Raw genomic sequence first — 72,089 nt, forward strand, 5'->3', positions numbered from 1 at the left:
TGAAGTGTTTACGCTGGACAACTTCACTGCAGTGGGAGAGATATGATGTGAACCATGTATTTGAGTATATTAGTGGCATTGTCCATATGTATATTAAAATCCCCAATAGTATTATGTTGGGGAAAGAGAACTTAAATGTGTAAGAGATGTGGCAAAGTTTGTCAACCCCTGACTTCTTTCATATTGTCTATATTGTCTAAGCACACACACTGTTGTTGGGAGAATTCACCGAGCTTGTAGGTGGGAGTCAATCTGCTTTTCTGTAGCTTCTATTCCAATCCTTTTGTATCAGAAAGGGCATGAAAAATATGACACTGTGCTACTTCTCAAATGAATAGAATCTATAATAACACCACCCGCTGCAGCAAAAACGTGTGAACGTACCCAGGCGTTCATATATATACAAGGTCGTATTTACATTTTTCCATGTCTAAGTATGTGTAGGCCCAGTGTGTCTACATATTGGCATGTGCATGTTTTCAAACATCAACAGCCGCCTCGTCTCTACCCTCTGGCCCCCATACATGTGTGCACAGAGTCTACTGGGATCCCACAGAGTCAACAGAACCAGACAGACCTCCTTGCTGCGCGTCTGTCTCTCTGTCTAATCCCCGCACTTCCTCCTTCTGAGCTAGATATCAAGCAAATGAAACGAACACACATCCCCAGTCGATGGGCTTCCATTTGAAAGCAAGAGGCTTTAATGCAAGGTTCTTCAGCACTCCTCCCACACTCCGAGGCTGAGGAGAGAGAAGGGGGAGAAACTGACAAGACCGGTCTCCCATGGGCTGCTTCTCAAGTGAGAGATTTCTAGTGAAAGTGCTTCATTCTAGGCACTAGTATAAGGATACATTTCACCACTAAAGAAATGTGTCAGAGTGATTTATTTCCAAAATATGTTCCCTGCTGTTTCTTAAGTAATAGAAGACCTCCGCGAGGCTTGAATTCTCTTTTGATAACGCAGATTAAATTAATACTTAAAAGCAATTATATGGAGGTAGCATTAGATTCCCAGTGACACATCTTACTTTTTACCTAAAGTATGCAACACCATTACATTTAGCCACTAAAGAAAGTGTTTCAGTCAGTCAGTTCAGAGTGACGTTAATGGATAAGTGCAGTGATTTTCTGTATTTTCATTATCGTCTCCAATAGCATGATCATGTTTTCCAACTCTGCTACTCGGCGATGCCAATCCACAATCTTTGCATAATAGTTGGATACTGCAGACTTTAACAAAACTAATGCAAGCACACACAACTTGTGTACTTGTTGGGGACTGTGTGTAATTTGTTGTGCTAGCTAGCATTTATGGCTACAGGATAGTGTTTGGAGGACGGACTCAATATATACTACAGTGCCCATGTTCATTGTAATGGAGGAACGTGTAAATCAGTGCAACTGTGGAAGTTTGTAAAGAAATATAGGTAAACCACTAACATGAGCTGAATTTACATGTGGAGATACTGACAGTTTTCTGCAAGCCTCCTTGAAAACCACTCAAGCAATACACCTGGAGTGTGCTCTCTCTTTGTTGCATCCTTTTCCTCCATCAGTTGGAGCGTAAAGCCGGATTGTCCCTTGATAAAAGCTTGTTACTGATGAGTAACACTGGTCTGCCTTGTTTACTCTCAAGTATAATAAAACATTTAACTGAAAATTGTCCACCGAGACACGTGCAGCATATTCATAATGAACTAAATTAATCAGTGAAGCCAGCAGTGTGATTTCAGCTTCAGAAATGAACAAAGGAGACAGAAAAACAAAATGCATGGACACAACCTTCCTGTCTGAATAAACCAAAGCAGCCGTGGGATTCGTGCTGAGGTTCACTTTGAGCTCTTTGTAATGGTGGGTTGATGCGCAGGAAGGCTGATTAAAACATGTAGTGTGGGTTAAGACATTGCACCAGTTTAATAAAAGTTGCACACTGTCTGTCTGCCCTGCTTTAAAGGCTAAACCTAGCGTACTATAGCAGAGTTCTGCTGTAACCTCTCTGAGGAAATCTCGTACTGACCCTGGTATTTTAGAGCTTTCGCAGCTCATTGACTTCCCCTCCACCCCATGCTGCAAAATGTAGCGCTCGTGTCTTGTGTGTACTTTTAGCATGTTATGTGGAACATATAGCGTCCCTGAGAGGCTTACACCAGCTGTTGGTCTTTTATGGTGAAGGAGCTTGTGGGCAAGACACTATACAAACAGCCTCTGCGTAGCCAGGAGCAGGTACGCCTGCCAAGGATGTTCGGTCCAGCGATAGTAGACATCTGTGTGGCAGCATTTTGGTCCGTGCCTTGCTCTCTAATCTGCTTGTTAAAATTTTAAAGATCTTTTTGTGAGCTCATGCTCAATTGTGGCTAAAATGAGGTACTGGCCCTTTTTCAGCACAGTTAGCTGGTGGATAAAGAAACCCTGATCCATACATTCTTGTGCACGTTTAGACAGTCCATGTTATTTAGAGTAAATCCTTGTAACTCAAGCTGCATGAATTCAGTTCCTTGTTCAGTTTGTAGGTGCAGAGCAGGGAACAAGTTATGAGGTTAGCAATGTGGGAAAAGGCAAATCTGATCTGCTAAGCAAGCAAATACTTTTATTCGCTGTGTTTAGGCCTGTGATCAAAGGACTAAGATTAAAATTCATTCAGGACATTCATTAATATTCATTACATACTCACAAATATACACCACATGGCTCGTGGCGGCGAGAGTGTGACAATCAAAGTCACTGAGCACATTGCACGTAGCCATCAAATTTATCGCGTCGCCATAAAAAAGCATGCCCTTGATTTAATTAATCATCACAAGAAATAACTGAAGACTAATGAGAGTCACATCTGCTGACTGAGGTTTGTACAGTCCTAATAAAGCTTCAAGGTTAATCATGTCACCTTTTATTTCAAGGAGATGCTGTGTGTATTTTCATGTTTTATTGCTGGTCTTTATTAGATATTTGTAGTAATGAGATTCTCAGAGCACATATTCACTATTATTGTTCAACAACGCGTCACTTTCCATTAAAGAACTTCCCGGGGCATTAATAGATGAAATTCTTAGATAGCATCAAAGCAATTATTTGAAAACAGTGTGATTTCTTTAGAATAAAATCTTGCTATTTTGCATTCAAATGAGCGCAGGATGCTTCGGGGCGACTGGCAGACACAAATTGATAACATTAAAACAAATCAGAAGTAACAGTGTGGGACAAAAAATGTAGGATTAGGCACGTGAAAACAAAGCTGCTTAAATTGGGAAATACTCAAAGCGTTTATCTCTACCACTTTTACGGGTCTGTATCTGTATTCTCACTGTTCCAAAAGGGCTTTCTGAACTCTCTTAGAAGAGTTGATGTTTGAAAGGAAATGAAAAGAAAATGAAAGAGAGCGGGAGAGAGAGACAAATCCCATTCCGTCCTCCATACCCCGATTAATTAGTTCCAAGTTACCCATGAAAGTAATACACTGATAAGGCCAGGACAAACACAAGCCAATTGCTAGTGTTTCCCTGTGAGCTCACTGCTCCCAAACACCAGCAGCACTGATGGAAAACATTTAAGGCTCGCTCCTGTGGGCTGATTGGACAGGTGTTAGAGAGTGTTTGCTGCTGCTCTCCTTGCCTGGCAGCACGCAGCGTGGCTTTTCATTACCGAGCCAAGTACACACCCTTATCGAGCCGTTTCCATCGATGATGGGAGATGAGACCTTGCATAAAAGAAGCCATCTACAACAACAGCTGTGAGTGAAGGAAACCTTGGGACCTGAGCTGTGCCTCAATGACCACAAAAGACACTCCCTCTCTCTCTCTCTCTCTCTCTCTGTCTTTTACACACATACACACACTTTGGCTCGCTCTGGCTCAACATTTGCAAGTCTCTCTGGTATCTAGATGTGTTGGCGTGCTTTGTACTGCTGTGATCCTGCTGTTGCAACACTGTCAATACATTGATTCTGCTGCCACCACGCTTCACACCCACCCTTTGACCCGCAATAAGAGTTTTTCTGCTATAACCCTTACAGCTGGATTCCTTTGCCACAGCGTAATTAAGAATTGATTAGCGGTCGACTGGTTTGCTAATGCATCGTTCTCAAAACTGCAGGGTTGGAATCATTCAACAGATCTCCATCTGTGTTTTTTTTTCTTGTCCGTTTCAGAACTCTGCAGAGTGAGTTTTTTTTTTTTTGGAAACACCATGTTAATGTCTATTATATCCAGCCCAGAGTCTCACTCAACCCAGCTGAATGGTTCGCCTTCAAACATGGCAAGACCTGACATTTTTAAAGAGCACATCCATTCTCTTTCTCCTCGTCATCGCCATTACCCATTCTTGTAAAACATAATCATCGAGCACAATCACTCACCTTGCAATCAGCCTCTTTAACTGATTTAAATGCACTTTATCCTTCCTCCTCCTCCTCCTCCTCATCCTCCTCCTCCTGCTTGGTGGGCCTATCTTCCCCATGGCCGTCACTCACACACAATGGACCTTTTTCCCTGATTCCCAAGGGAGAAAGGAAGGATGTCGACAAGCCCGATTGTTTTGTCACAAGGAGTCGGGCTTTGTAAACTTGGCCGTGCCCCGGGGATGTCAACAGAGCCTTCACGCAGTCTGGCTCGCCATTGGACGGGGCTGTCATCGGGAGATAATTGACTGTCAATTAGCGACAGAGACAACAACGTGAGAGTCAGCAGGAAGGCAGTAAATCACTACCTGTCTGTCAGACGGCCTTGGCTGCACCGGTCTTGTCTTCATTCCCTTCACTCTCTGTCTCTATTTATCTCCTATACGCTCTGAAGTATCCTGCTCTTTCTCTTCCTCCCATATTGCCTCATGCCACTCTCCCTGATGGTATTTACAGTTCATACAGATCAGTCCAGTTTTTCCTCGCTGCCTTTCTATGGAATGATTGCTCCAACAGAATGAATGGTCTCCGTTTTAAAGCCTCCCCTCCCTTGTCACCATCTCATTGTTCTCACTCATGTCCTGCTTTGCTAAAAGGCCAGACTCTCAGTCACATTCCCCAGATTACACACATTGACTCATGTAGGTAGCTAACCCCTCTTTTATCTCGTCACTGTGAGATCTAAGGGTGACTGTGGCACAAAAGTTCTATTGAGTTGCTGCCTTGTGAACAGAATTCTGTGAAGCAGTCAATAAGTTTAAAAGCCATTTTAATGGGCCAATCTTTGCACTTCAGCATGGATAAACCACTCCCAAAGCTACAGTAAAGGATGCCTCCCGGAAATTAAGTTTTTGCTTTGTTGACATTTGTATTTTGATGTTAATTTGTTCAGAAAGGAACGCTGCTGCTTATCACAGGCTGTGCTGAAGCAGTTAGCCAGGCTCTTAATCAGACTGTCGTTTCCGGCTAGAAGAATTCAGACAGTGCAGCCTCCTGCAAACAAGCTCTCATCTCTTGAGTTATGAGCTGAGCGAATAACAAGTGTGCCTCCATATTAATGAAAAGGAGAAATCTGAGACCTGAAACCAATCTTAAGAAACTCTACGTGCGGGTTCACCAGCTGAGGCTCTGATAATGGAGTTGGCCACTGGAAAACTTGCCAACACTGCAGGAGGACTCTTGTTTGAAAGAGGAAACCTAGACTTAAACGCCCAAGAACAGGAGAAGTTGCAATTGGCAGCTGCAGGGGATGTTCCTACAGAGACAGGTGTATTGTTAAAGATAATGACAGAGGCACGTATGTGTGTGTGAGTGGGTGGATGGTGCATTAGTCAAAGTGTTTCCATTTCATGTCGTCTGCTACTCTAGATCTCACCGAGTCTGAAGAGAGAAGCTGTAATAAAACTCCTGCTGAGATGCTGTTAACTCAATCAAGCATGAGCACACTGAAGACAAGATGATTCAGACGCCATTTGTCTGAAATGCCCCAAGTTTTAAAGAATCATTAATATGACACTTATCTGGAGTTTCATCACCTGACAGCTTATGGTTCTTAACGAATAGTAACATTTTACTTACCCTATCGTCATCGTGGCTTTTACTCCACTTTAATGACTGCTCACTGCATATGTTTGTATAAATCTTGCAAGAAACAGAAAAGGAACTAAATAACTGACTTGCCTTTGTTCAGTGTTTAATCATATTCTCGCAACCTTGACATTAGAAAGTGAGTTTGTGCCTCATAGACATTGAATTGCTCTCAATTAACATGTGCAAATTGGCACTATACAGTCATAAAAGCAATGAATCCACATATTTTCCCCTGCAGTGTATCGCTGCTTGAGGCAAACTGCTGGTTTTGATTAGTTGCTGCTCTGCCGTACCTCTGCCATTATGACAGATCTAAGCCCGCTTGACTGCAGCGCTGATTCCTTTTTAATGTTTCAGTTAATGAAAAAATGTTTTCATCCCACTTGTGACACACCATGTCCGCTGTGTCCATTGCCATGGCATTAGAAGCTTTAAATTCTGTCCCTTTTACCAGCAGTTCCTCAGGAATGACATCTGCCGCCAGAGACTCAAGGCAACTCTGAGCAAGTTGCCTTGAGTCGTCCGTTTTATTAGGTTTTATCCGCACCCTGTCCCACTTTCCCCCAAGGAAGAAGACTTTTGAATTTCGTACACAGTCATGACTCTGCTTGGAGCACAAGTGTTCATAACACAGACAACCCTGACACACACACACAATAGCCAATATAGAAGGAAGAAAAGATTAGTTCTCACTTCTGCTGAAACATGGACGGCTGTGCTTTAGCCATAGGCAGCAGATTTAAATGACTGTGTGTGTGTTTCTTGGTTGTGTGTGATAGAGTGTTAATCAGTTGTTTTTCAGACATGAATTATCTAACAGAGTCAGTACTCATCCATTTAGATACACTGTTTCTGTAACAAGGAAAGGCGGTAAACTCTACATAACAGGAAGCAGATTCCATGGCACAGTGGAACAAATGTTCCCAGTCGACCAAGTCTGTAAAACTGTTGTCAGAACACCTACAGAAAAGGTTAGAGTTGTTGGTATCTTGTCAAATATGAAACTTTAATGCTTGGAGGTTTCATGCTTCTACAACTTTTCCAAACAAAAGTTGTTTTATTTTCCTTTACTTTCGTCTGTGGTTCAGTGTGTCATCCCAAAGTAAATTCTGCAGACTAAGACCATGCAGGCAGGCCAGACCATAGCTACAAAACATATTTGGCTCATGCACCAGCTGAACAATTTACGTTCAAATGAGTGGCCAATGGGATTGTGTTAGATTACTAGAGGAACAGGAGGACTTCCGTTCTGGTTGCCATCCAGGGAGAGGAAATGAAATGTGAAATGTGGAGGTTTCGGCAAATTTGAAGAAATTCCCTTCTTCAGATATCATGTTCATGGACAGATGGGCACTTGCAGGGGCAGAAGTATAGAAAATCTGAAAAACACTCCTAAGACGCTACTGAGTAATTAACACTATATATCTTGTTTGAGTTGAGTTGTGGTTTGAGCTTTAGTTGCTAGTACCTTTAGACAAAGTCAGGTTAGCTGTTTCCTCCTATTTCCAATCTTTATGATAATCAATCCTCTTAACCAGTGTAGTCCTATTAATGTGACAATCTCACATATTTTCATTTCAATAAATGCTTGTTAGGCTACTGTCTATGATCAAATGAGGTACCTTAATCTGGGTCCTATGGCCCACTAATGAAATCAAAGAAAGTTCTTGCATATCGTGACATTCCCACGCACAGGCGGAGCTAACATTGGCAACACTGTTCGGATCTCTGAGAAGTGAGGTCTAAAAACACACCTGTCTGCGGCTATAGGAGCTGCCAAAGAAAATAAAATGGAGCTCTTGAAGAAAAAGCATGTTTCTCAAAATGCTGAAGTAAAGCCTCACAAATGATCTATTCAAGCTGTTTGCAGGCCCATATATAGCTTGTAGTATGAATCTGCTATTCACTCTGATAAGTGCTTTGCCGTCTTTTTTACTTTATCTTAAAAAGAGAAGCTCCCCTTCAGCCATCCGAATGCTCTCACCAACTTTGGCTAGATGTACGTACACAGAATCCTCTGTACGATCTCATGTTTCCCGTGCTTTGACTCCGCTCTCCCTTGCTTTTGAGTTGATAAGCAAATCTTTACAGAGGCGTCAGGCTCTCTCTCTTCAAAATCCATGAAATTAGTTCCATTTTGCCCTCTTTCTTTGCCTTGCTTACAGACAAACTGACATGTGCAGACGCAAGATAAAAGCCAGAGTTATGCGGAAACATGAAATCCTTCACTTTTACTGCATTTGAAAGGACTTTCCTGGAAACGCACTGGCCGTGTTCACTGAGAGGTGTGCAGAGTCATGGATGGAGCCCAGCAGTGCAGCAGCGGTAGGTTTAGGCTGTACTTTTATAAAAAGAGATTATTCCCTATAGGTTCTCAGCTGGCTCTGCGTTATTCAACGGCTCTTGAGCTGCAGTGTGAATATCTGTCTGTACAAAGAAGTTGTTCCTACAAGGTAAACAATGATCCTAATACTAATACAAACTGCAAACATGTGCAAATATTTGCACACTTTTATTCAAGTGCTCTTTCATGTGTCTCTTCCTGAATCATTGTGCAGGTACAATATAACTGAAAAGTCTCTTCTGGCAATAAGTTGCCTTCCACACTGTTTCTCTTGGTGCCTAAAATTAAACTCACAGATGTAAAAAGCCACAGTCGCTGCAGTGTTTACACATCTGCTGCCAATTAAATCAGAGAAGATTTTGATGCACGTCAGTCTATAGATATTTGGAACCATTTTCATGACAAACACAGCACGGTGTTCTCATCAAAGTTATTCAGCAGGGATATCATTTTCTCCTCTCTGCCAAGGTTTTCTCGTTTAAACAGATAAGTAAAAGCAAATATACCCACAAAGAATACCCAGTCTAAATATAGAGACTAGAAAGGTAAAGCTCTACAGCAGCATTGGGTTTGGAGATGGGAATACGTTTCTACAAAAGGGTTTGTTCAAGACTAAAGTACTACTTGATCCGTAGATGTATCTTTAGAGGCTTCCATGGAAATGAAGCTAGAACAGCCTGGGGCCTGGCTAGTGCTGTCATCCAAGATAAGAACATTTAGAGGAAGTAACATCTGCACGCCTTGTTGTTTTTTATGGTTTGGGGTTCTTGAGACATTCAGAGTGCTCTCAGCAGAAAAAGGCTGGGCCCACTCCTCTGAGCTGCTTTTCTTGGAATAATCTCGCATTACACATTCACAAGGTGTGCTCAGAACCAGCACCTGCTCATTGTGCTATTTTTAAGTGCCTGAGTCACTCAAGCTAAATGAGTGACTATTCCTGGGGCTGCAATCTGTCCTAAAACCTTATTAATGCCTGAGGTGATTCTTTTAAAAAACCCACATTAGCATATTTTCTCTTTTTAAAAAACAAATGAATCCACGGAACAATATCGCGAAACACTCAGAATAAAATATGGCAAACATTGATATTTGAAATTGTTTTCTATTGCACAGCTGCAGGTAAATATTACATGGAATGACCTCAGTGGGAGGAGGCCGTGGGCTTGTTTTTCATTTTCCATTTTCCTGAGTTTCCTCACTCAGTGAAATCCTCATGGGCGCCTTAAAGGCACTCTATCTCCCCAAACAAACCTCAAAACCCTTTAACTCTCTGGGTTAGTACAGTATGTACATCTCCAATCTTCTATTTGGCAGGTTGTAAAAACAATGAAATTCAAAAAAAATATAAATAATAATTCTGCAATATTTGCAATCAAATTCAGTCTTCTCTCTGCCTTCTGGTTTCAAAGAGCTGTCAGCTCAACCTCTAAAATAAAACAAATAAAAAAACAGAAGTGAATGTTTACTGCAGAGAACAGCTGCTAAAAACGGAATCAGACTCAGAAACAATCCATGAGGGACAAGCACAAACACATTTCACTGCAGTTTGGAAGCTGTACATGTGTCTTTATACTTAATGCACCTTTGAGAACAGTGGAAGCAGTATAACTCTACTGTCTTGCAAGTTTTCCTAAGGTATTGCACCATCCCTCAGTGAAATACAATAGCTAATCTCAATCAATGCATTTCCAGGACAAGACAGGCGTCCAGAAACAGGTGGAGAGCAAATAAATCCAGGTTGATTCCTTTCACACAATTATCTTTGGCATGATCCGTGAAGTAAGCAAGATATGGTCACTGAAAATTATGAAAAGTGACTCATCCAGAGATCAGAGGAACCGGGGGAGGCAGACGCCCAGCACTGCCTTTTGAGCCAAAAAAAAAAAGGAAAAAAAAATCTCTCAATGACCGAAAGCTTGCGATGATTGTTTTTGACTTTTAACAACAGGGCTTTTCCCGTGGTACTTATAGCTTCACAAATTATGTTTAAAGGGAGTATTCAAAGTCCCTCGCGCACAAATCAAACAGAACATCCCCATGCACGAAGCAGGCAGAACACCAGAGGACGAGCAAAACATTCCTCTGGTGTTCTGCCTTTTTTTTTTTAGGCAGACTCACAGGACACTAGCAAACACAATGGCCTACTTTTGATCTGCGGCGCTTATTAATTCCATGTCTGATCCCAAGAAATGCCTGTTTAGAATATTCTGGTGAAATCACTGGAGCAGGATCTTTGTTTTGCTCCGTGTGAGCACATTGATGACTATTCAAGCATCTCCATACCTGCAGCATGTTCTCTGACAAAGACACAAGCTTGTGACTCACTCCTTCCTCTCCTCCTCGTGCAATAAGCGCTCCTCCCTCCCCAGCTGGTGCTGCCGTTCGGAGTCACTGCTGAACGCCGGCACTGTGGAGCCATGTTTAACCTTTACAGAGGGATTCAGTCTCATGAGTTTACTCCCCTCATGGGATGATATTGGGACGAGCTATTCATGTTGTGCTCCAGTGGATACTTCAAATTCAGCTAACTACAACAAAAAATAGAAAGTGAATAAAACTGACAATTGCCTTTTGTCTTTAGATTTGCAATCAGCTGACAATCAACCTAAAACAGTGGCAGCACACTGACACCAGGGAATGCTCGAAACCTGGGAACATGTACAGAAATTGAAAGAGCTACAAGTAATGAATAAATAGCTCAGACTTTTAAATGTGTGAATAAATAGTTACCTAAAATGATAAACAGTTGTAAAACTTAGCTATCTTAAAGTAATGATTAAGCAGTTGAAATAGTATAGGGATTCATACATCATGTTTCTAGGGTTCACTTAAGACTGGTGCTTCTAGACAAGTGTTTGCATAATGAAAGCACCAAAGCTAACAGTTTAGCAGGCTAATGATTTCACCGAGGAAATGCAGACACATAATTATTCTATAAAATTACAAAGAAAAAGTCTGCGTGAATAAATTACTGAGGTTTTTGAAGTTGTGAATAGGCTTGCACAAGAGGAGGACGTTCATATGGACCCTTGTTTCAAACAGGACCCCTTTCTAAAGCACTAGCATCATTGCTGACACCATATGCCTGTGAAGGTTTCTCAGTCATTCAGGTACCATCCATGGTACATCCAGCTTATTTGATACAGCTGTGGGAGTAAAGTTGGGACCCACTGTTGGCCATAATACACCATAAACAAGAATCACAACACACTAAAACGTAACCGCTGCTCTGACACACAGTGCAGGAAATGTCAGTTTGCCCTGTTCTGGTATTGTTTCGCTGTGTGGCTCTGCATTCACGTCCAGCAACCACGATGGTGACAGTCGTGGTGAAAGGTGTACAGTACTTTCCCAGATGCATCAATGACAATGGAGCAGCAACCAATTTCCGAGCCACTTCTTCCATTTCTCTCTGGCAAAACCACCTCCACTCGATGAGTCAGTCCATGTTTGCTTTAGCTTTAAGAACAACTCAACAATTACCTCTCTCTCTCACTCTCTCTCTCTCTCTCGAGTTTTTTCTTTCACAGATATGAATCTAAATAGACTGAGAGGCCTTTAAGTTATATAAATCACAGAGATTGCTTTGATTTGCTTTTAAGAAAGGTCATCCTGCCTTTCTGATTTATTTGTCATTACATTTGAACATATCTTTATTTGCATTATGTACAAGTTGCTTTCACACAAGATAGGGACGGGGGAAAAAAATCCCCAAACATAAAAAAAAAAGAAAAGAAGTCATCTTCTTTAACTCGGCCGAAGAGCACGACACAGAGAGCTCACTATCACCCTGGCATTGGGGAATGCACTCAGCAAACGTCTTTGTTTCGTGGATGTGTAGCTCATCACGATGGGGGGGGGGGGGGGGGGGGGGGGGTAACAGCATCAAAACTCACATACTGTTGCAACACAATGCGCACAATACCAGGTTGCCAAAGAAGCCAGATAAAAACACGTCATTTGAATGACACGCCACATGACACAAAGCATGTTCATCATTATCAGCAATAAAACCGTCTCCATGGGATGAAAGCAGACTTACAGTCGTTCACTATACATAGTGATGGCTGTGATGTGTGCAGACGCTGGACAGGTCATCAGTCAGGGTGAGTGGTCAGAAGGGGTCAGAGGTTATGAGACCAAACATATCAGACTCCATGAGGTGAATCGATCTCTGTGGTCATCGTGGTCTGTTTGTAACTAGCTTTAATGTGTACTCGTACAGGCAGCTAACAATAAAAGCTTAGTGGCAGTTTTATTTAAGAACAGCAAAACTTCCTCCTGTTAAGAATACGGGGGGGGGGGGGGGGGGGGGTAAAAATATATTCACTCTTCATTAGCACAACAGAACCGACTTACAGTTTTGGTTTAAATTTGTCACAGAGCCAAGGATGTGTAAATGGATTGTTTATTTGCAGGGTTTGACAGCAGCCAGCGACACAGAAACGCGGCTTATTAGTGAAATTAATGTGGTTGTGCTATTTTAGGGCTATGCTCCAGAGAATACACATTCCTACAGAAAAAAAGCCATTACAGGGAGCTAATTGTGCACCATAACTGTCAGGTATGACTAATGCAAACCTGTGCAGCGAAGCTAAGTGTACGATGTCACCTCCCGAGGCTTCATCGCTTGAACTAGTATCTGTCTGGCTTCTGAACTAAAAATATAACAACAACAACAAAGAAAATCTGTGATTTAAGAGCCCTTCTTTCAAAAAATAAAAATAAAAATCTGTGACTTTGTCTGTGGAGTGTCTGTATGAATTCTGGAAAGTCTTATGGCCCAGATTAAAATGTCTCGGTTTTTTATTACAGTGAAATGTCCTCTGTTTTATTAGCGGGAGTCGGGACGGGATAATGTATTGTTGAAACTATGAGGCCCTTCATAGCCTGATCAATTTTCATTTAAGCTGTTTTATGATCTGACAAAAACAAGCTCTAAATCCAATCAATCATGCGCAGCAGTATACTGCTTGTATAGCCAGAGCCATGCAAAGAATAATTGATCAGAGCTAAATTCAAAGCAGTTCGACTGCGACGCTTTGATTATATGCGCAGCCCTGGAGGATATGTAAGGCTTTAGCTTTTAACAACATTATCTACCTGATTTATAACTTCCTCACCCGTCGTGAATGGCAGATGCTTCAATTCAAACCAGTTGCAGCATTTTTAACATTTCTTTTTTTTTTTTTTCGGAGATACTCTCTGAATTTCTGACCTTCTCAAAACCCTTCCATCTGTGCTTCAAATCAAAGGCAATAAATGAACATTCCTCAAAGCCAGATTAACGAAGATGCCTTCAGGCAGCTGGGAACACACACACACAAAAATAGACAAACGTGAAAAAACAAAGCACATGTATGTAGGCAAACCATGAGCACATCCCACGTGTTCTTGTACATTTATGGAGCACGTCTCTGATGGAAAACTGCAGGCCGGACGCACCGATGAGATTCTTGTATTTCATGCCAGTGCATATATTTTAATGAGAAAGACACAACATCTGTTTCTGGTCTTTTTTTCAACTTTGAATTAGATTGTTTATTGGTGAAACTTATCAGCAGTTCTGTTATTTTTTTTTCCCTTTGTCGGGATGTAGTGTTTTGTTTTTTTGTTTTTTTTATCCTCAACTGTGAAGCAGACGGCCAGATGTAGTCTTGCAATTCAGCGTTGATGAGGGCAGATCAGAATCTATTTAAGACAGTCATCGATGGCAAACTGAGATGACAGGTGGCAAGACTCCTCAGAGAGGCTCCGGTTTTAACAGCAGCTCAGATGACGACAGTGTCGGTTTAAGTGCGTGACTGACTTTGAGATTTTCAAACTTCTTCTACCTCTTCTTGTTAGTAATCACTTGTGTTCTGTAAGTTTTTTTTTTTCTTCAGAGTTTCTGGTCTTGGAAGCTAGAATCAGTTCAAAAGAGGAGAAATGGGTTTATGTCAATGGGATGCAAACAGGGCTCCAACATGGAATACTCCCATTACTCAAACCCTCTGTCTTACCAAAAAGAAAGTTTGTCTATCTCCAAATCCCCCTCTTCTTGCCCTCCAGCTTGACCTCTCTCCAGTCTCTGCGGCTAATCTTGGATGACAGAGGGCCTGCAGGGAGAGGAGACTGGAAAGAAAAGAAGGTGGAGGGAGAAGACTGTACATCCTCGAAAAACTTTCCATAAAGTCTGCAGGAGCGATGACGTTCCCCAGAGGGGGGCAGGGGGGTTGCTCTCCTCCTGGGCTCCCCGGAGGTGTGTGCAGAGGGAAGGTGCGACTGCTATATGTGTCCCGGTTTAGAGAGGTAGGCAATGAGAGCTACCACCACCCCTACATACACGCCGGTGCCTATAGTGATGGAGAGGGCTGCTAGGAACAAAGCCCTTCGGGAGGCGATGTTGGCCAGTGGGAAGTCACCTTTGTTTACTGCCTTGGTGGTCTGTAAAAGGGAAAGCACAAGAGAAGTCAGGAACAACATGGAGCTGGGAGGAACTTAAAAGAGAAAGAGTATACCATTTCAAAAATAATAAAAAGGAATTGCAGTTTAGTATTTCCGTGGCAGGGTAAATAAAATTGAATCGGAGCGTGCAGGCATTGACCGAGTAGCTCATCATGCATGGCAGGACTGCAAAATGGCAATTAGCGTGAAAATGCCAAGAACTGAAGGTTAGTGTCATCTCAGCTGCTTGCACTGAATGAATATCAGCATACGAGAACAGGAGATTCATCATAATTCGTCATCAAGATAAAAAATAAATAAATAAATAAATAAAATGGCTAAAAATCAGGTTCTTTGTGAGGCCGCAGCGCTTTGTTTCATGGAGGGTTTTACTCTTATTTTTTAACAGCCCCCACTGCCATGGCCCTGTTAGCATGTATTTAAGGTTATAATGCATTTTTATTTTCCAGTAGAGGCACATATAGGTCCTCGCCGTGGTGTAATGGTAACTGATCTGCAGAAATAACAGTAAAAAAAAAAGAGCTGTAGTCTTTAAACAGCACCCGATGAAACACAATAAATGATAACACTTTTCTCCTAAATCAAACTGGAGTCCTGAGATGGTAAATTTATTTTTGCACGTAACACATTCTGAGGCTGAAAAGAAAACTGCGCTTGTTGTCTTTAATCACCTAAACTAAAAAAATAATAATAATCTCATCATCAGAGCAGGCCTTTGGCCGGGTTTCTCTGTCCCCTGATGACTTTTTTTTAATTATGGTTGTTATTAAAAGCAAAACAAAAAGGCACAGAGCTTTAACAACAGAACGATCTGTCAGCACACTCAATAACAGTCACTAATAACTGAGAAGGACTGAATTAATGAAAGAATAAATTGTTTATATTCTTGTAGATGCAGTATTACATGGCATAACGGTGAAAAAGAGTAACATATTCCTACATACTCCAGCTGAATTAGTATTCATCCTTTGCATGAACATTCACCTGGAGTGATTATTGTGGCCTGTTTTCACTCTTCTCTCAGCTCTGTTTTGCTCTCCACCGACTCCCGAGATGATTATCAGCTAATTGCTAACAACCTATCTGATGTTTGGCGCTCTGCGAGTTGTGTACACTCGTTTTTCTTTCCTTTCCTTTTCGTTTTAAGTGCTCTTTGCTGAAGAGAGCCGTCTGTGTTGTTTTCATCCACGACACAGAGAGCGGTGAGAGCGAACCAAAAACACAAGAGGTTCAGGTTGTGATCTGAAAAGTGCAATAAATAATAATTGAACACGTGCTGCAGTCACTTAAGTCACTGCTTTTTCTACCTGGACAATTGAAGACTAAAAAGACAACAAATGAATGAGGCTTTTGGTCATCCTGGCCGTTGTTTTTTATGTGTTTACAAAGCTGTGGTGCTTGGTGTCCTCCAGCTATCTCACTATTTGAATGAACTTCCTTGCCAGGAGAGAAATGGAGGGAAGACAGATTTGTTGTTTTCATTCTCATCACGAAGCGGGGGTCGTCACTGAAGCAGAAATTACACAGCGTAAAATGTCACATTGGCAGTGTATGGACTTGGTACAGGCTTTTCAATCTTCTATCACCATTGTCTTCCCCCGGACTACATTTTGTTTTGTTTTATTGTACAACGCCGTCACATATTTATCGGTTAGTTGTTTCTCGTTGATGGGATTCAGCAGTGTCAATGGTTCAGCATGTTGCTAAATCGCAACTGTAATTGTTTGTGCCTATAATACAACACATCGGTCAGATTATTGTGCTGAATGTTTGTCGGAGCAGTTATGAAAAGTAGTATGACCTTCATTACTCTTGAATCTATATTAACAGTGATGGACCTGATGTGTGATGTGTGTGAGTGCGATGAGGCTGACCCCGGGGTCACTTCACTCCCTCTCTTACAAAAGCCTGTCCCTTTCATTTATAGAGGTGAGCCTCGAATAGATGAGGCTAAGGTTCACATTCACATCCAGGGTTAAGAGGGATTGCGCCTAGATACGGCGTCTGCAGCAATCTAACGGTGGTAATGAGTGGGAAACTTAACTCCAAAGTCTCCATACTGTACTTGTTTTGACCTTCAGCTTTGCTCACAAGCGCTGAGGCTGCGGATAAAAGTGCCTCCGATGAGGTTTATTTGCAGAATGTCAAGCCCTCCTCATCAGAGCAGAAATCTGCGAGGCTTTTGGAGTTGAGCCACTGCTTCTTTTCATTGAGTGGAGCCAGCTGGTTCAGGTACTTGGCCCTGGGGCTTCATCTTTGGTGTGCCCTGCATGGCTAACCGAAGAGTCTGGCACAAAACAGAGCCCAAAACTACATGGTTATTTTTTGTCACACCTGTCACAAATAAACTAAAAAAAATGAGTTTAAACTATTTTTAATCAACTACACAGGATGTCTCTTTACTACAGAAAAGTAGGGCTAGACAGTAAATTAAATCTCAGGGGGAGGTCACGTGACCGGCAAGCGCAATGGTCGGAAGACTCTAGAGCTCTCGTTCGGTATCCCCATTTTTACTGTTAATTTGATCTCTAAGTCCTCGGCGGTGTTATATTTGGTAGTGAGAGCCATATAAGATGTCAAGCCAACAGAAATTGTTTAACTCGCCGACCAAAATCCCCCCGGCTAAGCGTAAGCAACAGGATGCTAACAGCTCGGCAGCTACCGAGGTTAGCATGGAAGCGGCTATCTCATTAGCCCTAGCCAAACAGCGCGACCAGTTGGAAATGGTTGTCACTCGTGCTATTAACAAGGCAGTGGGGAGTGTGGACGACTCTGTCAAGAAACTTCAGAAAGACTTAGACGCTCATATGGATGTTGTTCGGGGCTTGGTGACTAAAGTTGAGAGGGTCCAAACAGATACGCGGACCATGAAACGCCAGATATTAGACAACACCACCGGCCTCGAGAAGTTTCAACAGAAGCTCGCGCTGTTAGAGGACCACAACCGGAGAAACAACGTTCGGATCACAGGAATCACTGCAGGTCGAGAGGGTGACAACGCAACCAGTTTTCTCCAAGAAATGCTTCCCAAGTGGATACCCTCGCTCGGTAACAGAGTTGTTGAGATAGAGAGAGCTCATCGTATTTACAGCCCGCATGTGAAGGGGAGCATCCCGCAAACCATGATACTGAAGCTGCTTCGGCACGGAGACCGCAACGCTATACTGAACGGTGCCCGGGAGCAGGGCCGCCCCTGGCCAAACTGGGGCCCTAAGCAGAAATGTCTTTTGGGGCCCCCCCACCAGACACGCGCACACACACGCGCACACACACACACGTGTAAAGAAATGACGAGCACAAAATGCCATTTAGGTTTACAACCTTCATTTGGGGTAACAAAACAAAGAATTTTCAACTATGTACATGTATGTATGTACTGCCTCGGGCTGACTCTTTATGGTACTCACGGTTGCCAGATTGGGCGGTTTTTCCACAAAATTGGGCTACTTGGTTTATGTCCGGCGGGGGAGTGTGACAGGTTTCCATAGGTGGCAACTTCGTGGTTTGGGCTGTTTTTATTGGATTGGGAGGACCAGCGGAGCGCTCGCGCTGGTCTCTCCGCCGCCGGAGCGCTGCGCGTCCTTTGCGCATTTTTAGAAAATGCGTCATCTTGTGCGACATGGGGCCCCCCATGGATCGCGGGGCCCCACGCGCTGCGCGTGTTCTGCGTATAGGGCGGGGCGGCTCTGCCCGGGAGATGTCCAAGACTGCCCCCATACAAGATGCTGGCAAGTCGCTGCGTTTCTATGCTGACTACAGTGCCCATACTAGTCAGCGGCGGAAATCATTTGTGGGTGTACAGAAGTATCTACGCGAGAAGGGCATCCCATCCTTCATGATCTATCCTGCCACTCTGAAGATCACCCTGGGCGGCGAACAACGCAGCTTTACTACTCCGGAGGAAGCAGAGGAGTTTCTACGAGGGTCTCGGCATGGGGTCTCGACAACGCGCGCGGCAGCCCATCAACACGGGGAAGTGATGGAGCAGGAGTGTTCCGGCACTTGAAGATAAGGCGAGGAGTTTTTCATGACCCGGATTTCACCGTAAGATCTGTCCTGGTTACAATGGACATCTATCTGTCCCATACTAATTGTGACATTGAGGGCTATTGGTCCCCTCCCAGGTTATACTACTAGTTACTGTTTCTAAGAGAGAATATGGACCCTGTCACACAGTTATGTTCATGTTTCAGAGGGACAATTTCAGTTATTTTTCATGTAGCCTGGGTCTGTCAATAGTGGGCCTCACATTTTTGTTTCAACTGCTTATATTCCTGCCAGGTCAGTTATGTTTGTAAGTGGGATACAACCGAGTTTTGGAGTCTCAATGAGCTGCGTTATGCAGTGGTCAAGTTACACAGAAACACGGGTTTTGGGGTATGGGCATGGCAGCAATGGGGTGGGTGTGGGTCTCCTACTGGACCATATGCTTGGATACTTGGTTTACAGTAAGTTGTATAACTGGAATATAACTACAGTGATTTTTGATAATGGTTAAACTGACTATTCTGAGTCTAAATGTCCGGGGCTTAAATGTCAATATCAAGAGGGTTAAATGTCAGGAATTGATGCGTCGAGCAAATGCAGACATAGTACTAATTCAGGAATCCCACTTAAAACAAGGAGATGTCCAAAGGATGCAAAATAAACAATATATGGTGATATCCTCCTCCAGCAGTGGGTCTAGCTCAAAGGGAGTAATGATTATGTTTAAGAGGAATTTACCCGTGAAAATTGAAGGGACTAGTAACGATAAATGTGGGCGAGTAGCATATGTGTGCACATCAATTTACAATACGAAGGTTGCATTTGTATCGGTGTATGCACCAGCAGTCTTTGAAGATAATTTCTATCCTGACCTCACAGAGGAATTACTGAAACTCACAGAATATGAAATAGTTCTAGGAGGTGACATGAATGCGGTCTGTAACCTTGATTTAGACAGATCTACAAGCTCATTTACACACAGTCAGCAATCAGCCTCTACGGCTCTGAATACAATGATAAACAACTTGAACTTTTTTGATGTTTGGCGATTTCAAAACCCCGGTAGTCAAGATTACACTTGTTTCTCTGCATATCATAAAACATTTTCAAGGATTGATTATTTTCTACTGTCACGTAGTTTGAAGGATTGTGTAACACCTGTTAAATTTCTCCCAGCCACACTGGCTGATCACAACCCATTAGTTCTCAGTATTGATCTCAGTTTCAAATCCAAAAAATCTCAGAGATGGCGTTTCAACACCTCTCTTTTAAATGACACTGCATTTGTCTCTGAATTTAGAACTAAACTGTCCACATTTCTCCAAGACAATATGGGCTCCGTTGATGATGCTAGGTTAGTGTGGATGGCGACAAAGGGTTTTATCCGGGATTTTACAACGTCATACGCATCACATGTGAAAAAGCTTAGGAATCTTAAGATTAAGGAGTTGGAGGAGAAATGTTTATGCCTGGAGAGGGCTCTAAAGCAAAACTATTCTGACACAATTAATGACGAGTTACAGGTCGTTAGACAAGAGCTGAATGATTTATTACGCAAACGAGCGGAATTCATTATACATAGAACTAGGCAAAATTATTATTGCAACGGAAGTAAGCCCAGCAGGCTCTTGGCCCTAAAATTAAAACAGTGTGAATCAAAAGCGTCCATCGATTCAATACACCACCCTACTAAAGGCCTGGTTTCTAATCCAGCAGAGATAAATAACACCTTTCAGGCATATTACAAGGATTTATATACGTCGTCTGATAGCTTTGACCCAGAAGTGTGTAATAATTTTCTGGAAGGGTTGGATCTGCCCACCCTACAGGGAGAAGAGGCAGCAGACCTGGGCCGCCTGATAACTTTGCAGGAATTAAAAGTTGCACTGAGTAAAATGTTAAGAGGGAAATCTCCAGGCCCTGATGGGATTCCGCCTGAAGTGCTCTTGCATTTCTGGGACCTCCTCGGACCGGTTCTTCTGGACTCCATCCAGACTGCTTTAGAAAAAGGTGCCTTTCATGAACACACCAATGTAGCTTTAATCTCATTGTTACCAAAGAAGGGCAAGGACCCATTACAATGCTCTAACTACAGACCTGTATCTCTGATAAATTCGGATCTAAAAATTTACTCCAAATTGCTGGCACTACGCCTGGAGCGCTATATGGATAAACTAATTCACATCGACCAAACTGGGTTCATGAAGGGCCGTCTTGCTGCGGATAACATTAGGCGTTTAATGCATATAATAGAAGAATCTAAACAGCTTCAGGCACCGTGTGCTATTCTGTCACTTGATGCTGCCAAAGCTTTTGACAGGGTCGAGTGGCAGTATTTGTGGGCAGTACTGCGAAAATTTCAACTAGGTGAAGCTTTTATTAAGATGATACAAATTCTGTATGCAAACCCCTCGGCTATGGTCAACACAAACGGATTGAACTCCAGACCCTTTCCTATTTTCCGCGGTACGAGACAGGGCTGCGGCCTCTCCCCGAGCCTGTTCATTCTATCCCTCGAACCGTTTACGCAGCACCTTCGGCAAAATTCGGTCATGTCCCCTATCCAAATCAGACAGACTTCTCATACCCTGTCGGCCTTTGCGGACGACGTCCTTATTTATATGACAGACATAGAAAACTCTATTAACTCTTTATTAGTGGCTTTTGAGGATTTCAAACAGCAGTCAGGATTTATGATCAATTGGACAAAATCAGCTCTGATGTTGCTGAATGAAGCTGCTAAGAAAGTCAAAATATCAAGCCGGATTCCTATAGTAACTCAAATTACATACTTGGGTATACAGATACACCCCTCCATCCAGAAAATAGTGAAGAGCAACTATGAAAGAATTCTTAAGGAAGTTGAACGTGATCTTGCTAACTGGACCAGGCTACCTGCCTCATTGCAGACGCGTATATCTGTAGTTAAAATGAATATCTTGTCTCGTGTTAATTTCTTGAGTATGATGATTCCACTCTCTCCCTCTCCAGACTACTGGGTTAAAATTGATAAATTGTTACGTGGATATATTTGGAATAATGGCCATCCAAAACTTAAGCTTTCTGTTCTACAGAGACCCAAAGATCAGGGCGGGCTCGCCCTCCCAAATTTCAAAGTATACCACCAATCCTTCCAGCTACGTCCTGTCATGGCTTGGCTTGACGGTCGCTCATGTCTCATGGAAATCTTTAGAGAAAAACCTAGTTCACCCGAGGAGATTGGAGGACATTTTATTTTCTGGCATAAAAGATAAATACTGTAGGCTGCACTATGGCCCCATTATTGCCAACACAATAAAAAATTTTAGGATAGTTGAGAGAGAACTGAAGGGGAACTTAAAGTGGCACAGTGATGCCCCTCTGTGGCACAACGTGAATGTACAGATTGGAAATAAGCCACTGGACTTTAAACCATGGTCTTTGAAAGGTATTAATGTTGTCGGGGACCTGTATGATAGAAATGGTATGCTTAGCTATCAGGATTTGAAGGACCGCTTTGATCTGCAGGACTCTTCTTTTTTTTATTATTTACAAATAAGATCGGCACTTAAGGCACATGGTGTGCCACTGAGGGCTAAACTTCCCATACATCCTCTGATAAATTGGATAAATTCCCTTCCCTGCAGGGGCTTTGTTTCGAAAGTCTACTCCAAACTATCCGGACAGCAAGAGACTCTACTGATGATCAGAGCATGGCTGAGAGACTTTGGTCAGAAGGATGACGACATTTCCTGGAACAATGTATGGGAGAACATTTTTCAAGCTTCCAAAAATCCAAATCACCAACTCATTCACTTCAAAGTGTGTCACAGACTCTATTATACACCTGTCACTAGGTTTCGCATGAAACTGATACCAAGTCCAAGCTGTACCATGTGCCAACTTAACGCAATAGGATGTTATAAACACATGATGTGGGAATGTCCCTCTGTTCAGGCCTTTTGGGGCCGGGTGTCCAAAGTCTTGTCTGAATTACTAGGTACTACTATAACATGCAATCCAATCTTACTTCTCCTTAATGATGATTCTCAAATACATATAAGTGAGAAACAACGTAAACTATTGCTGAGCGGCCTCACAGCTGCTAAAAAAATCCTAGTGCAAAGATGGCTACCACCTCATGATCTTAGTACTAGGAAATGGTTGATTTATTTTCACGATATAGTGTTACTTGAGTTGTCTACGGCACGGATTAATAATGCTAAAGCCTCCACTTTGGAGATGTGGTTAGGTGCAGCTACACAGATAAAGGATAAACTTCTTGGGTTGTGAACAAGAGGGACACCACTTACTACAATGTATTGTTGACACTTGATGATGTTTGAATCGTCCAGGGGAGACCGGGGAGGGAGGGATGCTGCCAGGGGGGTGGGAGGTGGGAGGGGGGTATTATGTCTCAAAAAAAAAGAAAAAATGTACGGATGTTGCTGTATTCGCTATGCTTCAATAAAAAAAGTTCTTCACAAAAAAAAAGAAAAGTAGGGCTAATAAAAAAAGCATTACAGTAAATGTAATATAACACACCGATCAGTCATAACATTATGACCACCTTCCTAATATTGTGTAGGTCTCCCTTGTGCCTCCAAAACAGTTGTGACTCATCAGAGAATGGACATGGGCCTTCTGAGGGTGTCCTGTGGAGTCTGGTAACATGATGTTGTTAGTGGATGCCTTTGGGTCCTATGGATTGAGGGGAGGGACCTCTGTGGATCATCCCATAGATATTTGATCAGTTTGGGATCTAGTGAATTTGGAGGTTTGAGTTGTTCCTAAACCGTTTTCCTAAATCGTCTTCATTTAACAGAGTCCTTTCCTCTGCTGCAATGCAGTCCTCCTCAGGCCTATGGGTGGGTCATCACTTTTCCTCCAGATTGTCAGCCCTTGCTCTTCTCAACCACTAGTGTCCAAACTTTCTGTGGAGGACCAAAACCACTTTACTTTATAAATAAATAAATATGGAGTGAAATGCAAAAAGCCGACCCCATGACATATGTTACAATGGCAGCCCTTCTCATTTGCATAATGAAGCATAAACGCATTAAGAAATGTGAAAAGATAATGTAGCAATAAATTAGTTTGGGGACTGCAAATAGGAATTGAAAGAAAAAGAAACACACTGATTTATTTGACTGATACATAAACGCAAAATGGACAATTGAAGGGAAAAGTAAATGAGATAAAAATGAGTTGAAACTGAATTGTTCATTTAGTAGACATTATCTACATTTATTGGACTTAAGATGATTTTGGTGCATTTGCTGGTATGTTTGTTAATCAATTCATTCATTTTTTTTTTATATATGGGCAGTTCTGGTTCTCTATCATGTTGTTGTACAGCTTATGACTGGCTGTTTAAAAAGATGACACCACATTAAGGTCTAATCGTCAAAGACTCCTCACACATTTCTTCAGCTTTCCCTTCTGTGCACACTCCTACACCAAGTCCGATAAATTAATTTAATCACTTCAAGCCCCTTTTTTTTAATTAGTCTCTCCTGATTGAAATATTGTATTATTCATCGTCTCATAGCCAATTTGCACTACAGTCATTCAAGCAGCGACAGAGGCAGCTGCAGCAGACAGCGAACGCCACCTTTCCCCGTTTGACTCAACACTGCGCACGTGTTCGTCCACAGATCCTCTGCATTTTGAAATCGCTCCTTTGAGGCAGATGCAAATTTTTTACAAAACATGTGATGTGTTCAGCCTGGTTGTGTCTAATAATATTTGGATAATAAGACAGAGATGATTTATTACCGCAAAATAATGCCAGGCAAAGGAAATGCAGAAAGGACAGATACTGGCTAATTAGTATCTGCACTTCCTGCAACTGCTTAGGAAGCATTGCAGCTTAATTACCGTGTACTCATTTCCAGAGGTTTGTTCTGGAAATAAAAAGGTCTTTGTTATGGTTGCCTTTGGGGTATGGAGACTACTTTGAGACATTTGGTTTAACAAGATCAGATTTGTTAAAAAAGAAAGAAAGAAAAACATACTGAGATACAAATAGTGTCACATGTGCACAACAAACTGTTTATTTAAATAATTGACTTTCAGAAGGCACCATAAGTTCGTCAGTGTTTTACAAGCACAACGATTTATGTGGTTGAATTATTTCTACTTATAAAGCAGTCTGCGTCTTTAACCACAACATTATTGTCAACAGAATAATAAAAAAAAGAATACTGCATATATATCACTTTTAATGATGAACTGAGCGTAGGGTATTTCTACTCTGCACCAAGGTTTCATTATTGCCAAGAAGCTTTTGAGGACAATGCTTAACAGTCGAAGACAAAGACAGCCAGATTAGAGCGAGAGAGACTCCTTGGGGGAAAAAAAAGCTCTGAAAGGTCAAGAAGCAAATCGAAACAAAGGGTGAGCATTCAGGGCAGGGACTCTAGCTTCAATGTCAATACTGTAATTATTAAGACAAAAGCACCGTTATGAGGGTTTTATGGGTAAATTAAGCTTGACTTCCCTTTCAAAATAAGACAAAGCACATCCTCCTTTTGAGGACGTATTGCCAAACCCCAGCAGGTCTTTAGGGACGGGGAGTCCATACAAGTGGACAGCTCTTTCCACTGGGGCTGAAGGTCGTGTGCTTGTTATTTCATTTCTCCAGTTACAGTGTTTGTTAAGTACACTGTGAAAGATTTGTCAATTAAAATTGAATGAAGGAATGTCGTGCCGTCCCTAAAGAACAGGACTCTAAAGACCAAAAGCTGGAATAATGTGGACAAAAATGAAAAAGAATCATAGGTTGAACTTTGAATAATAAAGGGGTATGTGTCAATGTGAGGATTTTTCCTTGAATACCCTTGAGAGCAAAATGGTTAGAAGCATTTAAGGCTTTATCTCCCCAACCTTGACAAAATGATTGAAATATGGTGTCATAGAAAAAGCGATAACATCTCAGACTTAGCTGCATGGAGGCTCATACTGAGATGCACTCTAGGAAGCCAGTTTTTTCTCCAAATAAACAACACGTGAGCCCCCAGATCTTTCCCTTTCTTTCTCTTTCCCTCTCCATGTGTCTGTCTCTCAAGCTCCCAATACATAAACTATTTCAAAATAATTAGCTCAATCATTTTTACTCATTACGATGACTTGCATGCCATAAGATAACTTCAGGGGAGTATTATTTGCATAATTGTGAAAGGAATTGCTGCTTCTCTTCTGCTCTGTACTTTCCAGCGCAGATGTCTCAGAGCTGAGAGAGGAATTTATCAGCATCTCCAAACAAAACACTCACCCCATTAGTGGCAATAATTAAAACCCAATTCCGCTTCCCAATCGAATGCTCAAAGCTAATTTGCCTCAGATATTCATGGCATTCTTGTCATTATCAGTTGTGTGTGCGGGGGCGGTAATACTGCATCTTGAAACTGGGCATTACTATTTACCATAAAGACGTCAAACAGAGTTGAGTGTGTTGCTTTGGCCAAGAGAAAACATACAGTTTAAAGGAGCATGAATGCAAGTCTGACTCATCTCCTCTTCTGAGCAGCTCTCTTTTTCACTGGGCCCAACTTGCAGTGAAATGACAACACTATTGATCTCTCGTCCGCACACTCACAGTTGCTAACCTGTGCGTTCGTAAATGTCCTTAGAGTAAATGGTGAAGCCGATGTGCTATCATTTCATTCGTGCTGCCCTTGTCAAATCTCATACCGCATTTGCTCACACTCCCCTACGAAGGCAGAGAGCAGAAACTACAAAAACACTGAATAAATGGGGACCCATCTGCTTGATGCCGGAAGGTTGTCATCAGAAGGCAGGTGATAGGTTGGGAGATTGCTCAAATATTTAATACTTAATACTGCTCCAGCTTCACATCGGCCCCATTCAGACCTTGCATTAACATCCGTCCTGGGGAATCGGATCGGAAGTGACCAGTGTAAAGTACAGGTGTGAACACCCCCAGGATGCACTGAGATCACATTTGAGAGATCCAGTATCTGAGCACATTTGGGAGCGGTCTTAGTTGCATTCGTCCACATTCTATCGGTAGTGTGAACACACGATGCTTCCTGAGACACATTAACCCTTTGATGCACAACATATGCATACCCCCTCTAATGCACAACATGGGTCAAAAATGACCCGCATTCATTTTCCATGTGATTTCATGCTAGGTGAGTTTTTCTTTGTTGTATCTTTTGAGATCAATTGATATTATGATTAAATATCCCAATTATTCTTTTAATATCTTGTTTTTGATTAGTACAAGGTCATGCTTCCACTGTCCCTTTTTTATTTTATGAAAAAATATAGTTTTTGTGTTATTACACCTAGTTTACATACATGGGTCCCATGTATCCAAATGTGATTTTGAATTAAATTACTTTATAATATAACAATAATTTGTAACTTATCAATTATAACACGCAGTTAGCCAGTGTTGTAGTCAAGACCACCTAACCCGAGACCGAGTCAAGACCAAGATCAGAGCATACCGAGACTAAGACAAGACCAAGACTTTGAGGGGGCGAGACCGAGTCAAGACCAAGACCGAGGAGGGGCGAGACCAAGTCCAAGACTGAGACCGAACTGAATAAACAGAAGCATTAGTCTATTCGTCATATTGAAAAATAAATTCATTTCAAACTGTTGGTAAGGCCAACTGGCCAATCTTCAAACACACTTCACCCTCGCCCCTGTCAAAAAGCAAAAAAAAAAGAAAATCTCACTCCAAGCTAAGTTCATAGCTTGAAAGCCCTGGATATAACCAAGTTTTTCAGATGGTTATACACACACATAGGCCTATACATTGGTTGAACAATTTGAATTATCTTTATGTTATGTTATGGCAGAGAAGAAGTTATTTTCTTCTACGTACTGTATGTGCGCACCTTGCTGAGCCACCTGCGCTGCTCTTGAAAATCCTCAGATGGATTTTTTTTTTAATCTATTCCTTTGCTTATGCTCTTTATTATTCATGTTGTGGGTCGTGTGTAACTTTATTGCAATTTAATTTAAATGACTGGCGTTCTAATTGTGGATGGGCGTGCTCCGAGGGATTTTCCTTGTCCGTGCCGCTGCCGCATCCCTCTCATATTCACTATGGTCAAATGTCAACATTACACATTTTGCAAATCCCTATCCGTGGGTCTTTCTCAGATATACTGAATATGTCCACACCACAGACATGTTGGCCCTTTCCAGGCAAGCCCGTGCTGGCCGCGGTTTTTGCTCACGTCATTACAAAAATCACATGGTCTCGACTGGTCTTGACAAAAAATCCACAGTCCAGCTCGGCCGAGACCGAGACAAGACAGAGTAAAAATGCAGTCGATTCCGAGACAAGACCAAGACCTTGAATATGCCGGTCCAAGACCGGTCTTCGAGTACTACAACACTAAGTTAGCCTGCATTTTTCGCAAACTAGCTACAGTAGCTCGCTAGCCTGCTAACAGTATTATTTCCTCTCTGACAAGTAGTCTAGCTACTTATTCCATAGATTATATGACTAATTCTCAAGGCAACTTAAACTCTAATCAATTATTATACATTTACTTCACAAGTCATCAAATGTCAACAGTTAGCTATCTAGCTAATAGCATTGAAAATATTTCCCTTTCTGAAAAGAAATGTAGCTACTAAATTCTCAAATCCGAATCAATAATTATGCACTGTTATCTTTCAGATGTCATCAAATGTCTAATCAGGTGATTATAATGATGTTCCAGATGTTCACCTGCAGCCTAGATATGTTCCTGGTTGCAAATATGCACAAATTTTAAAGGTTCACACTTAAATTCATGTGGGTTATTTCTGACCCATGTGTGTAAATTTCATGTAGACATACAAAAGCTACGCTTAGTCATAAAGGAAGAAAATAAAAGTGATGATGAGGATTTGTGCTAAACAAAACAAATAAAATGTACTTCATACTTGGAATAGTAAATGATAAAATACATTGATTCCAAACATTCAGCATAGAAACACTCAGCGATACATGAAATAACATAGGAAATCAATATGGGTCATTTTTGACCCATGTTGCGCATTAAAGGGGTAGTGACACAAAATGTGTTTTTATTAAAAAAGTAAAAAAGTAAAAAATAAAATAAGGATGTATTATGATCAAAAACAAGTTAATTGAGGAATTCCTGGAATACTATATGATGAAATAATTTTTTTGCAAAGATATAGCACTTAAAAACTCAGTCGGGTCACTTTTGACCCATGTTGTGCATCAAAGGGTTAAATAACAAATAAAAAAAAAAAACACACAACCACTATTATAAGTGATCGCCAGAAAAGACAAAAGCACCATAAGTGATGTCTGTTCATTAGTAAAATAAGATAAGACAGGATAATCCTTTATTTACCCCACCGTGGGGAAGTTGTAGCTGTTAGCTAACTAAATAATAAATTCATCCAAACAATAATTAACAAATGAAATTACTGAATATGTGTGTGATTCTGTCATTAAATAATGTGTGGTTAAGTTACTTATTTCCTCAATAATTACTGGTTTCTTTTTTACCTTTATTACTGGAGATTACGGTGCGTATGGAAGTGCCGTAATCTTGGAGTTATAATCTGAGTTTAGTGCAGGTCCAACTAACATCAGGGTGGAGATGAATAAATAATAACTTAACGTGTTTGCCAAAGTCAGGACGCACACCCAAGAAACTATTCACGGTGCTGAATTAACAGTAGTAATCTATTCTTAAAATAAGTGCAAAACTGAGATCAGATCTGGAAAGCTGACTGGAGACGCATCTGTTGATGCCAGGTCTGAACACAGGCACTAAAAGCTGGCCACTTGTGATTAGACTGCCCAGATCGGTTGTTCATGCAAAGTCTGAACAGGGCCATTAAAAACATTTAACTGGCAAAACTGCTTTCTTTACTAAAGTAACAATAGTTTGTTTTTGTTGCTCAATAAATCCTGATGATTACTTTATAACTAAAGTTTAGTATTAAACCACACTTGTTGTTACCTTGATAGCACTTGAGGTTGACCAGCTAGGTGCTGCATTTTGGGGCTGTAGACAAGTGCAGTTTCCAATACTCTCTAAGTCCAGACAGGGAAGAGGCACAGATAAGCAAATTTCTACCCACGCCCTGCTAAAAGCATTAAATATCCTCACACTAACTCTTATAGAATTACATCATTGAGTTGGCCTGGGCGAGGCCTTCCCGAATGACTGAATGAAATGAGGACCAGTGAAGTGGGTTATTGAGCTATAAAATTAAGCGATCCCAGACTCCCCCCATATCTTTTCCTGACAGCTCCTCTGGACGCCACCTTCTAAAGGAGGGAGATTGGCAGAAAAACCATCCATCCCTAAACACAGCCATCACTTCCCCATAATTACCCAGGAAGAATCAAATTAGCTCCTGACAAGATAATTCACTGACTGGCTTGGACTACTCGCACCCACAGATAAGACGGCTAAATGCTTGAGCTTTTGATAAGAATTTATAGTCGAGACAGAGCAATTTATTGAAAAGCTTGCCCGTGTTTAACTCGTATGTACGATGTGTGCGTCTTGCATGTGCTTTTAAACATACTCTGCACATGTGTTCTGATTGTGCCTTTGTCATGGTGATGATGGACGGACACGGAATTGATTAGCGGAAAGACAGATGGTGATCCCTGTGCTCTTTGTTTGACACACCATCAACCAAGTTGTTTCCTACAGGAATGGAAATGGAAGTCCAGTTGAAATCCAATTGCAATCCATTATATACCTATTATGTGCCGTTTGCAGGCGCTACTGGCTGGAACATATTGGCAAAAGCTTCAAAATTAACTGCCTTGTCAAACTGTGAAAGATTGAGCTCTGAAATCACACAGGTTTGTTCTTTGAGGGAATAACAGCAGTTTCTGCCGCTCGACACATGTTAGAAATTGATTGCTTTGTGTTAAAGCATACATCGGTGAGCACTGTCGGACAGAGCAAAGCTAAGCAGAGGGCTGTAAACATCTGTTGAAAACATTTGTGTATCAAAACCAGAAAGATATGTAAACGCACAGCTCTTTTTAAGATGTAAAACATAAAACAGTTTACTATTACGCCATTAAATCTGCACAGTTTCAGTGGGGTTTTGTGCATTTATTCCCACAAATTTTACTTTCTAAACTACAACTCAAACTTTTCAATATGTCTTGTAGCTCAGCCTCGTTCTTTGGGTTCATCTTCCGTCCTCTTGAAAATACCAGTGGTTCAAACGTCCACTTTCATCTAAGAGTTTTGAATACCTCCTTTTCTTGGAGATTACAGATAGAACCTTGAAAGTGATTTATGTACTCTTGCTAAAATAGGCTCTCAGCCTGTTTACAGGGCATCAAGCAGCCATTCCGGATTGGCCTTGAGTTATTGATGGGTAGCTCAGTAAAAATTGGCCTTGCAGTAAGAGAGTCAGCTGTCAGTTCATTTTTATTTGTGATGGAACTTAATCTTTTGGTAATGAGTCATAGATAAATCAGGCGAAGTGGATGTGCGTTTTGTGCGCTTGCATGTTTACAAAAGCATGAAATTGAGTGTGTGTATGTGTGTGTAGGCGGTTGGTGGGGCTAACGTTGGACCTTGACAAACAGATGCTGCATCATTCATGTGTGACAGACTTTGAAGGTGCGTGCTCGTGTGTATGTGGCCTCACCCCCTGCGAGAAGTAAAAGGCCGCGATCCCCAAAGGCCAGAAGCAGCAAAGCATGGAGAATATGGCCAGGCCGAGGTGGTCTCGTGGAGGGACGACTATGAAGTTGTCTTCGCTCTCGCTGTCGCTGGAGCAGTCCGTCTGCACAGAGAACAGCAACTGAGGTCAAAACACACCCATTTTATGAGTCATGCAAGGACAAATTTCACAGCGCATGAGTGGTGATGCAGCAGTAAACAAAAGGGATAATTAATGGAGCTAATTTCATCAAACAATGACATTGTCCTCACTGCAAATTTAAGGCCACAACCAGAACCCAGCTGGTTTACCTTAAAGACTGGAAATGGGGGGAAACATCTATCCTAGCTCTTTCCAAAAGTATCGACCTACCGGCACCTCATTTACCTTTAAAGCACTTCTTTTTGTCCATATTATACAGACAAGACAAGTGGAATGCAAATGTTGGTACATTTAGACAGAACTAGGCAAGCTCACCAGCTATTGGTTGAAGCCTAATCAGTGAAATTTTACTGTTAAAGACAAAAGAATATGTTTTCCTTTGTGACAGGTGATTTTTAAGCTGTATAGACTGAAAAAGCAATAGGTCTTTGTGTAACTGGAAACAAAACACATCACCAGATGCAGGATCATTCGCAAATGTAGGTACTTTTAGAGACAGCCAAGCTAGCTGTTTACACATTTGCATTCTTTGTGCGATGCTAAGCTAACCAGCTATTGACTGAACCCTAGAATTGAGTCAATCTTCTCATCTAATTCTCGGCAAGGCAGCAAATGGAATATTTTCCAAACGATCGAACAAACCTCATCTCGTATATTTTGACATTTGTATTCCTCTTTACTGCTCTGCAGCAAACCCCATCAGCAGATAAGTGCATCGTTTTGGAACCGTTATGTAGATCTGCGAACAAACGGAGTCAGACTTCACTGTAACAGATGAAAGAGAAACTTTTCCTGGGCACAGAATAAAACTCTGTGTTCAGGTAGAGGTGATTTTCAAGCTGAATGGGCAGGGAAAGAATCCGCACACATCGAAAAAGAAAAAGGCATTTGTCTAATGGCAAACAAAACACGTCACCACGCGCGGGATCATTTGCTTCCACGTAGTGTCCCAGCTCACATTCATGGACTTTTTGTGACGGCTCATTAGTTTCTCATTAGTTTTGTGATATGCAGATTCTTACATTTTCCTCTAAACAACAGATGGCATAAAAAAGGCTACGGTTGAAAGTGCACTCAATTTCAGTTGTGAAATAGTTATGAATCAAACACACCTCCTCCCTAAAGCTTTATGAAATGATTTCACGCTTCACGCAACATTCCTCACATGGAACTGCAACGCTTTGAGCAAAAGACAATAGATGCCCACACATCTGTGTATTGTTTACTTACTGGGAGCAGAAAATATCGAAACACAATACAAGTTTAGAGTTGGTACACTCTAACCACTTCGTCTTCTAGTACACTGTACATGTGCATGGTCATAGTGGATCTTCGCCAACAACTAACACAAGCACCAAGAACAGAGATTTATTTTCCACAGTAATGAAAAGAAAACGCAGATTGAGGCCACCGTTTCTACACAGGCCATTAAGCTGCATCCTTCCAACATGATCCAGTTTAAAGGATAAATCAGCGAGAGGGTGGAACATGGAGGATAAAAGAAAAAAAAATAGGGGCTAACAATATATTGTGTTGAAGAAAACGAGTTTCTTTTTTTCAATCAGAGAGATCCGGGAAGCTGAGCATAAGCTGCGGGGAGGGAATACAATATAGAGATGAATCAAATCCTCACATTTAAGATGGTTTCCTTTTCCTTAATTTTCTCCAAGCAATCTGAAAAGTTGTCACGGCGCCATCCGTTTAAACACTTTCACAGATTTTAATCTTTTGTGGTTTGATAAATTTTGACTTCTATTACAAAAACAAACAGATCACATGGTTTAAGCAAGGACATGAATTGTTATTTTGTCGAGCATGATACAAGGACTCTCTTTTATTCTACTTAATGTTTCTGAGACTGTTGTCGCCGGTGTCGTGTGTTAGACAGAGTTGTTGTTTTCCAAGGCTGGTGTTGGTGCTGTATGATACTCACTACTCCCTCTACTCCTTTGTTTCAAATTTCCGTGGGTTGACCTTGTGCTGTAAAATCCCATAGAATAATTTCTCTTTCTAACTATGCAACAAAAGACCCAAAACAGGAATGCTGTGCTGACAGTTGGTACAGCAAGCTTTAGGGAGGTATGCTCCGACTGATACGTTTTCATTGATTTATTGATTGATTTTGTCAAATCCACAGTTTGGGAAAGCCATTACTGAAATAATACACATTAGGGTCTGCTAAATACAAAGGCCATTTTGTGTGCATGAATAACATCAATAAACACAGGCACTTACAGAGTATTCTGCTTTTATTCTATTTTTTTTATTATTTCAATAATCAAAAGTGCAGCACAGTGTTTGCCTTGTATTAAAAATTGCTCTAAATGGGTGACAGCGTTGGAGAAGAGAGGTGAAACTGCTTTGCATTCATTTTAATAACACACCTTTCATAGCTGCATACCCTGACTGATGATGGCGATGAGAGGGTCATGGTGGAGATGTGTGGACGCTCTGCCTATTAATCGTTAGTGAAATACTGGATTAAACTTTTCTAAAACAGACTTCTTGAAGACAAACTCAGTACCAAATGTGATTAGAAAAACCTTTCTAATTTGTCAGGCACTCAGACAACGGCGCTCCGTGTTGTCAAGCTGCGCTTACAAACCAGTGGAGAGCTGTGGAAACAGGCCCCTGCTGTGGAGATCAATACGTCTACGTTCTCTTCATATTGAAATGCTGAAGCGAAAAAAAAGGTCAAAACACATGAGCATAATGCAGCTTTCAATTGTGCATAATGTCATGCTGCCTTCATGGCCTTAAGCAAGCACCGTGGTGCAATCTCCACAGAGTCAGCCCTGCTTTGTGCTGTGCCTCAGAGCTCGCTGACAATATCTGCACAGCCTTCTGGCTATTTGGAGAATGAAAACACATAGCATCCAAGAATCCTACTTCCCTGGCTTAGGTTTCCAGGGAGAGAGAAGTTCAAGAAGCAGGGGAAGCCAGTCAGGTACTAAATGTATAAGAAGGTCATAAATGACAAAGCTTTCAAAATAAAATGTTCTTCTGCAAAAATGTCTCTTGCACCAATTATCAGAATACATTGACATAATTGTCTTTTGTTTTTCCTTATATTAATGATGTCTATGAGTGCATATCAAACTCAGAGCTGAATATGTTACAAGTTGCAAACTACTCGACTGGCTTTGGCTTTACTTTAAAGTAAAAATTTCTTCCTCTCCTTCTCTTGAACATATGTGTGTGTTTCAGTCGTTCTCCTACGCTTTGCAACAAAGTCCTAATGACTATGCAGGCGCTGGTATCAGCGCTTAGATATCTCCTGCGGGGTGTAAATCCTGTCAACATGAGACAACAGACTGACAGGTAATGAACAGATAATTGATGGTTTTACCACTGAGCCATGACAGCCAAATCAAAATAAAAGGAAACCCTGGGTAATTTGTACAACAGGGAATGTGCCCCTGTCCACTTATCTTTTGTTTTACCCCTCTGTTCTATTTTTTTGTCCTGATTTTATGTCAGGTAAATATCGTGACTATCTTTGAATTTAACTACCATACCACGTACAAAGTCTCCATGATTATGACATTTTCTAGGTGATGATGCGTGTTCATGATTTACTGTATTATTATGTAAATTATAAATAAGTGTTGCATGATAACACCGGTTGGCTACTCTTTCATTATAAAATAATGATCCCTACACTATGCTATCTTTCTTTTTATATCACATCTTCATTCTGGACTTCTGTCATTATTCCCTCAAGTCTATTATCCTTGAGCATATATCAAAATCAAAAAGTCACAGCTTTCATTAGGCTATATTCTTCAAAGCTTTTGAACACGACTTCACATTATGCTCCTTAAGCCGACTTCTTAAATGAGATGCCACTTGCATTTATAGAGAAATATGAATATATAATTTCCCATTGCCATGCAATGAGTCCATTAAAAACTGTAAAATCAAAGGTTATATTCTGGAGAAAAAGACAGCTTTAAGATCTGGACAACGCAGCCGCATGCTAACCCAAAGAAAGAAATTAATTTTGTCTTTTCAACTTTTTTATGAATCATTTTATGAAATGCTGAAAACACAGCCAGTGGTTGAGATTACACAAATGAATTGCTTCACCGTGCAGCTACACAAAGGTGCATACAAAGTGGCCTGCATGCAGAAAGAAACTACTCTGCAACCAAAGGGGATTCAATTACTTGGCTGAATGCATAAGCAAAGTTAATGAGAAAAGGTCATTAAAGATGCAATGCAACACAAAACGACATTTTCAGCACATTTACAATCCTCATATAGAACATGATTTCATGTGACAAAAAGCATGCATGATATTATCGTATGATGTCTGGTAACATGCATGAGGCTCTTTGCTTTAATTACATGAACAATAATACAGTAATGTTTGCTTTGGGTGCCTAGTCACTTGGCTTTCCTGTCTGCTGCAAGGCAGCTCTATCCAGGACAACATTAATTCCTGTGCAACCCAAAACAACTTCTGCATCCTAATGTCACATGAGAGCAACGTAGACTTTTCCTGTATCCACACTCCAGATGGTCGCGTTAAGTTATGCCGGGTCAGGAGCCCATAGGCCCTGCCGTGACTTCGGTGTTGTCTTAAGGGTTTGTAATTTATCAGACAGCGTGATAGAGTGCTAACAAAGGCGCCAGCTGGTAAAAAGAAAGAGAAGCGATACAATGCGAGCAATAAGACCTTGTGATTTACACAGTGCCTGGGTTCAGCAACCCTATGGGGTCTACCTCACCCACATACCTCAGAGGGACTCTCTGTCTGAGAGTGTGATCACAATAATAAGAGCTTTGTCATGATGCCGTCCTCTGAAACATGTATTGCAGTCTGGGGAGATGTGCTACCTGCGGTGAATTAATGAACAAAATATTTGTTATTTTTCTTCCCTTTGCCCCGTGGCCTCTTGTTGACAGGTGCACAATTTAGGATCGTGTAATGAGACTATAACAGGGAAACACTACACATCACGCTCAGCATTCACATCATGCTGTGTAAACAGGTTGGAATGCACAAGCAAAACCATGTTGAGGAGCAAAGAAATCAGAGATAAAACGTGACAGAAATAACAAGACGCTCCTTGTCCTGTGAAACCTCAATGCCTCCTGTATATTCCGCGCTTTTAGAAAACCTTTTCTTTTTTCTTGTAACCTGGGTGGTTTCATGAATTACAATGCAGCCGGTTCATCCAGGGACTTGAGTAGCATGCCACTCCCAGTCTCTCTTTTCCCTAATTTCCAGCCACTTCTCTGCTAAAATAAAGGCCCCAGAAATAGTTACCTAAAGTACATATTATTTTATTTAGTTAACGCTTTATCATACATCCAATTCTAAGAGCAAACTAATGAACACATTTTTTTTAAATAAAACTAGATGGCATGAACCATATTCCTGTGGTTTTATGAGTATTATAAATCAAATAATTCATTCTGGTTGCTGCAAATCAAATATATATAAATATATACAGAGTAATAGCAATTCAACAAAGAGGAGTGTGCTTTCATCTGCTTAAGCAAATAAAACTGATTCATAAAACACTGGGACCAAGAGCAGCAGTATAGACAGGGCTTCCTTGAACAATAAATATTAGCTTAAGCAGTGCAGATACAAAGTTTCAAAATTCAAATATTCTATTCTAAAGCACATTCCTGCATGTCAAGATGAGTGCGCTGTCACTCTGACTGACAATGCAGCTGTACAGTGAACAAGCCTACGCCTAGGATTTAATTGATTAGCTAGTGGCTTTAGCCGCTTAACACGGGACATGGCACGACTGCATTACATGATCACATCCAGTGAAACGGTGTCAGATCAGACCCGCCTGACTGATGGAGTAGAAGAGCAGTTAATACAGAACATCCCCATGTATCGCATATGCTCACCAATTCTACCGATCACAAAGAGTCTGAGCTCTTTGTTTACTTGCGACTCAAACTCATCTGAACCCAGCGGACTGATTATTACATGTCTGCGCCCAAAAAAGAAAAGGCTGTGACGATTTGCGACATGTAATCATCCCTGAAGGCCTGATATTGCTCAAAACTCATTGCATTACGGAAGCATCTTTCTCATTATTCACTTTTTAATACTCTGATCTGCCATTCAGGCACGGATTAAAGAAGCACCAGTGAGGTTTGGCAAGGAGACAAACCTTGCTGTGCTGCTTTGTTTCTCCATCAGGAACTTTATTCAAAACGTCTGTTAATCTAACTTAAAACACATGTCTATTACACAATATCATAACATAATTTGGGATGACATAATTGTGCAAGTGTCCGTTGCTGTTAACCACCCATTTTTTTTTTCTTGAAAGAGATTTACTCAAATCCCTCACTAGTTTTCAAACAGAAAAGACTGAGAACTTCTGCTAACCCTAACCCTTGTGTTCAGACCCAGATTTCTGGATAGTTCGGTGAGTGTATTAACTTCTACACCAGCCAAAGTACTGGAAAATGTTTTAAACTACTGTTTGAATATTGTCTTGTTATGGTTAAGTTGCCAGAAAACTGAACGGATATTGTCAAATAAGCGCATCCTTTGGTCTGTCCTCACCAGAAAAATGACAGTAGGGATTGGCTTGAGTTTGGCAGATGGGGCATGACTCGTCACCATGGTAGCCAAGAAAATGACAGGAATGTTAGTTCCAAGATGGCCTTGTAAAATGTGTTTAACCCAAACCAACCTAGCCAAGAGATGACTCATCCTAACCATGCAGTCTTGGCGCCTAAACCAAACCAAATGTAATAACCAGTCTCCTGGCTAAAAGTCCGGTATCTGACTCTGTCGCTTTTTATTACCTCACCTGGCTGCAAATTTGAATGTTGTTATACATGTCATCAGCATACACTCCTACAGGTCATATTGGGAGTCAGCTGTAATCAGCACATATTGCTGTATATGTATGAGGACATGTTTGGATTAAACCTTGAATGACTGACCCTTCCAGGCCAAAGGAAGAATGCATTATGCTTTATAATTTCCTCTCTCATCAAGGTACATGGAATATGAAGACAACCGGGATCCCCTGCAAAGTTTCTGGGACCCTTACAAAAGTAGCATCTCTACAAATATGGATCCCTCACATGTCTGTCACTATTCTCACTCATCAGACCTCCTCAAGGGCAAGTGGGCCTCATTTTCTGCTTCCCTTGGACTCGACCCCGTGGCTCTCCAAACAGCCATTTGCGTGACATATAGTGCTATGTATTACCATATGCCAAGGGGAAGTGAAGGAGGGCACATCAAAAAATTATTGAAATGCACTGAATCAGACTGAATGGCCCTTTTATTACCACGCCATCCCAGCAAGGAAAGGCCATAAGACAGCCAGCTGAGTTTGGTTGGCATGTCTTCACTGGGCGCGTCCTCGTTTTGCATCATACAGCACATCTCAAGCTGATGGTGTGCAACTTAACAGTCGCTGCAGGACCTTTGGGAGACTGCGATTATTGCACAGATAAAAGTGTCCCCTAAAAGAGCTTCATGGGCTTGGAAAATAATTTCAACTCAAACATAAATTCAACTTGCACGAGTCCATCCACCGCCACATACAGGTTATTTGTGGTGAGTGTTTATAACTCAAGCCATGCTCATCTCTCGTGTTCTCACACACAAAACGACACTTTGCCAAAGCCGTGTTGTTATTTTTTAGGAGGAGATTTAGAGCTATTATTTCAATAGCACTTCAGCAGCACTTGTTGTGAGCCATGAGATTTGATTAGTCCCATCAGATGATGTCAAAAGGCAGTCACGAGAGATTGTTTCAGTTTCAGAGTTCTTCATTTGATTTTGAAAAATAAATCATTTGTCCATCACAATGCCCAAAACAGCAATGGAAATCTACACAATAATATGTCATTTCTACAAGGGCTGATTGTCAAAAATTGTGACTGAATAGATAAGGGAAAAAACAATTCAGCTAAAGGTGACATTACAGAGTGAGAGAGAAACAAATACTAGACTTAACTGGAGTATTAGCTATTTTGAATCCCATTCATTTTCATTAAACCTGTACATTTCTTGCAATTTTTAAAATATAATACTGCAATGTTTGACAATTTCAATCTCTCCTCGAGCAGCAGGTTTTCTATGGTTCAGAACGACCCGACAAGCTGTGGAATAAATATCCCCACACAAAGGGGAGCAAGCTTTAAAATCTATTGGATGATTCGCTACGTGCTGAATTGAAATGATCCCACAGATCGGTTTGTCATTTATTGCTAAATGAGAAATGTCTGAATCTCTGAAAGATTTCACTAGACGATATGACACAGAACCATATTGGATGCTGGACCTTTCATAGACGGGACAATGTGTGTGCAGTGAACTGAAGAATGACTACATTTTAAATGCAATGAAGGCAGGACACTCACATTCCCTCAGATTTAGTGAGACTGGATAACCCTCCCAATCAAACCTAGCACTGATTCAAAAGGCTTCAGAGGAAAAGCAGAGGTCATTTGTTGACATATCTAGTTTTTAAGACTGACCTCTATTGATTCTACAGCCATCCGTACGATTCTTACATTCCAATAACTGCAGAGGAAAAATGCCAGGGGCAGCACTACCGCATGTTGCAAATATTACGTGAAGCCAAATGCATTGATTAATGCAAATTTCATGCTCAGGCAAAAGTGTAACAGATAGTAGACAAATAGAGATGGTGGGGGTTTTATCTCTAACTCAAGTGGCTTTTTAATGCAGGCGAACATATCTAAACATAGTGAGAGATTAAATGTATGCTTGCAAAATTGTAAACATCCAGACTGGCTGGAAGAGCATTGTGTAATCTTTACAATTATAAATTTTATGCTGCTCACTCCTGTCATTTATTCTGCTATAGCCACTGAAAATACTCTGCACAGTAGTGTGCATTCTCAGGTAGACAGCTGGCTATTTTTGTGAAAGAAGTACATTTGGACCAGTACAAGCACGGCAGAAAGCTGCAGCAATTTACAGCATTAACAACACAATCCGCATGAGTATTTGTTTTCGTTCTTCTCTCTCTGTTGAATTTCTGACAGATTAGCTGCTAAACACACATTTCCTGCCCCAAGTGATCAATAAATGTGTCATTCAGGACGGAGCTGCGGAAACCTATTATTGAGACAACCTTAGAGTCTGCACCAGGAGTCAGAGGTGCTGCCAAGTCAGTCGGGACAGAAATATTAAAGATTACACATTTTTTCCAGGAGCTGCCAACAACAGCATACCATCATATAATTATTGCTGCCGCCATGAAAAAAAACGACATTTTACTCTTGTTGTAGCAAGAAAGGTACACATTTTTTTCAAGATCCAATGTGCAAGCGTTAATGTGGGGTTAGAGTGGCATTAAAAGCTTTAACAGCACAAATTTGATTAAACACTTGAGGAAGCATCGTGGAAATGAGCCCGTCTATACAAATGTAATGAGAGTTAAAGAAAAGGAAAGAGGTGGCATCAGGCTGGTGATGGTAGGGTGAAGTATCAGAATTAGCATCAGAAAAAGTGCTATCCCTATTAAACAGATGGACAAACAGGATGAAACATAAATGCTTTCACATGAAACCTGCCGCATGTCTAGATCATGTTAAATGTTTATCAATCATGTTAGATGACGGCTTTATGCCTGTGTCTCTTTGGGCACTGGAAGTTTCCTCCTACAAGAACATACCAAATATCGACAACCCAGACCCTGCTGTGGAACATGGTTAGTAATGAGTACTGGTTAGGACTGAGAAACATCTCTTCCTGCTGGTTCATTAACCCCACTTGGCTCCTCAAGCTGAGGCTACCGCTGCTATTTGCAGTAATGAATGGTTTAAAGTAGAGCATAGACCTTGGTCTGTCTCGTACTTGCACCATCTCCTTGGAATTACTCTGTATACATAAACGTGGAATACACTATCTATTGTTAGATCGACTCGACACAACATTTGTCAATCTTAAATCCATAGCTCGTGTCTCCTTTCGTTAGTAACCAGAAATGTGGCTACTACATTATGCTGTCAGTTTAAAGCAGATTTCTCTGAGATAATGTGAGACCAGTTCTAGGAACTGAGGTACAGTCTTCTACATAGTCAGTCTCGTAGTGAGTCCTCTAAATAGACAGGTTGGTGCCCCTCATGTCACAAGCAGAAAAACACACAGGACTCCATGTGTCGCACTTTTTAATTTGGCAACAAAGTATCGGAGCTAGATACAGACCGGGCTACAGCCATAGCACTACGGAAAAGCCTGCAGACAGCTTTCGCTTTCCTGTCCAAACCACAGTGGGCAGATTTCTGCAGAATTTGGAACAATTTCTCACCATCTGTGCGTCCTTGTACCCGTTTAGTGATTAATTACCAAGGTACACACAGCCTTTCCTCAAAACAAGCTGTTTTTGTGGCACATGCGCAGTTGGCTCATTTGCACCGGACGTGCTGTCGCAAATGTTTTGGGCTGTACGCGGACGTCGAGGTCTTGGCGACTTGTGTAGATGATGAAATTGAAAAACGTGGATGTGGAAAGCATGAACTGGCGTGCACACTAGCATCTTAAGGTTGTTTGCAAAAGGTGGTCTGATATAAAATTTCTTCTCTTTCCTCCACCTTTCTGTTTCTAGAGGTAAAACTGCAATTACTGTACACTTAATTCTTGTCATGTGTCTCACTATAGCAGTGTATAGCACTTTGTCAGCATTTTTCAGAAGTTGTCAGACAGCTACAAGAGTATAACGGAAAGCAGTAATTTGTCCATGGTTCATAAATACTACTTGTGACGTCTATCAAATGACTGCTACATGCTTTTGAAATCTTCTGACATAAAACACACTTTACTTCTCATGTGTGATCTGCTGTACTGACTCAAAATGAGCAGGGATCTAAGCAGACCTGCCTTATGTCATTGGTTTGGGAAAGCTGTGATCTGATGGAAAACTGAAACAGAGAACCTTTTTCAAATGAGGCTGGCTGAATGCTAACATGATACTAGAATCAGCGTGGTGGATCTGGCCATCACCATCTTGGCAGTGCCAGATTTGTGATAACTAATTCAAAAGTGGGCAAAGACGCGAGTGACGCCTGGGATTAAAAGTAGTGCCCTGAGACGGCACCCACGTATCTCCCAAAGTAACCACTATATTAATTTTGCATAACATTAATTATGCATGACTTTGAGCCTTGGTATAATTTAAGCAGGCCAGTTATATCAAAATTCATCCTCGTGAAGATTACGAAAAGAAAAATACTGACCCAGACTGTTTATTTCTGCTATAAATCTGGACATATGAACACAGAGATTGACTCGCATTTGGAGACAGCATCTAGTGGCTATTCAAGGAACTGCAGTTTGTTTTGGTTTTTTTTTCAGACCCGGATGTTAGGCTGCATAAGGTGATAAGAGGAAACATGCGAAATTGCTTTAGTTGTCGGGCACAGGGACCTCACTCTTATAAATTGCTGTTGAGTTTTGAAGGTAAAACTCTCACTTCTGATGTTCTGCACAGAGGCCAGAGGAACAGCCTTGCAGCTGGGAGACCTTGCATGGGGACACTCAAATAATGCTAGTGTATGCTATGAATTTTCTATTCAACAGAAGTTCTCCTTACGAACTGCACTGTTGTTTTCCATTAGTCCACTCAAAAAGAACAAAAACAAGTTAATGGAAAAGAAAGTGAAAGACTAAAAGTGCTGTTCCCTAAACACATTGATAAAATATGTGTTTTTTGTGAAAAGTGTTACTTGAAAGCATAAAAAAGGAAACAGCTATTCAAGGAAATTTGTTATGTGGACACTTAAGGCACGAAGAGGCTCTTCACACAGGAAACATTTTGTAGAAATAACGTGAGTGTATCTCAGCAAGTGCAGATAATTGGATGCTTTGGTCTTTTGAGTAAAAATGTTTGTCCTGTGCGGCTATAACTGAGCTCTAAAAATGTTTGGAAAAAAGGCAAATGTGATGTAAAACCATTCTGAGAGTCCAATTTTTCAAGCGGTACCATTAGGAGCTGCTTCTTTTAATGCATTTTTTGTTTCTCCTTGAAGAAATTTTGCTCCTACTTTACTTATTCTCCTCTGAGGCTATCTGTAATTCACTCATGCACTTTGATAATTGGAGAATTTGTGCTTTATTTAATAACTCATTTTAAACCCAGCCTTTTGAGAGTAAAAAGCCGCACACTTCACTCCGCCATTGTAGTTTCTCCTTTTTATCTTACCGTGACGGGCCCTTGGAAACAATAGGCAATAACAGCGGGTTAAAGGGAAAGCAAGAGGAGCACACAATGCTTTCACTATTTTACACCCTTTTATTAGTTTACACAGTTTCTCGTAGCGTACAAAACACCTGGAGCTGGCTGTACTGTAGAAATTTTCAGTTTAATTTTCTGCACAGAAACTGGGATCTATAAAAACACTGCAGTGCAAAGTGTGCACCTCAAGATATGTAAAAGCTTTTAAATTTTAAAACTTCCTACAACTAACAAACTTTTTTAAAATTACTTTTCAGCCATTATTTTCTGTCAAATTGTGATTTAGATATGAAATACCATATTTCGGCAGTTTAATAATGATGACTAAGACACTGCAGCGGTGATGGCATACAGATATATGTTTGATGAATTAGTGGTACAGGTGATATAAATAGCCACAGCTTCGTGGAAAGGCTGTGCATAAAGACTGCTGTTGGAGAACCTTTCAATGCGAAACACTCGGCTGAGGTGCACTTTTTCCTTTCTGTTCCTCTCACTGACAGGTCTAATGAGAGGGGAGGTGAGCACAAGTCTTGGCTGATGCTTTAGGAAGAGTTCCTTTTTCACATATATATAATGTGATATAGAATAATTGTGAGAGTGGAAATACAGCTCATGCATGTGCACGGGTTCTGCAGTGGGTGAGATCTGTCTTTGGACAAACACAGTGTGCACGTTGTTTTAAGCATCCGGTAAGCAGAGGTGTTTCTGTCATTATTAGTATTTCTCCAAGTTTTAGCCAAGTTATTAATAATATTGTAGTTGATCATGAGGGGTCTTCTTACAGCATTATTGCATCATATAGCAGGTAACTCCAAGTAACTGGTAGTGCTGCATTGACATGTCTGCTGCTCTATGAGTTTTTGAGGCAAAAAATTCTACCTTGGTTGTTTGGTGAACTCACAGAAATCCAAGGTGGCTAATCAGCTTTCTGTCCACTATTTTCCCTCTCATCCAGTGCTGATAAAAGCCTTTCAGATAACGCGTATATTATGCATTTTGTATTGGATGTAGCATTCCACATCGCAGGTTTGTGATGATTATGGATTAGACATCGTACAAGAAGCAGACTCGGAGCAATACGATTCGTGAAAAATGCAATTTTTACAGACACAAAGTCGTCTCTCGCTGCACACTGTTGAGCTGAATCAGGCCGAACCCATTACACCTCACTGATTCCTTTATTAAATCAATACAGCTCACTAAGCAGGAGCTGCATAGAAAGAGAAGCGGACAAGATAGAGGGATTAAAACTTTCAGTTGAGACGTGCAGTTAGAAAATAGCAGTTCAGTTCCTGTAATACAGACTATCCCCAAGGACCATCATTTGGCAGACTGTAAGTTAGTGAGCTGACTAGCTCTGTCGCTAATGGAACAACAAGCTTGTGCAGTTTATTCAAGGTATATTTGCAGCATTGATTCCAGCCTCATACATACTCTAACTCTCTGCAGATGCAGTCTATACTTCAGCTCAGCACTGTCACGAATGAGCTATTATAGCTCTCCATATTTTAGACCACTGTGCACTCTGTGCTGTCAAAACAACTCTCTATTAATGAAGAACTGTACGAAAAATGTTGATCTCAACTTAAAAAAGGAAAGTGTATAGTATGTGGATTTACTTTCCCCAAAGGAACCTATTAATTTGATTGTAAAGACTTTGTGGCCGATTTTATAATCAAACGGTGAAAGCAACTGCACCTATTATTTTATATATTCAGTCATCAAACTATTTAAGGTTTGGTTATTGTGCATTTTCTGACACATCGCCATCATCATATATTAATATAATAAAAATATAAATTATTACAAGTGTGCCAAAAAATAAAAAAAATCACAGTGGGGAGGTTTTTAATTAAGAAAATAAATCATAAATCACAGTATCCCTATGTTGACTACAAGGCCTATAATGCCTGTAATTTGTTTGCAGCTATTAAAGTAATGTTTATAGAAAAATCATGAATCTTAATCAAACTATGGCTATTTTAAAATGTGTTTTCACTGTCATTCTATCTTGATGTGGATGCGATCATTCACAGCAAAACAAACCATGCTTAATTTAACAGAGCAGAATTTGGACCCCCTTTTTCAGGACCATGGATAGCGCCACTCAGCCAGGCATCCTGAAAACACTTATTTATAGAGTTCAGTATTTGGATCTAAACAATAACTGTCGGCGCAAGTTGTACACTGAACTGTTCCGTCTGTGGTGATACTAAGCCAGTGTCCAGTATCTCTACATTTAGTAAAGCATTCCTGCTCAATGCATTCAAACATTGTATGAATTAGCCTGAGAGTTCCCTGTCCATAAATATAACTCCTATAATTTCACTTTCATGTATATTCCTAGGATTTTTTATTTTTTTAAATTTTTTTTTTTTTTTGCGAGGGTATTGTAAAATGTGTTGCCATGCTTCACTGAATCATTTTCATTTTTCTTTTCATTTGGATCTTAGATTTCTCACTGAACTGGAAAAGTGCTGCTTTGTGACATTCTCAAAAGCTGTGGACGAAGGCCATCACATCCATCATGTAGCCTGGACACAACGTCCTCTCCATTGTGATGACGTGTATTAACAATGAAGTCAATTTCTTATTTTATAGTAGTTTGCACTGCGAGCCGTGTCGCAGTGCTTTACTTGAACTAATTTTTAAAATATCTTTATTTAGATATTTGTTATGGTGTGTTGTTGAAGAAACATAAGTCACTATTAAGGGATTGGGATATGTTCAGCACAAGTGGGTTTATCAGCATGTGTTCTTGTCTGTACTCTTGCAGACTTGTGAAACGTCATCAGCCACTGGCCAAGTACTGTGACCGAGTGCTTTCCAAATGCACAGGTATGTTCTTGCCCCGCCCCTTTTATGGAGGACGCATCGGGAGGTAAGTATGCTGCAGTTCCAATTACAGAATGACTGTACTGTGTCCTCCCATCTGTACTCCAGACGGTGTTGTTAAGGCACACGGGGAATCATCTCCTTTTCCCCAGCAAATCGTACCCACGATATCACTGTTGTGCAACTGACATCTTCGTCTAAAAAAAAGGAGAACTTTCTAATGTTCTTCCACTAAGCAGTGCACATGCATAACCACTGTGAGACTACAAAGAATAGGACAGCTTAAATTATACCAGAAAACTGTGTGCACATAAAGCTGTGTTCCCTCCCTTTGTCACTCTCCTAATTCCAGCCTCCTCTACCTAAACCATTCTTCTTCTCTGCATCTCCCCCACAAAGAGAAAAACAGATGCATGATTCTGCACACACACTGACACCGACATTATGTTTGACGTTTACTTGAGCAAATTAAACTGAATTAAACAAACTAAACAACTATTCATAAACTGCAGAAAATGCAGATTGATGCCGTCGACAGTTGCTGTACAAACTGATATGTTTGAACCATCCTGCTTCACTTCACACAGCTTTTACAGTCCCTCCATTTGACACAGAACCAATCATGGCTAAAGATAAAAATCCTTTTAGAGTTTTTTTTTTTTTTTTTTTTTTTAGCATTTACAGATTAAAAAGTCAGATTTCTTCACATTGTGTCAGACTGTGGGCACTGTGGTAGAGTCACCATGCACTTTGTGGTGTCAATGGCTTCTGCTCGGAGGCTACATAATGAGTCCCACTGTGTATTTTCCCTTTTTAGGTCTCAGAACAGGCTGTGGGGCCCTGCCGATGTTCTTTTTTTTTTATGCACTGGAAGAGGACGTGTGTGCAAAAATATGAGCATCATGGCAATGTGTTCACTTAACCTTTGAACGGGTAATAGGAGCCTCTGGTTTGTGCATCTGTTCCTTTTTGCGTGCAGGTCAAGTTAAGACACTGTCAGTTTTTCCAGCTTATTTAATCTTTGTCATCTGCAAATGAACATTTTTCCCATCTCATTCTCGGAGTTTTAGCCGAGCCAACAAAGTTTAAGTTAGTTAAGGATGGTGCTTTTCCCCATTGGCTGTTACTTCATGCGGCCCAGAGCTATATGCACTCATATCACGTTGCATTACAGCAGCTATATGTTTATCACCGCAATCCAGGTTAATTCCAGTGGACTCCGGCGTTCGGCAGCTAGTCCATTAGGTGTTGAAATACACCGGTCGACTCTCAACACCCTATTCCACCTGTCCAATCCCCTTAAATCCTTTGGAGTGCTTTGTGCAATTGGTGCTGCCAGTTGAGAGTGAAAATACTGTGGCTAATGCTGTAGTACTGTAGCACCTAATATCCCTGTGTTAGACGGTCATGGGTGATTTATTATTATCTAACGACAAATTTTACGAGTTGGGAATTGAGGCCAAGGTCAGTGGATCAAATGGGATTTGTGCTTAGTAAAATGTCAGCGTGATCCAGGAGTTGAGCCAAATCCTTTGGTGTGATGATGTAAGAGTACACACGCCATAGGAATACAAACAGGCTTGCTCTTATTTATACACTACAGGTATGCTGCTGTGTATTAGCTGGATTATCAGGTCGATATGGGCTTTTCACTGAAAAACACAGAGATCACACAAGTAGTGGCCTCAAATTCAATAGCTGAACTAAACCTCATTTGTATGGATGTCAGTGTGATGGTCTAAACTCTCTTTTAGGATGAAAGCAAATGGATTAAACTCAAAGTTATGAGCTCATAGATCTAAAAACTCCCTCTCTGCAGCTGATCTCATGAGCTTTCAAAAATCCTTTCTGGACAAACGCAAGCGTTCATGGCTTCCCTCTTACCTCGTACTCCACGTACTCCTCCTCCTCCACCTCGTAGGAAACCGTTTGGATCTTGATGTGCTCGCCGTCCTCCAGCAGCTTTGCCTGAGGATCCTCCGTGCCAGGCGTGTCTGCCCCCGCCGTGTTGGACGCCTCCTTCGCCTTCTTCTCCGTGAAGGTGGTCTCACAGCACTCACTTTTGTATTCCTTAGCCTTGATGCTGCCACTGTCCTCCTTGTACAGGATGAAGTTGGGCCTGTAGAAGGCCTCCACTGCCAGATGCAGCGAGGTGGCGTCCAAAAGCTGCTGAGATTTCACCTTCCCGTTGCTGTTGTAACCTCCTCCGCTCACCACATTCCCATTATTCACTTTTCCACCCTCTCCTCCTCCTCCTCCGCCACCACCTCCTCCACTTCCAGCGAAGTAATTAATAATGTTTTCCTGGTACTGGTTATTGGGATATTCTCCCCCATAGCCGTTGACCATGTGCTTGCTGTTTTTGTCCAGCAGTGGGTTCTGGAGTTCACTGAGATTCTCCATAGATACCCGGGTCAAAAAATGTGCAGCAGTAGCTTCTCAGTCACAGCAGGGAGATGGAAGAGTGACAGGTCCTTCTGTGGCAGCGTTTATTTCGGTAAAGGCGTTAATGGCATTAAGCACTCTGGGATCTGCAGAGGAAACAAATAGAGAGTTTTTAGAGTCAGTGGAAAACTTGGAAGGAGAATCTTGTTTAACATCTTCCGGCAGGTAACAGTTTACCCACCACCCACTCACATCCAGATCAAAGTTTAGCTGCCGCTCCCTCAGCGGCAGCAACTTTTACAGTATCCCGTTGTCAAGAGCTTGCACCCTGCAGACGACTCAATTAGGTTTAATTTGCTTCCTCGCTCCAGACACATAAAGTAACGTTCAATCGCACACATGCCAGAGCACGAGCAGCAAAACATCACAGCATTTCCATCTACTTAAAATACCTCAGCGCATCGTCCTTCGCCATCTCAGGGTGTCTGTGAACATTCTTGCGAGCCTAATTTGATTGTTATCGCTACGTTGTTGGAGTCTTATTATGTGTCATGAAGGTGTCACCAGCCTCACTGTCTGATATGGATCAGCTGAGGCTTCACACAACCTATAAACCTCAGAGGGCCTGTTATCTGTATAAATCTGTGGCCGATATTTACACTGAAAATGGTTTGACATGAGAAGCTGTATCTACTATAAGAACATATGATAAGACTTAAATAGGCTGAAGACAGGTATGAGGACGGTTGGTAGAGCTTAAAAAAGATTATCTGCTACTATCCTGTAACTGTGGTTTAACATGGGCAAGTCCGCTTCATTTTTTGGAAGCAAATCAAGGCACTAAGCCAAATGATGTTTTGATTTGACTTGTTACGGCCCAGAGGGGTGTGTTCCCTGTTCCCATTAGTGCGTAATTCTTTCCGTTCAATTCAAACAATTAGCCTGAGTAATTCCTTGGTCTGGACTGGTGCTGTGTACAGGCTACCTGACTCCTCCTTCTCCGATCCGCCTCCTGCTATCATGCATTGGAGCAGTGTTAAGGGGTATTCTCCAGTCAAGCCATCATCACAGCATACTGCCATTTTGGGCGGCCTGGATGCAGCTCACCATTTCACCACTTTGATTGCTGGATGTCACTTGTATTATTTATGTGTGGCACATTTTGTATCCGCTACGGCCTTTGTGTGTTCTTTTATACCTGGTTTTGACTTGTTGCATGGCCACTGTGAATGCAGCAGGGCCAGGTCTTTCTGTTTAAACTTCCACACAGGCGCTTGTGCGCCCTCACGCAGGAACTATATTGTCTAGAGACATTAGGTTTAGGGGTGATACTCGTCCTTGCTTTTTGTTCTGTCTATTTTGAAGAGTCTAGGTTTTGTAGTCAGGATTTTATTTCTCGTTTGTGATCACCAGACAGAGCAGCCAAGCTGGTAAAAGTTCCTCCTTTTATTTACATTTCTAATTGTTTTGAGCAGCACCCACCGCCCCAGCTTTTGCTATCTTATTTGTTGGTTGTACACCTCTTTTGTAGTTGAATCTGGTTATTTTTTATGTTACCCCCTTGACCCCTAGTGTGCAGAGTTGTAACATGAATCTCATTTGATCTTATTGAATCTGATCACGTTGAACACAGATTGTAATTACTGGCCACTTGAATCGTATCTGAATTTGTGAACTTTTCAAACCACAGTAGGTCAGATAAATGGTTTTCAGCATAAAATATTTTAGTGCTATTAAAGCTGCTAAAGTTTTAATTATTTGATTAAATATCTTTATTAACATTTAGGACATGATTCTGTTATTCTGTACATTTATCCTCCTAAAGTAAACTAATCAGAAAGGAACAGCCACCAAGTTTCTGAGAAGAAAATTACATTCAGTCATAAGTTTATATCACAGATGAAAAACTATATTAAAAAAAAAAAAAAAAAAAGCCAGTGCTTCTTATTTCATTATAAATATCTCTAACACTGATGACGATCAAGATAGGCTAAATACTTGCTACCGGACTCATAGGCTTCATTCAGCTGTAAAATAACACGCTATCAAAAGTATCCAAACCAAATTATAAACTTGCTTCGCTTCTAGCTATTTTCACACTGCAAAAATGACCTAGAGTTTTCTTCTTCTCAGTTGCCACCCTTAACCTTTGTCTGATTAATCTGTGTTTAAAATAGAAATGCCAAAAGCAGATTATTTCTTGGGGTCCTGACCCCAATCGTTCATGGCTGGCTCATGCTGCAGAATCTCTGAATGCTTTAAGGTAATGTATTTCCAACTGAAGACAACAAGATTACAAGTAATGCAAAATGGCATTGTGGTGATGGGATAAGGATAATAGATTGCTGGTTCACAGGTTAATAACTTGCACACTAATCATCTCGTAGAAGATTCCTGTATTTTCTTTGCTGTGATTAATTGTGGTCAGGAACCTCTGCTGATTCATGAACAATACAGTGTTCTGTTCTGAAACTTTTGGACCTGGCATTCATGTGGATGTTACTTAGACATGTAGCACCCATCTAGACCAGACCAGGCACCCCCACCCCATAGCAATGACACTCCTTGATGGCAGCAGCCATCCCCAGCAGGATGCAGCCTGACACAGACACACACACAAAAACACTTTAGGAACAACTCAAAAAACATGAAGAACAGCACAAGGTGTTGACCTGGCCTCCAAATTCACTAGATCCCAAACTGATCAAGTATCTGTGGGATGATCCACAGAGGCCCCTCCCCTCAACCCATAGGACCCAAAGGCCCCACTAACAACATTCTGTTGGTAGACACCACAGGACACCCTCAGAAGGCCCATGTCCATTCTCTGATGAACTGTTTTAGAGGCACAAGGGAGACCTACACAATATTAGGAACATGGTTTTAATGTTGTAGCTGATCAGTGTATAAGTCTTGTTAATCAGTGTCCTGAGGGGGACACAATTGACAATCATATGATGGTTCATTGTGTTATTATTGTTTTTATTACTTTATTCATCCATCCACATCTTATAAAGGTCCACTCGTTGCCCTTAGTTCCTGCCTGTAACCACCACTTCCTTCTTAGATTCCCTGACCCCCTTGCCTTCACCTCTATCTGTGTTGCAGCTTCTTCATTTTACCCCAATGTAGGATTTTTGTTTGCTACACTTTTCATGTTTTCTGCCCCATGAATAAAATACAAGCCCCGCACTCCCAGACTTCCTGAAGTTCTGTAAGCGTCAGACAGCCAACAAAGTCTTCATGGTTCCTCCCTGTTGGACCTTTTGCATCTGAATATGCTGACAGAGTTGTTCCACATCAGTGCTCCTTTTGGTCCGCGTATGGCTCCAGGGATTGCACACTCATGCAGTTCCCGAGTTGGTGGAATGAAGCTGTGAGTACCTCATGCGAAAGATGCACAGCTGCTGAGGTTGCTACCTACTTTGGATGCCACTGTGTTTTAGGGGCCGCGCGCTCTCTGGGCCAGGTTTAAGCCCCACCCCTTGGCTAAAGGTTCAGAAAATGCAGCGCCCCTGACATCTAAGAGGGAGACCATTTGTTGCTGAATATTAGCTGTGAGCTCCCCAGTGAGGGTGATGAATAATCCAAGCTGATTTGTGGATGTGAATTTAATGTATTTTATTAGCATTTGCACAGCTTTTTATTAATTGGTTCCAACAGGGTGTCAAAGACAGCTGTTACATAACACCCCATGTGTTCCTGTTTTCATATAATGTCAAAGGAAATCAAAGGATATGCTTTTAAGTTAAAGGGGCTGCAAATAGCATGTTCACATCAATAAATCAGCACTGCATTAAAACCCAAGTACAGCTGTGTTTACCATAATCATGTGGCACTTTCAAGAGTGCTATCTATGAGGATGTTCAACTTCTGCTGGATTTTACACTGCTGCTTAGACTGGTAGAGGGCTAGGATTTGCAGTTCGAGCAACATTGCTTCAACACAAAATGGGAGAAAAGAAAACAGCTAATGAGTTCAGAGTTTTTCAACCATGGAAAATGGTGGCGCCTCAGTCACAAATGAAAATTTTGTTTCCTCTCCGTTAAGACACCAGTTCACAAGGTAGTGCAAACAGATAAATTCTAATGAGCCCAGTAACTTGGACATGGACTGAGGATCCAGAAAAAAAGGCTCTTGTGCACGTATGCAGAAGAAGCATTCTTCCAAGCACTTCCCTGCTTCCGCCACTGTTAAAACTCCCACTCTGCACAAATGGTCCAAGCTGACAGCAGATTACTTTTCCAGTCATTACTTAGGGATGCTCTGAGAAATCTTTTTAGTGTTGTCATGCTTCCAAATACACTGGTTGCTGTGTTGCAAAATGGGAATTAAAGTGTGAATAAGCTATTTCAGGCTAGTACAGGCTGAGCAATGTAGGACACCTCGGAATCAGCGAAGATGAATGTCATTGTATTAAATGTGTTTTTGTGTGTTTACGTGCACATTCGCGTGTGGGCGTTTGTGTTTTGTGTACGTGCGGCTATGAGTAAATACATGTGTGTGTGAGTGGGCGGATTTGGGAAAGAAAGAGAGAGTAACAAAGAGACAGGGGGAGAAGAAGGGAAAGAAACGGAGAGATCACACTTATATGTGATTCTCTGGTTGAGTGCGTTGCGACAGGTTGGCAGACGGCAGAGGCTGGGAGGTATTAGGAGCGGGGAGGTATGGCTGAAAGCGAATGAGGCAGAGCAGTTGTTGTTGCGAGGAAAACAATTCAGCATGAAAGTGATGGCACAGGCACAGACCTTTGTGCTGCAGTGCTGCTGTGCAGGAGAGTCCAGAGGTGTCTGTCAAGGGGTTAATAGATTAGTGGACAACCTGTAAGCATTTAGGTGTGAGAGGGAAGAATGACACTGTGGCACTGCTAACATGCCAGCCGCGCTGATACGTGTGTGCGCTTCAACCCCATTAGACTCTAGTCAGCACAGTCTATTTCCCTGTGTCAGCCTGGTTGCCAATCAACCTCGAACCTCTGACCCTGAAGCCAAGAGAGGGCATTATCAGCCAGCGAAGCGAGATGCAGCTGAATACCGATGTGTCTTATCTGTCGCCCATGTTTACCGACCCATTTCACCCAGGCTGCGTCTCTCTCACGGCGTTCCATGGATACGGCATGTGGAGGTCTGCTCACTGCACTCAACAACAACAACAACTTCATCTTTCTGTAATTTAATTCCGGAAGCAGCAGCTGGCGTATAATATGCATAACAAGATAACACCAGGTAGTTATTGATGATCGCAAATTGGGATAATGCACGAGAGCTCACTGCTCAAAATGCAAATACATCCCACACCACATTCATCAGGGAACCTCACTCCTGGACTCGGCATGTGACAGTCCACTGACAGATTAAGCAAGAAAAAACGACGAAGTGAGTAATGGGCTTAACAGCGTGTTGACTGATCCTTTTATGAACTATTACCATCAAAGGAGACTGTGTAAAAAGTCATAATCCACATGAAATTAATCTGCAGCCTATTCCTGTGTCAGCAGCCCCCGCTGATAGGCTGCCCCCTCTGTCTACACGTCTATCTGCGGGGCTGATAAAACATTAAACCTTCAGCAAGTACCCTTCCACAGAGGAGCCAGCGTCCTATGGAGCCTTGTCTGCTCTTGTGTACAGCTACACTCATATCACTTGTCTTCCGCACTTCTGTCAGATGATTTAAAGTGTTCCTTGATGTGTAAATCCACCGTCTCTGTCACATGTGTTTGAATAATTCACTGGGAGGGTGTTGTCAACAGCCGCACTGTTGCTGGAGTGGTTTGTTGTTGGTGAGAGGGGGGGCTCTGACTAATCTTTCCTCATTGCCTAGTGATCACGGGCTCCAGCAGGAGACAAGACAACAGAATTTGATTGTTCAGCATTCATGCATAAAAATAATAGATAGATAGATAGACAGATAGATAGATAGATCTGAGAAAATTCAAGGAACATAGTGACATGAACGTCGCAAATTGAATCTTTTTCAATTACCTGATTTTGAAGGCAGACTGAGATCTCTCAGTTCCATCTATCTGGACTGCAGTTCAAGCAGAGATCAGACCTGACATTGCCTGTGCCATCCCAATTGTTGCAGAAAACAGGGGTAGAGAGTGATGGTGGGGACTGATTTGTGCTTGTTCTTATGTGGTGAGGACCTAAACCTGTTTGCACAGTCACACTGTGGGGACCCGCCTCAGTTTTGGGGCCCAAAAGTACCTTCCCATCACTTAAAGCATTACATGTTTGTATGAAGACTTGCTTTAAGGTTATGGTATATGTTAAGGTTGAGATTAATACGAGTGTCTGTGAAATGAATTTGTGTGTGAGAGAGAATGCACAAGCTCCTTGCTGCATGCCTCTTTTTGGTGTCCAAGCTATAAATCTCTGATAAAACAATTAGCAGCATGATGACTTTAAACAATGATAATAATTCTAAAACGAGACACTCATTTACTGTTCTCTTTGTGCAGAAAAAAAAAAAAAAATCCCATTTGAGGAGAATTGAACTCACTCTTTGACTGCTCTGATTAATCTCTGCACGGAAAAGAAAAAAACACACACAACACACTGACAGCACAGAGCTCACGGAGTGACTTGATGACTTCATGCCAGAAGCATTTGTCAGTCATAACAAAGAAGAGAACGGGAATTTTGCTCCGGAAGGCGCAGGTGGAAACTGTGCGCAGAGTTCTTTATCAATAACATCCTCCACCTCCTCCATCACAGAAGACACAATGCAATGCGACACGTTCACTTATTTCTGTTTATTCCTGAAACCCGTGCGTTAACGAAAAACATAGAGTGCGTAAAGGTGTTTTTTTATGTAGTCTTAGACAGCCGTGATCGCATGTTTTACAGCTGCAAGACACAGACAAAAGCGCAAGGTGTTGAAAGCCAACTGTGAACAAAAAAGAAAAAAATAATAATTATTAATTAGTTCCCTACCTTTGAGTTCTTGTCGATCCAGATATTGTTTGGAGGAGGCAAGGACTCGCTTGTTTTCGCCTGTACATTATTGCTGGGATGGTGACGGTGTCGTCCACAGAAAAAGACATTTCTCAGACTTTCTCATTTGAAGAATAGCCAATCATTTTCTGGCGAACAGGTCTCCGCTCGGAGAAAATAAAAACGGAGCCGCCAGAGTCTCGTATTTTGTCCTCTTCTCTTTAAGTGTGAAGGTCTCCCTCTCCCCAACAAACCATTTACCGACTGAAATGTGGTCGTCTTTGTAAAGTTAAATCTCCTTCTGTAAGAGAGAGAGAGAGAGAGAGAGAGAGAGAGAGATGGAGTCCTGGTGCGGGGAGGTTTCAGAGACGCGGATGGAAAGATGAGGAGAGGAGTCCAATACGCTTCGGAGTGCGCGCAAGGCAGAGATAGCAGCGTCCACCCTGCCTGGCTGCAAGCATTTACTTTCACCGAGTAGTAGAAACGTGAGAACGAGGTTAATCTAGTCTTACAGTGGGCGTTTTTGTTTTTGTTGTTGTTTAGTTTTTTTGTTTTTTTCTTCCTGCAAATATTCACCAGCCAACAGCAGGGTATCAAAACCTGTCTCTGAGAAGTGGAGAATCACCGATCGTTTAGACAATCGCTGATTGAAATCAATTTGTCCAACCCACTGAAGCAGCTAATACAAAGATGCAAACTGTAAAAATGTTATAGGAGATGTGGTGAAGCCTAACCCAGCTGTAATTAAACTGACAGGTGAACAGATCATGGTTGGGATAGAGCTCAGTCAAAGTGTTTCAGAGCAGACAGCCGTTACAGCATCTTTTTTTTTTGGGGGGGGGGGGGGGGGGGGGTCTGATTAGTTTAAAGGCACTCTCAGTGACTTTAAATGGAACCTCTATGAAAATACAGGTGGAGAGCCAACATGTCCAGCAGTAGGCTTCTTCTACTATTCGGGCCAAAGTCAATCTCACAATATATTTTGTATCTTTGTTTTATGCTTTGAAGTGGGCGGGGCGTAGTTGAGTGAATTAGATGGCACTCATATGTGCCAATCAGATTTTAGCAACAATCAGACTTTATAATCATTATAACAACAACAGTAATAAACATAAATAGTTTTGATTGTGTATCTATTCCATAAAAACGATAGATAGATAGATAGATAGATAGATAGATAGATAGATAGATAGATGATCTGAATGATCTGATTTTGAAAACAGACTGAGATCTCTCAGTTCAGACTGCAGTTCAAGCAGAGTTCAGACCTGACATCGCCTGCACCATCCCAATAACAATTGGACGTATAATTGAGAATGATCAGAGTATATCCTCTCACCAACCAAGCATTTTAACCAACGTACAACCAATATATTTTGGCTCAGAAACTAAAATATCGGTTCCCAGTGAGAACTAAATGGCCAACGGGTCTCATGATGGCATCAGCATCCCGAGTGTGAGTGTACAAATCTGTGAAAACAAACACGCAAAAATAACTACATCACAGAGTCATCTGAAAAACTAGTTTAAGGTCAAAATGTGCCAGTGGGAAAATTTACTGAGTTTCAGCAGTGGCTTGAAATTCTGTTTACAACAGCAATGCAAATGAAGAACTTGCTGAAAAGCTGGTAAATGCTGGGTTTAGCCAACGTTTTGCCACCAGCCTGACCAGAGAGTGGAACTGGTGCCATGGTTTCAATGCATTGGTTTGCTACAGAGCAATTGGTTCTGTGGTCAGGGAACAGAATTAGTGCACAAGCAAGAACCAGACCAATCTCTGAAAGGCCCAGGTGATTGGTAAAAAAAATAAAAATAATAATAATATTTCATTATATAGTTTCCTGAAACTGTAAATGCCTTATAGGACTGTGCCCTTGATCACAGTTCTAGCCACAAATCATATCAACCCTCGTTGGTCAACTTCAGAGACCCCAGCAAGCGTTAAACCTATATACGTATAACGTGCAACTAAACTAAGCTCACAGAAAGATTTTTAGATTCTGAAGGACTACTCATTAAAACCACAGTGCAAGCTTGCTGAGAATTAAATATTGCACATTTCAACCTCCCTTTGTGTAAAATATAAATCTAAAATGAATGTGATTATTTTTAATGCTGATGCTATAGACTGAATACACGCACGCACTCCCACGTCAATATTTTCTAAGCCCTCTTCTTATTTTGAATGCATTGTTGTTGTTAGGGAGCCTAGAGTGAAGTGTACATCAAACCTGCACACTAACATACTCAATACAGAAAGAAGATCCACACTCCAAATTGTGCAGCAGTCATTTTCAGTGATGCACTGGTATCTTCATATTTCGAAACTTCGAAACTGTTTCATAACTTTTAATAGGCACTATCGATGGCGCCTCTGTTAAATTAAGGTCTTTTTCAAAAGTTCAAGACATCCTTCACGGGGTTAATGTGAACTTCAAGTGGCTAATTTAAGTGAATGAACTTCAAAGGAAATCCGTATCATTATCTGGGATCTAAACCGTTTTTAACGGCACGTAAGTGGAGTCCTGACCACAATCTTGTCATTTTGATCTTGAAAGCAGAAGCTCCTGCGTCTGCAGCAAGGGACTGTCGGTATAGACACCTCCTTACTTTCAAGCACAGCTTATTGTGCGTTTGACATTTGAACCTGTGCACTACCGAGACAGACGAAAAAAGGGGACAACAAATAGCCAGAAAGGCAGTGGATCAAAAATAGACTAGATCATCGCTGAGGATGACCAAGAGACGGACAAAAGGGGAGAAAAAAAGAGGGCAAGTGCAAAGGGAGGTGGCTCTGACAGGCTGTGTAATAGCCTGAGTGTTCTGAAACAGAGCACACCTCCATTTCAGCATGTTCCCTAAACCATCCTCTGTTATTACCCTGCACTACTGCCTGTTATTTTCCTTCATTGTCCCCTTTTTTTTACATTGTCATCTACTGTCTCCATTTTCCCCCTAACTCAATATAACTGCAATCATATCTGACAAATAGATTCAGATCCATTGGACAGCTGCACTCAGGACCTCATCAGAAACCCATCAATCATACATATCATAGACAGCTTTTCTTCCTTTCTTCACTCCTCTTTTGAACCCAGACCACCACAAGCTTGTCTCATCAGAACTCTTAAGGGTATCCTCCTCTGCTTTTTGGGGGGTGGTCATTCCTCTAATACCTGCAGGCATGTCTTGCATTGCAGATGAGCTGTAAGATCCAATTTGTTTGTGTTGAAATGACTCCAATTCCTTTGCCACAGAACATTAGGGCTGCAAATTAATATCCCTGGGCTCAGCGGCTCACCGGTCTGCTTCGCGACAGGAGACAGGCATAGGGGGATAATGGCAGATGCATGCAGAGTATTCTTTAAAACCTGAGGTACCTTGTCTTTATAAGACTCCCTTGCTCTCTTGCTCCCCCCAACCACCTTTTTTTCTTCCTCTCCTTCCCCCTCTCATGGTTTCATTTGTCACCCTGAGACCTTCTCCCAAATGAGTGTAGAGGGCTCATCTACAGTGCCGTGCTCAGAGTTCCAACATCTATAGTCTCTGTCACTCTCAGCAGACACTTGCAGGGAGAAACAGAAGGGAATACAAATGAGCAGCAAAGTTTTGAGGCATAAAACCTTATAGTGAACCATGATACACACGAACCAGCTGATATTCTCAGATGTCGGATGCTCATTGCATATAGTTATATAATACATGATCTTAATATCGTATATATTGAGCGTTAAATGGCTCCTGTGTTTCTTCCTCATCAACACAAATGTTTATGTCAACACATGAAGGCTATTAAATCATGGATGTGCTACATATGTCATGATTTAGCTCAGGCATCAGAGCTTTGCTGCAGGCAGTACTGCTCCTACCATCTGTTCTTGATTATTAACACTGACTATGCCTTTTACATTAGATTCAATGTTGTGTAGCCATAGCATATTTATTTTCTTCAGTAACGTAGATAACATAACAGTTGGAGAAATACAGTTTTAGCCATTTTGAAAAGAATTCAAAGAGAAGATGGATACCGCTCTCAACAGGTGATGTCTGTGAGGCAAATGTGTGACTGGTGCCATAGCTATAGCTTTTTGCCGTGTAGGCGAGATAACCTTCGGTGACCTGAAGCAGCCGGGCACCAAGTTGAACTAATCTCAGCTTTGAGGGGACGCAATGGAAGCGGCAGCCAGTGGGAGCGACTGATACAGCCAACTGACATATGACGCCACCAAGTGAGTTTCCCAAACGTTTACAACAAGAAAACAACTTCAGTTACTTTGCTTCTTACTTCTGAAGATTGGAAGAGCGGCTCATCACTGTGGTCCTCCACAAACCCCAACTGTACTGCACTCACGGCACGCACAAGGCGAGGGTCGATGTGTGTTTATTTACACCATAGCTACACGTGAGCTTGTTTCACTCGGAAACGTTTGGGGTGGGAATTTGCATGAGAGTTACCTAGGCAACCCTGAGCCTGGAATGTCCTCTAGTGATCAACTGTCAGCTACATAGCAATGGGTGAGGAGCAAGTCGCTTTATAATTGGACAAGGCCTTAGCTTGGCAAAACAACTGGAAACAGGCGGAAACAATGAGCCTGGTTTTGTCCACAGGAAAATGAATCTCATTTAAAACTGTCAATGCTGGTTATGAGATGCGCTAGCAGGCGGAGCTGCTTGATTTACCATCTGACTTACATGGTTCCTCTTGTTTCCTTGGCTTCGAGAATCAGAGGTGGAGGTCTGTTTCCTTGCTGATATGCGTTTCCTCATCCCTGTCTGTATCACGTCTTATGAGTCTTAACTGGATCCCAGTCTAACCAATGAAAAAAAAAAAACTGCCACTCTTCAGCCCCGGCATCTGTTCATTTTTATGCTAAGCCCAGCTCATCTGATGCAGTATTGATTTGCTCATCAAACTCTCAAAAAGAAAGTGCATTTGTTAGTTTGCTAAAATGTTGAGCTCTTCTTTTGGCGCACAAACCGGAACCTAGGGGAGGATTAAAGCAGCAAACAAGCAGCTGCAACACCACTTTGATACATTCATTTAGCAGCCCTGCAACATATGCGTCAAGAAACGTTTGTTACTCGGGAGCAAAATTTCTGATATCGCAGCTGTGTTAATAAAATAATGTATATGAACAGCAGAAATGTATTAAAGTCCACGCAAATATATTCATGAGCCTGAGGCTAAAGCGTTGTCTCAAGGTAATAGCTGCCAGGTGTAAAGTCTAACCTATTTTCGTTTTTCTTTTTTCTGCGTTTAGTGGCGCTGGAGGTTTGCATGCTGCATACCAAACACGGCCAGGTCAAAGTAAACAAGAAAAAGCTTTGTTTTTGCGGGCTCTTTATCTCTTTAAGCCCTCCTCTGAAGGCAAGATCAGTGTGTAAGAACATCAGTCACACACACAGACTGCACACTGCATTTTTTTAAAAAAAAAATTCAGCGCACCTTCTCCAAAGCGAATGGCGCCTTTGGATCGTGTGACAACAACAATAGTGTATGTTGTGTGTCAAACGGCGAGAGGGTGGAATAAAATATTGGACTATATGTCACACTGAGGCGAGACTGTGTGATGAATGCGTGCCTTACAGCAGTACCACAACAAAAGCTGAGCCGCCTTTGTCCTTTTTTTCTCCTTTAATCCTATTCAAAATTAGTGTTTATACATAGCCACAAAGGTAAGTGTATTGTGCATGTTGTATTCTGATTGGTGGGTTTGTATGGGTGGGTTGTAGCAGCAGTCATGCTGTGATGACTTAGTCCTGAATATCTGACAGTTGTGGGTTGTATTTAGTTGTCAAAGCCCCAAACCAGCTATCACCGGACATGTTTCACCGTGTTTCCCTCAAGTCCGCAAATGCACATCTCTGACAAGCCCAAAATCAAGCCTTGTAAAAGAACCTCAAGAGAACATCACGCTGTGAAGAGACAGCATTGCTCTCTGTGTGGTATCGGAACACCACTGTCATCCCTCTGAACTCAGTACACAAAGAAAGCCAACTCAAAGTGTTGCCTTTTTTTTTTAATTGCTGTTTCATCTTCTGACGCGTCTGTTTAAATCCAGGGAGCCTCTGTCAGTAATTTAAATAAAACCCCACTCATTTTTGGAGGTGACTCTAACTTTGTTTGCGCATTCATGGGATTTTTTTACAGTCAAAATGAGAGCAGATCACAGCAGCTTGTCAGACGATGCTTTGTATTCTCCCCGCCAAACAAAACAGTACAAAAAGGCAAAACAGAAAAAAGAAAAGAGAGGTCTGGAAATAATCAAGCTACAATTGGACCCCATCCTTGGTGCTGAACGTCTCTGAAGGGACTTTGAAGGTCTTTCATGAAATTCCTCCTCCTTTGAATAAGAAGAGAGCAGTTACAGCAGATTACTGAAGAAAGCAATGAGGACGTCAAACTGGACTGTGTCTAGACGTATCTCTCCACTCCAGCTTTGTCTTTAATGTACATTCATGACCACGGTTTGATTTGGACGCAGCTCTTCAATAACGCTCCTATAATGGGCTTTCTTGCCCACCCTCTGTCAAACTGCAATTGTTTTTATGCTTGTAAGCACCCTCCTGTTTATATTTTCAAGTCTTTTGCTAACACACATCACTGGGAATCCACCGAGCCTCTCATTTTAATCATTTCCTTGTTAAGATTGGCATTTCCCCCCATTTACTGCTTTCAAACAGATACGTACAATCATACAGAAATATTGCATTTTCCACTGGAGATCACTTCTTTCTTTGACTAGCAATTAAACTGCTTGAAAAAACACAGAATACCACCACTCCTCTGGGCATTTCATGTCTCTTGTCTCATAAAGATAAAAAGATAAATGCTCACTTGCGCATTTAAAGATATTTTTAATTGCCTATAACATCATAATACATTTTAATTTTCACTTTTTAAATTGCCCCATATGGAGGAAATGCAATTATTACAGTAAGATCATCAAATTGTGATGTCTTCTTTTCAAAACTGTTAAAATGATTACATTTCTGCACATAAAAGTTGAAGTGGAGAAATAGTTCATTCAGGCATACTGTACAAACTTAGTCAGACTGACACTGATTCTTTACCACAAAGTCACTTGTCAGAGCAAAGTGAATGCGGCGTGCTCGGTTAAACTGTGCATAGTAATTTTTCACTGTCAGTTGCTTTAATGAATAGTTTTCAGGATAAGAGAATTAAGAAATCACTGCCTCTCCAGTGTTTGACTAACTACGCATGTTCCTGGTGTTCTGACTGATCAGAGACACGCAGCTACTGTACATGTAGTCGCTTGAAAATGTGGAAGTTGAACATGTGATGCAGGCATGACATGAGGGGGAACACTTTAATGATGGAAAGAGAGAGGAAAAATAGGTCAGAGTTGGCCTGCAGGTGAAGCTGTGAGGCTTCCAGCATGCCTTGAGGCTTCCTCACTCTGTCTGACACCACATGTGTTTGTATTGAGATATATATAAATGAATTTCTTTGAAGCCATTTTAACAAGTATCTTCCTGAGTACTGAACCAGAGTACGCAGTGTATGTACCCTTTACATGTTATTTTATACACTATATATACCAGATATTGTGCAAAATACTTGTGCAGCTCTTTAAGACCATATGCCACTGACGACTGCTTTCAGCTCCTCCTCCTCTTTGATCAGAACCCTCTCCATCTCTGCTGCATCACGGCTAGCCTTTGGGTGTCCTATTAAGCGTCTTTCTGGTTCTTTGATTCCACCTCCTACCTACGCTTCTCATGCTTTGCCTGGCCATGACTGTTTCTACCACCGAGCTTTCAGTTCCATTCCTTTGTGTGAACATAACCTCCAAAGACTGCTTTGCAAGCCTGAATACAGAACAAGCATTCAAGGCTTCAAATCTCTTCAGCAAATGCTCAGTATAATGACTGCAGGGGCACAGTTTCCTTGGCAATTAATTAAATTGTTTATTTAAAGTATAAAGAGAATCTATTGTTTAAATAGCTGCAAAACTAGGTAGACCTTTTTATTACTAAATGTGACTTTGAATCAAGAGGCCTAACAGATACATCTATCAACTTTCTTCTGAGGCAAGGGAAATCTGCTTCCTCTAGGATAACCTCAAGCCATAAATGTATATTTGCATTTTTCATTTGGCAGGGTGTCATAAAAAAAAAAAAGTGTTCCTGTCAGAATGCCAGGCCTAATTCCACTGTCCCTCAGTGCTCAGCCAAGCCTGCGGTGGCTGTGTCTGACTTGTGAAGATCCTGGATACATGATTGGCAACTGTATAATGAGGGTTTGCGTACCTTTGATTACTAGGCCCCACTAATGAACAGCATGTTAGTTTTGCCCTATTAGCAGAGAATACAGTCCTGGCCACCCTGGGTAATCAGTAGAGCCGCATGTCCAAATGCCAGTCAAAGGGCACACTTGATATTTCATGCAGCTCCCTGTGGAAAATTTGAATAATCAATTCAAACTTTTAGAAATGATTTCTCTGGGGTGGTGTCATCTACACTGTGTGAGTAGCTGGAACACATTTTTGACACATGCTATCATAGCATGGTTGCACTGACTGATGCCCTCCCAGTATTTATCACAGACTACAGCATCCATGCTGGCTCTATGTTCCCTTTTCTTCTCTTTTCCCTTCTTGATCAGAAGTGACATGTGAATATTTTCAGGTCTGGCTGGAAAACAGAGACACTGTAACACTGGAGATCAGATGGCATATGTTTATATCCCAACTGCCATGACCAAAGGAAAGCGGACAGCCTGCTGCTGTTGTGTTGGTCTGATAGAAGTGATGACTGACAATTATCAGACCCAGTAAAAAACACAGTGTCTGTTTTCTAAAACCAACAACCAATCCACAGAATATGAATAAACCAAACCAATTTTCCCATACACATTAAAAATTCATGAATGTTTCGGTCAAATAAAAGGTGACTCCAGTGATACCTCAGTTCTACTTCCCCTCTATCCAAGGAGAGCTTTACTTACTTTACTTTGCGATCAGCTTGCTATTAAAAAGCCAACATCCAGCAATCTGATTATTTTAATCCACTAGGCTACTTATCTTCACCTAAATACTTTGTAATCACATGTGCTCCTCTGGCATAAATGTCCGCTCTTACGCAGATGACACTCAACAGTATAACTGAATGCTCATCTGCTTGCTTCACATGGATTGTATGTCTGTGACGATCAAAGTCAAACGACAATTTGACTTTTTAACCGTTGCAGTGCACCCTTACCCTAGATGAATTGGGTTACAGTGCGTTTTATGATGTACAGGATTCAGGATTTGTAGAATACCATTGCCTCACCAATACCTTTTCAATATGGCAGGATAACCTACCATGGCTGAGATTTCAGTGTAAATAAAAGTGAAAGTCCTTCTCAAGAATCAATGTTTGGTTTGACCATTCTGGACTACTGTAGAAACATGCTAGTGCTACATGGTGGCTCATTCTATGGCTCATTCTATGCTAACAAAACAAATGACTGGTGGTTATAAAGGTGATTATACACTAATGAAAACCGAATTATGAATACTACATTCCATTTCTTCTGTAGTTCATCTGAACACTGATCCTTTGACGTGTTTAAATCCCCTCATACTATATACGGTATATGTATTTTTACTCTGGTGCATTCTAGCTGATTCCCCCATTGTTGTCTTTTCTTACTCTTGCCATATAAGCATTTTTGCGCTGTCAACCTTCTGTTAGTGAAACAATGATGAAACGTCTCCTCCCGCAGAAAGAAACAAAAACACGCAGGTGTGTGAAGAAGAGCAAAATCCCCATGAAATTTAGTTGCAACATCTAAACCTATTTCAGGGAACATCATAGAAAAAGCAGGTTCTGTTTGATGGTGAGTTTCCTGTAACAAAACTTAACTTGATTATTGAGTTGACAAAAATGTCAAGAGATCTGCATAATTATAGCATCCTCAGAAATCACAAGAGTTCCTTAACAGGCAGTTTAAACCTGACATGCTTCTGCAGAAGGGTGGTTATTGGAGTCACCTTCATTGTGAGCAGACATCTATAGAAATCTCTAGATGAGTGAGAATGCACAACAAGGGACTGCAGAAGGAACAGTCACAGCCGAACGCTGAAGGAGGCAAGGGAGTCTAATCACCAGCCAGGACTGGGCTTGAAACACACAAAAAGACAGACACATATATATTCTCACCTGCAGAGGACAGAATTACTACAAAACAAGGCACCATGCTTGGCTGGTTTCTGGTTTCCAACAGTTTCCAGTTCTCAGCTCTTCCTGACATTGATGCAAAAAGAGTTTTACTTTTAGAAAGTTTTCTCTATAACTTTGACTAAATTAAGCAAAAGTATATCAGAATATATTGCCATGCTTGTTTCTACTGCATACCTATATACACAGTAAATTGACTTGTTCTATACTAGAGTGGGGTGTACCAGTATTTGCCTGTTAACTGCTTGGCCCAAAAACCAATTCGGCTGCAGAGTTATGCCTCAGATTTTTATTTAAATACAGAGACCTACTCATTTTTATAGTGGAACACTTACATCACCACCACTCTCTCCACAGAGCGGACATAAGAGCACATAATCACAACTGAATAATATCAAAAATGGGGTTGATAGCAATGAATAATTTTGTGAACATGCTTCTTGTTAATGCCCCTATTCAATTAAAGCCTCATTTAGCATGTCTCATATAGCCTGATCTCTTTGTAAAAGATATGGAAGGCTAAAGGGGGTTATGCATAGAGCAATAAATTACCTCTCACTTTGCACTTTGAGAGTCGTGACACCCTCCAGTTACTCAGATTATGACTGAATGACTCAGCCAGAGGTGAATACTGGAAATAAAACTTAACCCGGAGTTACAATAGCGTGCTCAGAGAATCAGGCTGTCAGAGTCTTTTCTCCGTAAATTCAATTAAAATGTCAGACTTTGTGTCGGTCCATGCATAACACTGGGGGTGTATTATATACTTTCTGAGACAGGGGAGTAGAGCAGTTGGGTGGGAAGGTTGGAGAGTCAAGCGGTAACTCTGTAAGTAAATTACTTTTGCTATAAAACAGCTTCCAGCAAGGTTCTTAGAAATATGTAGTAGCAGTGAGGAGGCTGGATGAAGGCTTGGATGACTTCTCACACTGTGGTGGACAGTTACCAAAGAGCAAATTTCTTTGGGTAAAGCGCGTTCAGAAAAGAGCACGACTTGATTAACACGTATTTGTACTGGGAGTGAAACAGTTCTTCGAGGTAATGAGCTTCGTTGCAGGTTTCTCAATGTTTTATTTAACCTTTCGTGATGTTCGAGCCCCTGAGACCTGCCGTCAGTGCTTAGTAAAAGAAAAATGTTTCACTGTATTATTTCTGAGGGTTGCATTGCTCCGGTCTATTGGACCCAAGGGTAATACAAACGTGTAAAAATTGTAGGTGAGAACAGGTAAACATGGAGCGGGTGAAGATGAGTGTGTCCCATATAGCCTCCGCTTATTAGGAGGAAGTGCGGTGATGTAGCTACAGAGCCAGAGTGTGCACATAAGGAGGAGGTCAGGGTGATGAGAAGTGGGCCACTGGAACAAGATGCACAACTCAGACTAATGAATAGAAGTAACGCTACTATAGTCTGGTTATTCTGGTCCCTTATGTGGACCTTGTTTCTCAGTGGTATTAGGGGTCTAAGCCCTAACTTGAGTCTCGCCCTGAGCGGCATCTGAAACCAGGATGAACAAATTACATCTGAAAATGAATCAGAGTGTGAGTCATCCTCCGTACGCATTGACAGAAATAGTGTTGGAGCACTCATCATTCCAGTGAACACAATAACAACATACCTAGAGCAGGGTGGTGCTGGAATATTGATGACCTCTGATTGTTATCAAATAACAGCAAAACAGCCCGGATGAGTAACTCTCCCTCATGACAGGACTAATGTTTGTCAGCCGAATTAATCAGCCTTCATCTGTAAAAGATTGCATATTTGTTATAATCCCACTGAGCTGTGCTTTGTCTCTGTCTGTCTACTGAACCGAAGAGGCTATGGAGAAAAAATATTGATTAGTTACCTTGCGTGAACCAGTTCTTTTTTTTTTCTTTCTTTGACGTTTTGTTTTTGAAGAGGCAAGATGAAAAAGCTAAGCTACTGAAATCTGTACATTCATGGGTCAATATTATTGGGCTTTTAAAAAAATAGTACAGGCAGGGGAATTTATGTAAAACTCTGAAAGGTAAGGACATTTCACTCACTACTGCACATAGTTTGAGGTTGTACTCACTCGAAACATGGATGCCTGGGGCCGTTTTCTCCCTCCTGCTGGGCTGCACTCACACTGTTCCATACGTCAGCGCGATACAACATGCCAGAGTCAAACTGAGCCATGCATGCATGAAACAGAACAGTCACACGAGTCAAATGATGGCCGGGTTCCAAAGTGCTTGGGCATGGTGCACATCGCCTGGTTCAGAGTGCTGACTTAGAAGTAGCAGCATCACAGTCACTAACTTAAGGTACTGGAGTTGTTGATTCTGTGGTTTTGGCAGATGGCGCATTAGCATCCTCCTCCTGAATGCTCCTCGCAGTGACAGCAGAGACTGGGGTCCTTTTCTCTCTTTCAGCAAAGCCATCAAAGCTCCTCAAGAAAGACTTGTCTCTTCGGCAGCTTTCCTCTCATCCCGTGTGGATCCAGTGTGAGCCAGCCCAATATGATGCGAATCTAAAAAAGAGAATAACGCAAATGAGACAAGAGTATTAATCCAAAGAAAGATATTACAGAAGGTGCACAAATCAATTATTTTCATGGCCTTTTTGACGCTCAAAAGTTTGGAATAGTTATTGAAAAGTTATTGAAAAGTTATTGAATTTGGAATTTTTGAATTAAGTTGATTATATAAAATTCATTCATTCTTTCTTTTTTTTCTGAACAAGTGAAAAGGAACTTCTAGACATTCATGGCCATAAGAGCAGTTACATCAATATTCCTATTCAGTTTAGCGAGTAAAATTTTAAATGAATGAATGAATGAATGAATGAAAAAGTGAGTTCACTTTTTTGGCCAATGGATATTTTCTTGGTGGTATCCAAATATGTCCCCAGTTAAGGTCTTTTACAAGTGAACGTTGCAAGGCGAATGGCCCTTAGTGCATTCTGGGTAATGCAGTTTAAGTAAATCGTCAGAAGAGAGCTCCTGAAAACTCCCAGTATGACCGAATGCGACGGGAAAATTCCCAGTGGGCCGGAGGGTACCACTTAAAGCCCTGGACTGGCAACAAGAACAAATTCAAATCAAGCAACAACCTCTGGGGCTGAAAAATGAAGCAGAAGTACCGGAAAATTAAGTTCTTTGAATGGCCACTTGAGCCTGGCCCAAAAGAGAGTTAGTCCCAAAAGACCTCCATGCCCAAACATCCACACAGAGGGTTCATCGGTTTACATACAGTTGTTCAGCTGTACATTTTGAGCAGCCAGATGTAGGGTTTATCTTTTTATGACATCCAAAGGGGCTGAAAACCTGAATGGCTCCTTCAGACACACATTTATCACACTCTTTGTGATAAATAGAGAAAAGAAAAGAGTGAATGATGGTCTATTCCTTTTTCTTTCTTTCTTTCTTTTTTTTTTTTTTTTTGCCTCTCTAGGCACACCGGAAAAATGAAATGTGAATTTTGCATGATGCGGGGCCTTTAATATACATTCAGCACTCAGTATAATATACATCTGTTACACCACACTGTGCAGTTTTTGTGCAGTGTTTGTCAAAAAAATATATATATATTTGTGTGTCATATGGAGATATATATATTATCTTCCTATATCAGCACAAAATTGAGACAAAAATAGGTGGATGCTTGTTTACCATCACACTCTGTTCCTGTCGTCCAGAGTCCTCAATCCTGAGCAGGCAGAGGCAATTTTCATTCCATTATGCCACGGGAAGCGGAGCAGACTAAATGAACAAGCCCAGAACAAGCCAAGCCATTTAAATGGCTTTACATGTGAGGCTATTTTTAAAACAAGCAGAACACTGTGGACAAAACTGCACGTTTAAATCATCTTGTTGTCTTCTCACTCTGTTTAGGCTGCAAATGTGCATGAGGACATGAGAACGCCGTATCTGTCACCCCCCTCCCCCTCTCCCCACCTCCCCATCTGTCGCTCACCAAAATAATCACAAACAGCAGGGAAAGACACATAAATGCGGGCTTTTCTGAGCGACAGACAGAGATTGACAGCGTCTGTTAGAATCTAGTTAGAAAAAGATGTTATGAGAGGCAGCATTTTTGGCATCAAGCTTTGATTTGTTTTCTTGCCTCTCCCTCCTGTCTGGGTCTCTTTGTCTTTGCACAGCCTGCCTTTCTTTCTGAGAGATGTTTTTCATTGCACTTGACGCTTCTCGGAGGAATTGCTACTGATGCAACTACAGTCATTCACCTGACACTGATGTCACATGTATTTTTTGATGTCTCTTCCTTGTTCTTCTCAGTAGTCTGTGTCATTCTATGCATATCGCACATTTTGCTGATGCAAGGCTTGTAAATGAATAATGGAATCAATGGCTTGAAATAGCATTAATGTTAGAGCACTAATAGAGTATTGAACGTTGGCATGGAACTGGTGTTCACAGCTGAATGCGAAATAATCAGGGGTGTGCTTCATAAACTGTTATTTCAGAAATAAATCAAGAGATAATTGCTGGAATAAAACCTCTAGTTCATCGCGAATACTTAGTTGTCAAAAGATTTAAATTTGTTGTTATAATCTGGCATCCTACCATTCACCATTCATTTTCATTATTATTATAAAACAGATGTGCTGTTGACTTTAAATACAATTCAGGACTGCAGTTTTTAATGGGAGATAATCAAAGATTATTTTACATGAGGCTGCAAACCTAATGACACATTTTTGCTTTCCACCGTATTCATTTTCTTCAGTCCTACCCAGCCCAGTTGGACACACGGTACTTTGAGAGGACCTGAAAGAATCCATTTAATTTTCTCCATTTGACAAGTCTATGATTAAAACAATGGAAGTGTTTCGGCAGTCCCTTTGCCATTGCTTGGCATTTCCACAAAGTCACAGGGGTCATGTTGTGGGAACTGACAGACTTCTGCAGAAATGAATGAGCCTCTAGTTGTTCTGCGTCTGGAACACGAGGTGGGAGTCCCTGGGCAGAGAGATAAATTTAGGAGGGAAAATGTCAACTTCTGTTGTGTGCAAGATTTGAAATGCAACCGAGATGTGAAGGTGAGGCTGGAGCAGAATCTCCTGGTTAAGCATGCACAATTTATTTTTTATTTATTTATTTTTTTTGACGATTTTTTGCCGTGTTTAACTCTTCTGGTGGTGTTGTGAGGTAACAAAGAACCACGTTCTGATTAATTTTTCAAGCTTTTATCCCATAATTTTTATTTTATCTATAATAATTCCTCTTATCTGTAGCATTATTTAAATCAATTTGAAATAACTGTATATCTGTAGATACCCACAGCTACAGTAATTGCACTTAATGAGGTGGAGACAGAGGTATTATAAGATGACAGCTATGCTCCAATTACATTTAAATGATTAGACATCACTCAGTGAGACCACCTCAACACTTGTCTTGGATGTCTTAGAACAAATGAAAAGGGTGTTACATTTAACATGGTGGAAATACGTATAAAGAATATGACGCATAAATTAGGTTTGACGAGCTAGTCACTATAGCAACACTTCTAGACAGGAGTTATTTTTATACCAGTTTGACCACTGATTAGTTTAATGGAGTATTAGCATAAAGACGGCGGCAGTGTCCCTGGATGATATTCATGGAGTGACAAGCTGACCAACTGATTAAACGGCTAGCTCTCACTAGACTCATAAAGCTATTAAACAAAAACAAAGTGATTATTTATGACTGTTTACGAGAGTCTGGGGAAATGGTCAAGTTTACACAGCCACTGCTTGATGGGCGCATGCTCATACGGCCACCCAGATATGGACATTTCCATATCTCTGCACGTACTCCGGGCTGCTTTCATATCACAGACAAGTAGTGGCAGATTAAAAGTAATTACAGACGGTTGGTTCTTCCCTGTCTATCTGTTTGTCCATCTATAGATCATTTAGACAGGACAATATATCACATCCACCCCCTGTGTGTCTGTAATATACCCAAAGACATTTCGTGTCTGCAGGGGCAGATAGCTGGAAA

At 41.3% G+C, this 72,089-nt stretch overlaps 1 protein-coding gene across 1 annotated transcript; it reads right to left on the reverse strand.

The window, feature by feature from the left end:
* Window positions 1-14,594: 14,594 nt before the first annotated feature.
* syndig1l (synapse differentiation inducing 1-like) lies at window positions 14,595-49,147 on the reverse strand (the record flags this gene model as incomplete). The annotated part of the gene is made up of 3 exons (XM_084561024.1): window positions 48,491-49,147; window positions 31,383-31,520; window positions 14,595-14,753 (listed from the first exon to the last, which is right to left on the reverse strand). The coding sequence occupies exons 1-3, from the start codon at window positions 49,007-49,009 to the stop codon at window positions 14,595-14,597; spliced, it is 816 nt and encodes a 271-aa protein (XP_084417150.1). The 5' UTR covers window positions 49,010-49,147.
* Window positions 49,148-72,089: the final 22,942 nt, after the last annotated feature.

The sequence above is a fragment of the Chelon labrosus genome, assembly GCF_963514085.1.
Source record: "Chelon labrosus genome assembly, chromosome: 14".
Lineage (NCBI taxonomy): Eukaryota > Metazoa > Chordata > Actinopteri > Mugiliformes > Mugilidae > Chelon > Chelon labrosus.